This window comes from Anas platyrhynchos, chromosome 3 (assembly GCF_047663525.1).
Source record: "Anas platyrhynchos isolate ZD024472 breed Pekin duck chromosome 3, IASCAAS_PekinDuck_T2T, whole genome shotgun sequence".
Lineage (NCBI taxonomy): Eukaryota > Metazoa > Chordata > Aves > Anseriformes > Anatidae > Anas > Anas platyrhynchos.
Genome location: NC_092589.1, coordinates 68138223 through 68210311, shown reverse-complemented (window position 1 = coordinate 68210311; position 72089 = coordinate 68138223). Strand labels below are relative to the sequence as shown.

At 37.7% G+C, this 72089-nt stretch overlaps 2 long non-coding RNA genes across 2 annotated transcripts; one reads left to right on the top strand and one right to left on the bottom strand.

The window, feature by feature from the left end:
- Nucleotides 1–27761: 27761 nt before the first annotated feature.
- LOC140002016 (uncharacterized) lies at nucleotides 27762–42769 on the bottom strand. The gene is made up of 3 exons (XR_011807865.1): nucleotides 42202–42769; nucleotides 28321–28443; nucleotides 27762–27987 (listed from the first exon to the last, which is right to left on the bottom strand). It is a non-coding gene; the product is annotated as an uncharacterized lncRNA (long non-coding RNA).
- Nucleotides 42770–57259: 14490 nt separating this feature from the next.
- Nucleotides 57260–66850, top strand: LOC140002015 (uncharacterized). Its single transcript, XR_011807864.1, has 3 exons — nucleotides 57260–58072; nucleotides 64227–64245; nucleotides 65717–66850. It is a non-coding gene; the product is annotated as an uncharacterized lncRNA (long non-coding RNA).
- Nucleotides 66851–72089: the final 5239 nt, after the last annotated feature.

Sequence of the window (72089 nt, the reverse complement as noted above, 5' to 3'; positions counted from 1 at the left end):
ATAATAAAGCAAGTGATGCACTATACAATTGCTTACCACTTGCTGACTGATAGTCTGTCCCTAAGCAGAAGTCAACCCCCTCACCAACTCCCTCTGTTTTTATTGATGAAATTTATTTATATGACACAATATGGTATGAGATATCCCTTTGGCCCGTTTGGGTTAGCTGTCCTGGTTCTGTCCCCTCCCAGGTTTTTGTGCACGCCCAACCTCCTCACTGGCAGACCAGCATGAAAAGCTGCAAAGTTCTTGGATCTGTATGAACACTGTTCTGCAACAACTAAAATTTCAGTGTGTTATCAGCCTTATTCTCATCTTAAGTCCAAAATATAACGCTGTACCAGCTAATAGGAAGAAAATTAACTCTATCCCAGCCAAAATCAGGATAGAGGTGGATGTTTAGACCCAATCTTTGACTAGTTTATATCATGAGCTTAAATAAAATTCTCTACTTCAAATTTTAATAATGAAATCTAGACCCAGATCTCCAGAAAGTAATGAATCTGGATTTCCAGACAGGAGCCAGCATGCTAACTCCATTACTTCATCAGTTCTGTGAACCTATTTCTTCCTCTGCGCCCTGCAAATAAAATTTCAACCAAAACTTTTGAAACGACCTGATTTTTCAAATAAACTGAAAATGGTTGAAACTGTCCTCTTCTCAATTAGGTAGATATATATTGACAGAAGTTAAGAAAATGAAAGAAAAATTACTGTATCGTAGTTGCTAAACTTACAAGCAACAAACCTTAAGCCGTTTGTTTTCTAAAACTGCTCTATAAGATGTATTATTTTGAATGTTAAGTCTGGCAGATAATCTGAAATCAAATCCATACTGTGGTAATGATCTTGTCAATTGACTGAAATACTTTGGCATGCTCAAAGAACCCCATTTATTTCAAAGAATTGAATGTATAACAATGTGGCAGTAAAGAAAGGCAACTTTTACCCCTTTCCTTCTTTTGAATGAAGGAGCAGAAGACAGGTTTTAAGTTGGTTGCAGATAGGTTGTTACTTTCCTCTAATTCAGAAATCAGACTTTTGTAGAACAGATGGGAAAGAAACAAAACTGATCGCAATTAATAAACAACTTGCTTAAATGCAGCTGACTTTTTTTTGGTCATATAAGATAATGTGGTTGTGTTTTAGATTGGTAACTCAATACTGCGGGCACAATTGGGAGAATTAATTAATTTTCTTATTTCTCACATGCATTCCATGGTTAAATTCACATGTAAATTGAAATAGACATGAGTTAGAACAACAAGATTAACCCCTAAAAGAGGAGAGTTTGGTTGTGTGTTCGGTAGTTCTGTGTAACTTTTCAGCATTTAGTGTGATGTTGCATCTCACGACACAGAAAAATACACTAGATTATCCGAACTACCGAGGAACACAAGCTGCAGTGATAATAGCTTAGCCTAACTATAGCTTTTCCAGATCTAACTATCTCATACAAAATATGGAGGTGGTACAAATTTTCTTGCAGCTAAAACACATGGTTTTCAGTCTGCTGATATCAGTCCTACTTCTGTCTGTGTTTCTAATGTGGTTTTATTAAGAAACTTAATCTTTTGATCCTTGAATTTTTCAGCTCAGGCAGTTATGTCTATTAATTATCATGATATAAGCTTCTATTAGCTAAAGTTTCTGAAGAGAAGGCATCCTACCACTACCAAAACACTTCAGCTGAAATTTTAAGGAAACACTAAGATAGGAAGCATAAGCTTAATTATTGCTTATCTAGAGAAAAGACAAGAGCAAACACAAGAAAGATGTAAAGTATAATTGTTCACTTCTAGGTTCTCAGGCATCTAAGCAGTTCCATAAAGAAGAGGCAGAAGCTATCTAGTCCCATATTTCATCACTAATCATTAAGTATTTCATCACTAATCATTAAGTTGCATAGACTGTTTAAAAATTCATAGGTATTTCTCTTCCATTTCCAAGAGTTCCTCTTGGAACTCTTGGAAAAAAAAAAAAAAAAAAAAAAAAAAAAAGGCTGTGCTTTTCATAAATTAAATGTGAGATTTTGACTTACTTTTAACTCTTTAGTTTAGGAATTGGATACTGGATAAGAGATCAAGCTGAAAAATATCTTGTTCTAGTATAGCCTTATATTCTTATATGTTATGATAAGTTATGTTATAACTTATAAAGATATGTTATTTTTACTATTATAAGCTGTTGCTTGATGAAGTGCCAGACTGAGAATTTTAGCAACCGAAGATGTCATCATGCTTAGGAGAGCCAAGGACAGACATTCAGATGCATACAGCTTCTATCCTGACACATGAAAAATCACAGTCCTAGGAAAGAAGTATCAGGACATGCTAATTGATAGCAGCCAGCAGTCCAATTTCTGTAAGCGGGGAAATGAGAACAAGCTGTCATTACAGACTTAAAAAGTTTACATAACTTTAATGACTGAAGTGACTCGCTTTCTTCCAGGGTTTGGATGTGCATATTTACATCTGCAGGTAGTTATTACAGCTTGTCCTCACTGTACATCTACCCCTGCCCCAAGCTGCTACAGAAAGACAAGTGAAATAAAAAATATGAGCAACATATTGGTCATTGAATATGGTTATCACCCATATATTAGTTGTATAAAAGAGATACTATGATGATATACAGATGAAAAGTTTATGGTAAAAAAGGTATTTTTAAAAGTAAATTTTAGCCTGTCTGCAGCAGAGTTTGTCAAAGTAATCACTGTGATGAAAGAGAGAGAGGAACATTTAAAAGGGAGTCAAAATATTATTAGTTACTGAACAAGAAAGGATACATGTTAAATCAAAACTAAATTCTGTTGATTTATTACTAGTAGCAGCTCAATTTCCCCTGTGTAATGGAGTACAAAGCAGTTGCAACTGCTAGTTACTACTGTTTATACCATTCAGGGAACAGCTAACAACCTCTAATTGCAAGCATCAGCTTAGCTCCTGTGTGATGGGGGGAAAATGAACAAAGTTGTTCCGAATAATTACATCTGCTTTTGCCTTCCTTACTCCTTAGGAAGGGAGCTGCTGCTGTCAAAGGTAGTAGCTTTTCCCCTCTTTGGGGATGGGGATATTACAAAGGTTTATGAAAACCAGAAAAGGTCAGGCTTGCAGGGAGCTTAAGAAAAGCTGACTTAAAATCAACAGACTCCTTTAGTGGGCAAGTCAGATCACCTGTGTTTCAGAACCTGCACTCAATTGCCCTTCAGAGAAACCATTTCCCCTCTACAGGAGGTTCCTTTGGGAGATTTGCTTTCCTGGCTTAAAGAAAGACTTTTAAAATATCCCCATCTTGCACCACTAATGGGTTAACCACTGTGACTCCCCGATTATTTTTTTATTATTATTTTTAATTATTTTTTTTTGTTCTTGGTATAAAAACAGATGTCTTTCTCTAAACAGGTGTTCGATTCTTTCCCAGGAAAAGGCAGCTTTGAAAGCATAATGCTGATACAAATGGCTCAGTAGGCTGAAAAGAAGCAAGTGTCTGGGCTCTGCTTCTTCAACAAGCCATGTCGTGCTGTGGGGGATGAGCTGACGCAGAGATCACTGAACTACTGCAAGGGTTTCTTTCACACTAATGATGGAATAAGCAGCCTTGGCTGGTGGCTCGTTAGTCAAATACTCCATGCTCAGTTATTGATCCCTTGTGTGCTGTGTTGCATCTTGTATGTGAAGTGCTGTAGTAGTATTTTGTACTTACTTCATAATTGAGTGGCAATTACAGTAATACTGTTATTTGTGTTAGAAAATATGTAGACCTAGAGATTCAGTGGTAGTTGGTTTCCCAAAGGTGCAGAAAGGGGGCAGTAAGGTCTTCAAAACTCTCTCTGCAGGTTGCAGGCATTCTTTTGAAAGTCAAAGAGAAGCAGCTTGCTATTTTAGTAAATGGCATTATTTCCCTCTTTGCTTTGCTAGACACCAACCCTTCAGTAAATCTTGCTGTATTTCCACAATCAAAATATTAAGGATAAATCTACAAATTCTTCATTGCAGAACTCCAATTCTAAAAAGCTAAATGTATTTTTAATAAGTGTGGTCTCTTCTTGATCTGTTAAAACAACACAAGTAAGAAATTCATTTTTTAAAGATTTGTAGACTGTGATCCAAAAGAGAATGTCTACTAAGAATAAAATATCAACTGTCTTTTAATATCAAACATTTATGTGTAAAAAGCTTATTTTTTCAAATGCGTCATTTACTCATTACAAGAAAGCTATTCTTGCTTTTATATCTTTAAGAAGTTAGGGTAAGTGTGAGATATTTTATTTATTATTTTTATTTTATTATTTTATTTTTTTTTCAAAAAAAGCTATAATTTAAGAAGGTCTTTGGAAGAAATCTAGTTTGAAGCTAATGAAAACCTGCATTGTTTTCACTAAGGTTGCAGCCTGCATGAAGACAGTGTGAATGGTTATGTAGCTTTTAAGAGTGAGGTAGGGTATAAGAAATGAGGATGGTTGTGCCAGAGAGATTGAGGTGGTTGATAGTATCTGTGCAAGAAGTGTTTGATAACTTGGTGTTTTGTCAGTTACTTAAACCTTGCAGCTGTTTTCAATGGTATTTCTTGTGAAGGACTGTGGCTTATTGGTATGCTCTGATCAGAGCAAGATGAAGCTGTTTTTTTTCAGTGCCTTCCTTCTTCCTCTTAGACAGGTTTCAGCAGATAAGTCTGGGTGACTTTTTCTCCCCAAAACTCTTCTCTAGTGTGGATGCTGCTGGACACTGGTATCTCTTTTCACTGTTTTCACTTCTGTTCAAGCAGAAAAGGAGATATTCAGAAGTTAGAATGGGATATAACTAGGGTCAAAAACACTCTGGTCCAAGGTCTGAACTAGAAACTTTGGTTCTCCTCACAATCAGAAGAGAGAAACAGGCACTGAAAGCAGGATAAGTTTACACTAAATCAAATAGCTTGCCTTCTTGTTCTGCTTATTACTCCCTTTTGACTTTGTAGGGAGTTAAGAAAGAGTGGACTGGATTTCAGGTGGCTAAAAGTTAACATGAAGGAAACCCACCCTTACAAAAGAAAAGATCTGATTATTTTTGTTCTGTTGACAAACACATGTATTAATCTATATCTTCCACCCACGATGGATGACACACAACCTCAATTTGCAATGAAGACCACAGCAGAGATATGAATTAGCTGGCTGAGTCTCAACTCAGATTAACTGAGATTGTGATGACATGTTGGGAAAGTAGCCAGAGAAGAAACAGGAAGTAATCTTAGCTCCTCTATAGGAAGAAATATATCTGCCATAAGCAGTACCCACAGCTTAGATATGATTATAAACTCTCAGCTGCTGTTTGACAATTATGTCACAGTAGCATCCCAAATAGTCTTGAATTACTGGTGTTTGGCTAAGGAGCTGTGACCTTTCTTTGTGCATACAGGAATTGGTAGTGGCATCCAAAATATTGCTAAACATTTGACATTTTTAGAGAGAAACTAATGGGAATCACAGCAATTTGATTATGGGGAGAGGAGTTTGATGGGAATGTGGTTGCTGTTAGGTCTCTACAGACTTCCTGTGGATCTCAGAGTGAATGTGAAGAACAGTTGAGGAATAACCCAGATTTTTTTTTTTCTCCCTCCATTATAGCTGCAGTTGGTATTTCGTTGCAGTATTAACTAAAATGGTGTCAGGAGTGCAGAATTTGGTCTGCATTGCATCAAATCTGGTGGTCCTTATTTGGTGAAAAATTATTTTGGGTGATCTTGAGCATGTTGCAAGGAAGATAAAGTAGACAGGAAATATGGGGAGCAAGACAACTCTGTGGGTTTGTTATTCTAAGTCTGAATGAAGTAGGTAAGCAATATTCCCCATAGTGGACAGCAGCCATTCATAGATGAAAAGAGAAAACTTCCATTTACCCTCATCCATTGCTGTCAGATTCCTGGCGAAACATTCTTCATATATCTGCAAGATATAAACTGCTACTGACACAATTTCTCAGGTATCCTGCTGAATGTTATTATGCAGATCTCACAGAAGTCCAGAAAGTTTGACCTGTATCATGTGGATGCTCCCTGCCAGTTAGTAGCTGCATGCATAATCTGTCCATTTACATGTAGAATGAAACTAGTACACTTGCCATAGGACACCCCTGGGTTGAGAGTCAAGAGCTATGCCAGCAAAACACTAACACATCATGATAACAGTCAGCATTAAGCAGTTGTGTTAGAAGAAGGTTAGGAATTTTCATGAGAAGAAACTGGAGAGAAGCAAAAGACAGTCTTATTACTTTGTCTTTCTCTTTCACTCCCAGGAAAGAAAAGCAGTTCAGATATGGTGGGTTTGCAGTTCCCTCCTCCCTTCCTCTCTCCTATCCTCTTTCATGTTATCATTGAGACTAAAAGGTGAAGATGCATAGTGATATTTGGGGTATCATGCTTTACCTCACCGCTGTAAGCATGGTAAAACCTTAGAACATCATGGAGCTTCGTTAGCTCTGGGAATACCAGTAGCAGACTTCGGCGAGCTTTGTTGTGCAGTTATTTTGACAAGATATATCTTTATGTCCACAGCACCCTCAAATTTAAACAGCTGGTAATATGAAAAGTTTGGCAACGTCGTCTGAATTGTATATGAAGCGTTGCCTCTGGTTAACAGCAGTAAAATGTTAATTTAGTCTTTGATGGAACATATTAGCATGATAACTCAAAACAGTTTTGGTATGCTAATTCTGAAAGAAAAATGTGTTCTGATTAATGCCTGAATCAATATTAAAACTACCGGATGCCTGAAATGACAAAGCTGATCAAAGCTGCCAAAATTGTGTGGCAAGTACATTATCAGCAACTGAGGCTATTTCTTTTTCTTCCTGTCAGAAACAGTGTGAAATTTAATTATAAGTGGAACCCATTTAAATACGTGAGTCTGGAGGATTAAACCTGTGTGTTCTGTTCTTACCTTAATATACATATTATTGAGTTTCCTGGCATTGATTTCATAGCTAATATTTCTAATGAGTTGTCGCAAATGTTAAGCCCCTCTGAACTGACAGTAAGGATTTTCTTAAGAACTTTGCTAGAGGTAATTTCAAAAAGTATTAGTTTGTTTTGTTGTTTGATATATTAAATTACTAGAGGAAAACATTATTGCCCCTTAAGGGCATGGATGATTCACTGTACTTGCAAGGTGAAAAAAAACACACCACAATTGTCTGGAGTGTGCAGCCAGAGAGAGCCCCATGCGGCAGTGTGTCAGGCATCCCATTCTGGAGTTTCCCTGTTTCGTTTTCAACACTTCAGTTCTTCCTCACCCAATACTTTACTACATACCAGAATCATGCCTGGTAATCTACAGAATGCACGAAGAAAAGCAGTGTTTTTCATGAAAATCTTGGTTTCTGATAGAAGAAATTAGAGTAAGGTACAGCATAAAAACTGTCTGAGGTACATATTAAAGTGCTATAGGAAGATCACAGAATCACAGAATTTCTAGGTTGGAAGAGACCTTAAGATCATCGAGTCCAATGAAATATTCTAGGTTTATTCTCTTAATTTCAGCAACCAATGTGAGATTTTTTTTTTTTTTTCAAATATTTATAGAACTGTAGATATTTTATATTGTTCAAGATTAAGACTTCCAGCATGCCTAAGGTATACAATATATTACACTGTCTTGTAGACAGACATGCACAACATGGAAAGCTTAAGGCCTGGTGAAGAAAAAATTTTGCCTTAAGGCAGCACTTGAGAACACACTTTTTTCAGTGATGTCTGTGCATTTTGGCAAAGCTATTACAGTTGTGCATGTGCTCTTCTGAATCAACTCAGAGTATTGCTGTAGGTGGCATAACAATGATTGTAACAATACAAAAACCCTAACACTCTATTCAGGTGTTCCAAAAATATGTCATGCTGCATCCTTACCATGTTATGATAATTTCTTGTAATTTACCTGAAGAATGCTTGTAAAATCGTATTAAATACGTGCTAGCATATTTGCATGCAATTAATTCTATACTGTGTAATTACAGTATAGAATATAAAATTTTAGCAGTATAAAGTACAGTAATATAATTACACTGGAGCTTATTCAAGCCTCAAGTCAGTAGAAATTCTTGCATTAATTTCAGTGTTGAGTGGGAAGTAAATGAGAATATTTCTGTATTCTCATGGTGCAGTGCTCTCAGGAGGTAGGACCTCCTAATTAAAACACACATATCTCCCCTCCCATGCTCTAAAGAAGGGGGTCTTTCTGTTTTAATGAGTGTTCAGGAAGTCTGTAAAAATGAAGCTGATGATCACCATACAGATCAGAAGTGCCTATTATGCTGACATTATGTACTCCTTGAGGAGATAGATTCGGATGTTCTTAGCTGGAAGCTGGGGATGAGAGTGCCCACACAGTGGTCTTGTGTGTGCCCACACGGTGGTCTTGATCATTGGTGTTGGTAGAACTGCTGCATCATAGCTCTGTTGTAGCTATGCCTGAAAGTGAAGTGTGGCAGAAAAGCGTGGGTGTTATTTTAAAACTGTTATTTTATTTTGTTCACCGCTGAGGCAGTTTGACAATTTCACTCAGCTAAAAAATAGGACTCATTCATAATGCAACTCATCTTTCTGAGAAACTTTAAAAGTGAGGACTCAGCAGTAGGATAGTTTGAAGCTGTCAACCCTATTCCTGAAAGGAATTTCTGGGACTCCTGACATGATTGGAAACATGGGAAATATAAACAGCATTTGAGACTGTGTGGTCTGGTTTGCAGGCAAATGTTTTTTGTTTGCCTCCTGGGGCAACAAAATCAGTTTCATTTCTACCAAAAGGAAGGGGTGATGTCAGTGGTTCTTCTCCCCCTTCCTTCCCCAGGAGGAGATGGATGATAAAGCCTTCTGCCCTTTGAAAAAGGCAGTCCTTGGATTAGTACTGCTGTTTGAGGGCCAGAAGAAGGGAGAGACAGGTCTCATACAGGGTATGACTTTTCTTTATCTTACCATTTCTTCCTCACATAGTGATTGTATAGATGGGGATGATGAAGGGCATGAGGAGGAAAATAAGAAATAATGAAGGTAGAAAGTATGTGGTAAAGTGATGAGAAGTTCACTTCTAGGAAGACAAAAAGAAAAAATGGAGACAGAAGGGAATGGAGCTGGAAACGATGCTTAAGTATGGGGGAGGGAGTGAAGGAAATGTAAGGAAAATAAGATGACAAAAGGAAAAAAAAAAAAAAAAGTACAAAAGTACCAGGAGGAAAGGAAAAAAACACCTGTGCTAAAATGTGTCACTCCCCTAGACACGGGGCTGGGACTAATAGTAATGTGTAGAAATGGAATAGGAAGAGATGAAGATAACAAAAGAAGGGAGAGTTTAAGTAGAAACTGCAGAACTGTTCCGTTTGTGGAACAAAATCACAGAGTGAGGGAAATTAATTATATCTTTTTGTATCTTAGCCATACATTAAAAACAAACAAACAAAAAACTTCCTTTTCTTTTAAAGATATGACATTTTTCCTTTTGTTTGTTTTAAATTCAAGTGTCCCAAACTGATAAACCAATATTGTAATTCTTCCTGGCATAATCATTAGCACCCACAAAAAAGCAAGCAAACAAACAAAAATGTTACTAGTGTTCCTGATTGACCTGTTTGTTTTCTCTTCCTTCCCTCCTTTCTCTTTCTCTCAATTTCTCTCATTCTCTCATTTATAGTGATGACATGAGCAACTGTTATTCAAAAAAGCCTCCTGGTCTGGTTTGCTCAATCTTGACTTGTTGAAATGTCCCTTCTGTGTCAGATGTAGACTGTAGTTTCAGTTCTGTTTTTCATTTATTCTCTTTCCTGAATTTTCAGTGTGGATTCATGTTAAGAAAAGTTGTACTGGCATCCAAACTTTCCTCTTCACCCCTGATCCCACTTCATTTTACCTGTCACTTCTTGTAGTATATTCAGTTGAGCTATTAATAAGTACCTGATGAGTAAGTTGTTTTTGTTTGTCTGTTTATTTGTTTTTCTGTAGCCTACTTAAGGAGAAGTTCTCAGTCCATTTTACAAGCCATAAGATAATAAAATATTGTTTTTACCACTGTTTAGTTCTAAGCCCTATCAGCCCTGATTAGGACTGTTGTCATAGGCACTGCTGGAGCTGTCAGAGCAGAGGTGGGGATAGGAGGAGGGTCAGAGTAGGGGAGACTGCACCATGGAGCTGGCTCAGGGAGTCGGGAGGATATAGCCTCCCTTTACACTCAGAAGCAGCAATTTCTGTGTAGGACTCTGGGAAATGGGATCCTGGGCTATGGCCATGGTGGAGGAGGCACTAGGCAGGGACCTAGGCAGGCCTGTGAGCACCCAGGCTAGAGACTTGACTGGTAATTCAGTTGAGTTTTACTGAACTTTTAGCATTGCCTGAGTTTTACTCATTTATGGTATGCTCTAGGAATAGGAGGAAGGAGAAAAAGGAAGAAAATAATTAATTGATAATGTTTGTAGCAGCAGTCTTACAGTAAATGGGGTAGTAAAAGGAAATTCCTTATATCCTGATGTCTTACAGTTATGGATTTAGCTAGTTGCTGTATTTAATATCTGGGATGGGTCTATTTAAGTTGGAAGGTGCTGCAGGAAAACAAACAAACAAGCAAACAAAAAAACAGTCAATGGGGAAAGCAGTTTCAGCTTCCAGGCTGGCAAAATTCCATGTATCTGCACCAAGCATTCTCATCCTGCTTTGGGTTTTTCTTGGTGACAATGAAGTTTGCCTAAATCTGTCAGCTAAGATTTGGAGTTAATTTTAAGACTCAGGATGATTTTTTTTCTTCTCATTGACTTAGTAGTGTGTGCATATATTATGGAGAAGACTCTGCAGTTGTAAATTAACACAAGTGGTAATCATGTGTTCTTATTTCAATTTCTGTCACACCAAATTTCATTTCCTTTCTGCATCATGTGGTGGTTGGAAGTCCATCTAGATTCTTAGATGTAGAAGACAGGAAAACAACTTTTGTCCATGTTGTTTACTAGAATTTTAGTCGATGCAAGTAATATTTTATTTTCATTTATTTTTTATTTTAATTTTTTGGTTTTATTCACTTTTTTAATGTATGTGTATAGCCAAGGATGTGTTTATTAACTGAAAAATGGATGGATATAAACAGAATTAGGCTGATTTAGGTCATTTGTGACAAATGGTTTCAATAAAATTCAAGGAAATTCATATTTTCCCTTGGACATTTTGTACAAATTTTAGACAGTTTACCAGACTCTCATTACTGTTATTAATGTTGTTAGAGCTGCTGCATGAAGCTGAAAGGTACTCCAAATTGCAAAACCAGATACATCACCTACAAACAATGGCTGCATGTGCTTACCTCCATCCTAAAACTGTTTGTTTGCTTTAAGTTGCTGATCTAAGAACTAAATTGTTGTACCAAACAAAATATCCATGATAACATATTTTAAATTAATGGGTTCTTGCCAGTGGTATCCAAACTTTTGAGTATGGCTGGGTCATTGTTAGCTGTATTTTTTTTGTGCTTAAAAGTATTAATTCCTAGTGACCAATATCAAATATTTTATTAATATTGGCACATCCAAATAATTTAAACATTAAGATTAAAGCAGGATTCCTTTATTTTTCCTTCAAAGAGTCTGAACTGATGAATTGGTCTACTTGAAATTGATGGCAAATATAGTAGAAGATTTCACTGTCCTTATAATTTAGAATGTATTTCTCCTGGCAGCTGAACTCATTACTTTTTCCCAGAATTAACTGTGTGTGGATAGTAAGGAATCACTGTGCTCTTCTTAGTTCTTAAATTTCTACTAGTCTTTCGGATTGCCTCTTAAACTTCTAAAGAATGTACTAGCTTCATACCATCTGTGTCCCTGTTGAGTTTCAGATATTTCCTATGACATGAAGAATAAGCAGATGATCACCTTCCAAATATTCTGATATTCAAATAACTGGTGGAACAGTTTATGCAGGAAGGCTCCTGCTCCTCTGTACAAGTGGTCAACCTCTTTGATCCTACTAGTCCAGGAAAGGAGGAGACAGTGTACCCCATCCTACCTTTGCAGGCATAGTAACATTACTCAGACTCTAGAAGCTGTTTCTAGTGACAACTGTTTTATTGGAGACTTGGAAGGACAACCCTCTCTTTGTGTTCATTTACTCACATATGAAAAACTTATTTATTTACTCATGCCATTCTTACTGGATGATATTCTGTTCACTTTTCTCATGGGACTTTTGTAGAATCCAGTTCCACTTCTCGTAGTGAGACAGAAGGATGTGTCTTTGGAGGGCATAATTGGCAAGATATATTTTTTTTTTTGCTAAAATTTTTAAACAAGTACAAAGTTTGCACCTGTCAAAACTAGAAATTTGTCTTAAGTTTTATATTACATGTTCTGTATTCATACAATATTGCCTCCCCTTCAAGTCAGGATTTTGCTTCCCCAGGTGACCACAACTATCATCAATAGCTGATTTGTGGGAGAGATGAAGGTAAAAGAAGGACTGAAAAGAAGGGAAGAAGAAGGCCAAGCCTTTATAAACACGTGTCTTAATATAAAGTATAATGGAGAAAGAGATAAAGGGCACTAGAAAGCTCCAGTGTTTAATTTTCACAGAATCACAGAATTGTCTAGGTTGGAAGAGACCTCAAGATCATCGAGTCCAACCTCTGACCTGACACTAACAGTCCTCCACTAAACCATATCGCTAAGCTTTACATCTAAATGTCTTTTAAAGACCTCCAGGGATGGTGACTCCACCACTTCCCTGGGCAGCCTGTTCCAATGTCTAACAACCCTTTCAGTAAAGAAGTTCCTCCTAACAGCCAACCTAAAACTCCCCTGGCACAACTTTATCCCATTCCCCCTCATCCTGTCACAAGGCACATGGGAGAACAGACCAACCCCCACCTCGCTACAGCCTCCTTTAAGGTACCTGTAGAGAGCAATAAGGTCGCCCCTGAGCCTCCTTTTCTCCAGGCTGAACAAGCCCAGCTCCCTCAGCCACTCCTTGCAGGACTTGTTCTCCAGACCCCTCACCAGCTTTGTCACCCTTCTCTAGACTTGCTCGAGTACCTTCATGTCCTTCTTGTAGCAAGGGGCCAAAAACTGAACACAGTACTTGAGGTGCGGCCTCACCAGAGCCAAGTACAGGGGGACAATCACCTCCCTAGACCTGCTGGCCACACTGCTTCTTAGGCAAGCCAGGATGCTGTTGGCCTTCTTGGCCACCTGAGCACACTGCTGGCTCATATTCAGCCAACTATCCACCAATGCTCCCAGGTCCTTCTCCACCAGGCAGCTCTCCAACCACTCATCTCCCAGCCTGTAGCTCTGCTTGGGGTTATTGCACCCCAAGTGCAGGACCCGGCACTTGGCCTTGTTGAACTTTATGCAGTTGACCTCAGCCCATCGGTCCAGCCTATCCAGATCCTCCTGCAGAGCCTTCCTACCCTCGAGCAGGTGACGTATTATGCTCATATTCATCCTATATTTGCTTCTGGGCAAGACAAACTGGCTGTCATGTACCTTCTTGTGGGAACTGGAATTCATGAAAGGCTAGTAGTGATGCACTGAGAGCTGTGAAAATCTTCTTGCAAGGTGATAAGCATATTTACTGCTCACAAGGAAATGTTCTGAGCAGAGAGAGTCCTACAGGTGAAGCAGAGCAGCCACTCAGCACAGCAACAGGAAAGGTACAGGGTTTTGGACTTGTGTGGAAAAAAACTCACAATTGAGTGGGAGAGGATCCATCTATCTTTTTCAAGTGATAGTCATGTAACTTTCCTGCTCTTTTCAAATCCCTTAAAAAGATAAAATTGAAGCAGTGTTCATGTTTTAAAGTTACTATTTAAATAAATAAATAAATATCAGTAAACAGATTGCCTCCAAAGAACCCCTCTAATGTTATTTATCTGCTTGCTTTGCAACTCTTTTATCTTCCTAAGACTGCAAAAACAATGATGTAAAAAAGGCTTGACTGGGTTCTATTAAGCTTCATCAATGTGAGATGGAAGAAAGGAATGATGCAAGCCTACTCTCAGATCAGAAATAATTATATCAGTAGTATTATATTTGCAGCATCAGGTGGGGCACAAATGCTGAAGTGGCTAAATGTTATTTTTATTCTCCTGGATGTTTGTAAATAATGGTTTATTTTGTTGTTGATCTGTTCTAAGTGGACTCTGACAGAACAAAATGTATTTATTTATTCCTTTGTGCCCTCTACACAAAACCTCACAAGAAAAAGGAACTATAAAACTAGATCCTGAGTGGGATGCATTGCCTTCATAGTATCTGAATGAACAGAAGTTATTCAAGACTTGTTGCAAAATCTCTCTCTCTCTCTCTCTCTCTATATATATATTTTGTCTAAAAGCAGCTGACAGATTAAAAGATGAAAGTTTCCAACTGCAGATGTATTGTATAGTAAGCAACTACTATCATTCCATTATCTGCTTTGTTAAGAAATTATAAGGGAGGAAGAAAAGGAAAAATGTGGTAGATTCTACTGCATGTGAAGTGAAACGAGACATAATAGTAGACTAAAACTAAATTTAATGGTTTTATGTTCATTCTTGTGGAGTGGCCAGAGAAAATATTTGATGTGGTATCACTGGAGCAAAGACTTTCAGCACAGAAGTCAAAATCAGCTGATGTAAGCTGGGGACAAAAAATCTCTTGCAGCACTTACCTTAGTGTTATGTAACTCAGCCCACTGGCTGCAGGTCAAGTTATATCCTCATCTCTCAAAATTGGGATCATGGGATTTCACCTCATGGTACTGATCCCTATAGCTAACACTACTGCATGAAAAAGAAAATGCATCATGGCTTTGTTGGGAAGAAATAGTTAAATGGCTAATACTGTGTTGCAACATACTGTTCTCTGTTTCTAGTTGCCTAAACTTCATTTCAAGCATCTGCTCCCTGGCATTCACTCAGTTCCAAACACTATGATGATGATAGCTGTTTGTCAAAGCAAAAAGGGAGAGATTATAATAAACAGTTTAAAAAATAAAATAATGAAAATTATGAATAAACAAATCATACATAAGACTGGAACATCAAGACATTCCTTGGGATATAGGAGAGGAAGAAATGAAAGTAGTTCTAATTTTCTCCAGAGTTATAAATTTGTTGTGCATATGTCTTTATTAAGAAAGATTTTTCCACTTCAGTTAATTTTTGATACTTTAGTCCCATTTCCTGCCCAATTATACTTTTAAAAGATAAATATTCATTGATGCTGTTGAATGATACCATAAAAATGTGCATTCTGCTTTGCATAAATGCTATTTTTGCCCAGCTAATCAAATATGAACAAAGTAATTGTCTGATCGGCATTTTGGGTCTATCCTCTTTCTCTGAAATGGTGGCTTATTTGAGATTAATTCTAGATGAAGGAAAAATTACACCACAGTTCTGACTGTTGACAATGAACTTTTCTAAAGTGACTGTGTGAAATTTCTGGTTGAATTAATGGAATGATCTTATCTGCATCCCCAGTACATTCTTTCAGTCCAACATCCCCATTTTTTCCTTTGTTTCCCAGAAAATGGAGGCCAGAGAAGTACTGTCTTTTGTATTTCTAAGGCATAGGACAAGCAAGCAAAATGTGTTTTGGTGAATCAGTGTAGAAACTTTCTTAATATTTTTCCTTTGAGTTCACCTTTCCTATGATGTTGATGGAGAAGAGTGAGGTTGTAGCCTTTATTATTTATTTGATTTGATATTATTTGATATTATATATATATATATATATATTTTTTTTTTTTAATTAAGATGTTTAAGAGATATCTGATGAATTTATTTTCATGATTTATTTTGCAAAGCTTCTTAACTAAGCTGGTATTTCAGTGACCACCAGAAAACCAAAGAATCATGCAGTTTCCAATCTCTAGGAGATTTAAATGAGGTGTTCTGTTTCTTAAAACAGGTTTGCTGCACTGGAGTTGGGCAAGGACAATCTTTTCACAGGACAAAAATAAACAGCTCGTGCTACTGGGTTTGAAGATTCTAGCTGATGCACAGTATTGGGTAGCACAGCTTTTAATATTAGTAGATTTGCGGTCAAGTGCACACATTTTAAAAACTCATCTTGACATTTTAGGGTACAGGATGTAGAAAGACACAATCAGATAAACATCCCATTTCTTCTGCCCAGAACTAACACTTCATTTTCTTTTGTGTACACTGTGATGGGTTTTGTTGTCATTGTTGAATGTTTGTTTTCCTTTTTTGTTTTCTCTTAAGAAACAGTTAAGGCACACACTAGAAGTGTAGAATTGGCTCTCATTCAAACCTCCAAGAAAGGAAAAACATGTAAAGATATACAAGGGGAAATTTTCCTTTGATGTCAGCTTCAACTTTCAGTCAGGTGGAATGGCATTTTTTTTTCACCTTTCTTTTCTAGAAAGTGGTGATTTATGCGATAAGATTGAATCAGTACTGAAAAATAAACAGTATGCACTGGAATATACTGTGATATTAGCTTTGTTCCAATTACTACAGATTCATTTTAAGATGAGATGTCAGTAACTGTAGTTTTTTTGAATGGATTGGAGAAATGCTTGATTTTGATATTAAAGAAGTGTAAAGTTGGAATAGCCTTTGAAGAGTTCACTTAGTCCACGTGCATACTTTGAGGAATCAGTTTGTAGTTGTATGTCTCTTGGCAGATGTTGACCAATAGTTTGTAAATCTCTGGCATGAAACCATTCTGAAAAACTTGTTCTGATATTTTACCATTGTTATACCTGGACAGTTTCTCCCATGTCTATCCTGAGTTTCCTGTCCTCTAGATTAGACCCATGAGTTGTTTCCTAAGTCAATGCATGTAGTAAATGAAGACATTTTTGTTCTCTTTAGAGTAACCTTTTACATATTGTTACCTCTTTCCTAGTGTCTCCTCCAAACAAAACAAGTTTTTGTTTGTTTGTTTGTTTTAACTTTCCCATATGGACCACATTTTCTAAGGCTGTTTACACTTTTCTCAATTTTTTCTGGATACGGTCTTTCATTAGAAATCTTAGCAGGGTTGAGTGAAAAAAAATATAATTCCCTTCCTTTCGTCATGTATACAAAACTCTAAGTAATGTTTCTTAAAATGATGTTTGTTTTATTTTCAATGACACATTATTGACTTGTGATGTGTGCAATCTACTTCAACTGTCAGAACTTTTTCTAGTGTCAAGAATAGCTATATTTTCTGATATTTTAAAATTAGAATTTTTTCCTTCTTTAATATAGTGCTTTGCTCTTGCAATTTTGGAATTTTATTGTATTTCTAATAATTTCATATAAATATAATTTGAATTCTTATTATGTATACAAAATCTTTGTTTTCTAGTTTGATGACATACCAAATCTGAAACGCATGATTTTCTGTTTCACTGTTTATATCACTGTCATAAATAATAATCAGATAATAAATACTGGATAGGGGAGACCATTGTTTTAGCTGAAATACTCTCTCTGTTTTGACACTGAACTCAATAACTTTTTAAAGTATTCGTTTGTCCAGTCATACATTTTCCTTCCAGTAAGTTTTCCAGTCTGCTTTTGAGATTGCTATACCAAATTAGATTATTAAGTGAAAATAAAAAGTTACCTCCTTTTTCTCTGTGTCTTCTAGGAAATTTGTCCTATTAAGAGGAAGGAAGATTATTTAATTAAAAATTGGTTTTGACTAACAAATGTTGGCAGTTCATTATTATTTGATTATACTTGAGGTGCTTACAAATTGATTGGTTTGTCATCACCTAATGTTTTTCCAGGCATCTGTATGTACTTTTGGCTCTACACCTTCTTTAATCTTTCTCCCTTCCTCTCTCTCTCCCCACTAATGGGTACTACTTTTCTCCCTGTTTTCAGTCCACTAAGTCCTCATGAGTCTTCCAAGAAAACTGCCTAAACTAGATTCCTTAAGTGATTCTCAACAGGGACAGTTAACTTTAAAGATCTAATTCATCTTAATATTGTTAGGCTATTCTTTCCCTAATATCCCCAGCATTCTTTATCCCTTGTTATCAATTATAACCATGTTAAGTGTCTGATCTCAATTAACCTCTTCATATAGAATAAAGCACCCAAAGTGAAACAAGAAAACTTCAACTTTCTCTGTCACGTGCAATAGCTCACTTTCCTCCTTTAAATAACAAGCTTTTCTTTCTTCCATCTCGTTATTGTATCTAATGCATTTCAGAGCAGTTCCTGATTGCCTTTTATGTGTTTTTTTTTTTTTTTTTCCCAGCTGTATATCATTTTGTGCCATAGTCTTCTATGTTAATCCCTCCATCATGTGCTATTCTTCTAAGTTGGTTTTTAGCAATACATCCTTGTTTCCATTGTGCACATTTCCCTCCCCCCACCCCTGTTTCCTGATCACTGAAGAGCTCCTGATGGAGTTGGTGGCTACATCCATCAGCTCTTCTCTGTAATGGGGTTGTCTGTCATCAGACTTTGCAGCCTCATTATAATCAGCTACTCTCCTGCACTGTGGCAAAGGTACTAAATCTATTATTAAAAGAAATGGGAGGAAAGATTGCAGGAACTATAAGCCAGTATTTCCTCAAGCAGCATCAAAGAATTATTTAAAATGATCATTCATGGTTATATAAAAAAGCATCTGGAATATATGCTAGGTACATACCCATATAACTTCTGTAAAATAAAGTGGTACTTTGCTATCTATAAATTGATTATTTGATATAATTGATATAATTGATATTAATTTGTATGTATGGAAGTAACCATGTCCATGGCTCAAGCCTTGCAGTGTGCATAGTTAAAATAAGGAAAATAGCTAAGAACTCAAAAGATAAGAGATAACACTGCTTTGCACATTAAAAACAGTCAGTGAACATCATTTTTCACAAAGAGTATGAGACAGGGCACTGGCCCAGCCTGTAAAGTGAGCAAAAAGCAGCCTGGCTGCCATTTAACTGAAGATAAAGCTGATCTTACTTCCAGATCAGAAAGGATATACTAAATCATATGTATTTTAATTTATAAATGCCAATATTGCCTTACTTGATCAGAAAGATTGATATTATTGCTTGATGCAGTGTCATAGGAAAACATGTGGCAAGATAAGGTGACTGAGCCTTTTTTAGTACAACATAAAGAATTACATGAACTTGATCTTACACTTCTTATGCATTTTTACCATCCAGACTTTTCAACAGGTTTTTCTTGAGGAATTATAAAGTATGGATGGTTAAATAGCATTTATATTTGTGATAATTTGTGCAGAGCTTGGCTTTGGTGTGAAGTATGTTGGACTAATAAACCTTACCTTATGACAGCATTACCTCGTGTGCATCAAATATCTAGTTTTAGTTCAGTAAGTAACTTCAAACTCATGTTGGAACTCATATTAGAAACTTCTAACTCATTCTAACTCCCACTTATGTGGGAACAGCATTGTTCGTACTAATATACCAAAATATGCTTATCTATGTAAGACTGACCACTTCCTTCCAAAGGAGGATGCAATCTCTGAAGTGGATAAAAGACTGAAGACATTAAGCAAGGGTTAATGGTTTTAGATTAAATGTTTTAGTTTCTTGGGTCAGTTGCCAACCAACGCTCTAGAGGAGATCTAGGAATTGTAAAAACTCCTTTGTGTGTTTAAAAACAAAACCAAAACCTAAAAAAAAACAACAACAAAAAACACCTCTTTTTCCTAACTTTACTATCACACAGATGTTGCAGTATCCAAACAGGCAACACAAAAGATCTCAGACTTTGTCTCAGACACAAAAGATCTTAGAGTACATATAAAAAGTCCTATCTTGCCTCAGTCAACAGTGCAGTCCTAGCTGTTAAATAAGTACAGAAATTAACAATCCTTATTCAAATGCTGAACAAACCAAGAAAAAATTGAGTAAGCAAGACTCTAAGGCAAAAGGAAAAAAATAAAATAAAATCAGTCTGACCACAATGCAAAGAGCTGATGTCAAATGTGGGGTTACATTCTGCTACTGCTAGTCCTGAGTAGAACTGGATGCTGCCCTACGTAGGACTACCAGAGGTTTTATTTTCTATATTGGAAATTTCTGCTGGGTTTTCTGATTACTGGATTTGAATTACTATGAACTCTCAGGCCCAGGGGCACCACTCCACACTCTGTGGTTGGCCAGTGAATACCTTCATCACTTGACAATTCTCATTTTATATCACATCAGCCCCCTTCTCACAGTTGTCTCATTTTCCTGGCTCAGTGGCCAGCCACTGCAATAATTGCTGAAGTCCTGCCAAAGCAAGAGAAGCAGGACTTCTATTTCTTTTTAGAATTGAAAGAATTACCTCAACTCTTCAGCATCTGTGCTTGTAGCAATGTGTAACTCCAGCAGATGGACTAGTAAATAGAAACTGAAAGCCGCCAAGAAAAAAAAAATATTTGTAGGAATGGAAGATTCCTCTTGAAATGTAAAATCTTGACTGATAGCTTTCATAATGCAATGAACTGCAGGAACATTTGACAAAGAATCAGCAGTTCAATGCTGTTCCAGTGTGGGAAGGTATGGTAGAGTGCATCTTCTGTGACAGAACTCAGAGCTCTTTGTATACACATAGCACATCAGCCAAGGATGTTTATAACTTTGTCATGTCAACTGCCATCTGTTTCTGATACATCAGCAACTGACAAAACTTCGAAGGATAGGCATGTTTGTTTTTTTTTTTAATCTCCTCCCTCTTTCCGCAACCGATGGATGAATATTTTCAATTAAAGCAGCAAATGGAAATTCCCCCCCCCCCCCCCTTTTGTTCATTATCATAAGTTAGTGCTAGCAACAGTCATTCTTAAAGCAACCCTACAAAGAAAGCATCTGCTTAAAATGTTTAAAAAAAATGCAACAAGAAGAGGGACATGAATGTGAGTAAAGAGGGGCTCCAGTCAGGGTAAAGAGTCCAAGAACTACTCTACCAAACCAGGTTCTTACACTCAGTATTGTAAGTAAATATGATGGGAATCTGGTCTCCACACTCACATAGGAGCATAGACGAACAGTGACCATTGAGGGAATCCCAATAACCCAGTTAGAGACACAAGCCCTCCTGAGTCCTGTCCCCCTCCAGGGTATCCTGGGAGGGCATCAAGGTGACACCCACCCCCTGGGGTCATAAGGAGACCCTGTCCTGAGATCACCACAGACTGAGGGGGAACTGCTGGGGGTGGGTGGCTCATTATGGGGTAGCAGAGAAGCAGTTTGTAAACAGGTGGCTGGCCAGTGCAGTTGTCTAATCCCCCAAATTTACTAAATCCCTTTTGTAATTCTTTTCCTGGGTGAGGGGCTCCCTTGAGTGAAAGTGTATGTACAGGTGCCCAAGTACAGGCACTGGGGAGGGGACTACGGGGCACAGAAGCCAGAGCACCTGGAGCAGGTGAGGGTGTGTGTGTGTCAGTGTGTGATTGCTGGTGAATATTTAGCTTGGAGTCTTGGGAGCCAGATCTTGAGAACCAGAAGGCCCAGGCCAAATCCTGGAGAGGTTATAGGGTCTGGGGGTCAGCTTAGACCCACTTGGTTAAGTGTGAGTCTCACAGAGGGAGAGCAAGGATCCGGGACAGATACTGGGCTGTCTCTATGTCTATGGGCAGTTAGTCCAGGGATCTACAGTGTGTGTGTGTAGGTCTGAATACCAGCAGCTGGAGTGTGGCTGAGTCTTTGGGGTCTCCAACGTCCTAGTGCCGGCAGCTGTGGGATAAGCTGAATGTCTAAGCCAGCAACCAGAGGGAACTATGTTGTATGCATGTTTTTTATGAGAACGGATAATGTAGCAAACATTTGTGAGATTTCCTAAATGCTTTAGTTTACAGCTAAGGGACTCAAGGGTAAACCAGAAAATATAGCTGAGAAAAAATCTATTTGCTCTGAAAGAAGGGGGGGGGGAAAAAAACAAACAAAAAAACAACAACAACAACAACAAAATTTCAAATTCTTGTATAACAGAGAAAAAAATCAAATTTACATTTTAGGTCAACCTGAGGCAAAAATTTGTTCTTAATATCATAGGCTTTTTAATTATTATTTTTTTTTCTTAAAATCAAGTTTTGAAATTAAAACTACTACATTTAAAAGAAAACAGATTTTTTTATTTTCTTACAAAAAGTCTTAAAAGGGCTGGAAATATCTGTTTTAATCTTGACATTTTAATAAAATCCATTCTATTTTTCTTCAGCCAACCCAAATATTTGAGTTTTCTAAAACTTTTGGAAGCAGTATTGTTCCAATGAAATGTAAATCTTTTTTCTGTGAAGTTGCAGTTATCTAAAATTTTACTTCTACTCCCAGACATATCCAAAATTCACAAGTCCCAAAGGTAATATTTTAAATCCCAGAAATCATATCTTCATAAAGAAGAAAATAAAAACTCAATAACTCAATGGGTTTCTAAATCCTCAAAACACTTTTTACGATGCAGGGAAAATGTGGACACAGGGTGGTAAAGACAGAAGTGAGCAGAGATTGTGCTCAACTGCCACAGTTCAAGTAGTCAAGGAAAAATTTTATTTTTAGTTCAGATAAGTTCATACCATCTTGCCAGCCTTCAGTAGCTGAAAACACCAGAGATTACTGTCTTGGTTAGATTCACAACCAAAGGAAACCAGCCTAACATTTTCTGAGCAGTAGAGTAGTTACTGTTACAATTGATTTTATTACACTGTAGTAAATTTATCATACTTCTTATTGCTCACACAGTGATGTGTTGATCCCTGTTTGAAGCAAAGGCTGGTGCTTGATGATGTGGGAGGAATGCTGTGCTCTTATTTTTCTTTCTGTTGTTTCCTTTTTTCATGAGTCTTGCCCTCTTGAGAAACCAACTCATACCATGCCCTGAGGCTTGACTTATGTGGGAATCTATGTCTAAAGAAATGTACTGAAGGGGGGTTATTTTCTCTTCTTAGAAGTCTTATAAAATGTTCAGTTTCACTGTGAAGTGATACAAAAGTCAGCTCCTTTTTACAGAGGAATGTAGAGTCTGATAGGGCATTTAAAAGTCTGGATGGGGTCATTTCTGGAGCTGCCTCACCTTTTAGTGGCACTGGGAAGTTGGGAAGGAAAAGTCATGATCTCTTTCCTATACCTTGATGATATGACATTTGCTGTATGACCTTATTGTATACAAGGAAACTATTTCAATTTAACTAGAGTTTCCTTAAATGACAGAACTTTCAATGAAATCCAATGAAATCTTCTGTTGTGTACTCTTATTTCAGTGTAGTGGAAGGTTTTTGGTTTCATTGAAGATGATTTGGTTTAAAAGAATACATTTTGAATCATGCCTTTCATTTATGTAGGCCAGGCCTTAGACAGATATAATGCAGCAATTTCCCAAGGAGTAGGATATGCAATGTGAAGTAGTCTGTCTTTCACCTGCTTATTCGGTTTGGTGCCAATTGCACTGAGACTAGTCACTTTGAGACTTTAAATCCTCCCCCAAGTATAAATATATTTTGTTTGTTTAAAATGCCAGTAGGAAAAATACTACTGCTTTCTTCCTAGGAGTCTAACCCAGTCCAATAAATACCATCGTTGGCTCAGTATTTTCTTGTCACAACAAAATGAGGAACTGCTGTAGACCATCACATAAATAGAAAAAGTCAGCTGGGTGCTGAAATCTTAACTTTAGTTTGTTCAGAAGTGTGGGGCAAAGATCATGCTTCACCAACAGGAGCAGAATTCCTGTGGCAGTACAATTGCCAGTGTCCCATCACAGTGGAGGCAGGGTACACCAAGGAGGCAGGTGATGCCAGAAGGAAAGAAATGGCCTTGGTTTCAACAATTGCATCGGCATAATTCGGCCAGGGTTTTCCAGCAGCATCCTAGCTTAAGAGAAATATCTTCCTCATTGCTGTTACCATGCAACATATCAAATAGCATGAAAATCTGTAAGCTCAGTTACTCAGATGAAAAATTCAGATCTTCTGCCTAATGTTTCTGATGATGATACACATGTGTTTTTGTTCTAAAAGCTCTACTTAAAAATCTGTTATTTTGGCATTTGGAGGGTTCTGCATAGCTTTCTTATTAAAGCAGGGGGCCTGCAGATAATAAAAAGAGAAATGAAATGGAAGGGATGGCACTCGACTCTTCTTTCCAAAAGCTAACTGAAGAAGGTGAAACTTTTGAAATTAAAAAAATAAAAATAAATAAATAATAAAAATAAGAAAATAAAAATAAATAAAGGACCCCAAGTCAGATAAAAGCTTAGAAATCTTCTCTGGTTATAACCAGGTATTGTAAAAACTGTAGCAGAGGGAGGAAGTCTCTTGAGGTGTGGGACAAAATTTTTCACTGCCCATGTAGGTCTCAACTACACCAAGCACTCTGACTCAGTGTGTCATCCTGTAAAATCAATAAAACTAGGGATATACTAGGGATATACTAGGGACATACTTCATGTCATATTTTTGAATTTTGTCACTCACCCAGTGAGGTGAGTGCCAGCTGCACTAAAATAATACATGTATAGAGCAAATGGCAGCTTTGCCCTACACCAGAGAACAGCCTAAAAACAAAAACAAAACAACAAAAAAAAAAAGTTTCAGAAGGTCTCTTCTAGAGTGGGATTGCAAACCATTTTAGATAGAGTTTAATTTTTTCACTAAGGAAAACCTATTCTGTCTTTGGGAAAGACCATACTAGCCAGTGGTCTTGGCAAGTTCCAAAACAAAAAATAGAAGAATGAAATTCTTTCAGAGTTCATTTAGTATGGATGTTGTCTGGGAGTTAGATCACATAAAATAAAGACATTGGACTCTTCTTGCTGGCTTCCTCTCTGATCAGCTCTTTTAAGTGGATGCCTACACATTAAAACATGCTTCAAGATCTGTGGCATTTAAACACTTTCACTGTGGGTTTCACAACATAATAATCTATCCTTAACTGAGCTGTTCTTGAAAACAACAAAAACAAAACAGTATTATTGCACTTAATTTTTTTGTCTTCTTCCAGCAAACATGATACAATTGTATTTTTTCAACGAACTTGTTTTTCAACAAACTATAACTAGCCTCAGGACATAGATGAAACTGAACAAACTCAGTTCCCACTGATACTATTAGGAGCTGAAGACAAGCTATGACTTTCCTGGGATCAGACCACTTTTCAGACTGAAGTATAACAAATGACATTGTTTGAAGCTCTTTCTGGATATGACCTCCCATGGATTTCTCTCCTGAATTTCCTTGGTGTGTAAAGTGACCCCGAGTTCTTTACTGCTTTAGCTTTGGAGAGCGCAACTGGGATGATGTTGACTAAAACAACATGAAGTAGCTGCAGTGTCACCCTGGTCAAGCAACCAAAGAAAAATTTTGTTTAACCACAACAGTGAGTGACAGATTGTCCCTCCCTCCTCCTCCCCTTTCTCCTCCTCCTCCTGCCTACTTCTGTTTGGAACAAACCATTCAGAAATTACTAGAGCTATTGTAAAAGTAAGTATTGCAGTTTCAACAGCACTCTACTGCATCATTATTTATTATTTTAATTTAGTGAAAACCAAGTCTATCCAAAGTGCATGAAATAAAACACAAGTCAAAATCAATGCCATAAGATAAAAGTAGTCTGAAAGTACTGAAAATGAGGTCTTGCTCACCATCCAACACAACCCACTCATCCTGCTTTCCCAGAAAGAACCTAGTAGAAAAAGGTATCCTTTATAGCATGACCTAAAGGTCAACTAATTCAAGCCTTATGGAAGGATAGGAAAAGCAAGTTCTGGAGTTCAAGATCTTTTGTCAGAACACTCTGTATCATCCCCTCTCAATTATATTAGGGCTCTGTTACAACCATGGGCAATAAAAAAAACAAAACAAAACAAAAACAAAACAAAACAAAACAAAAAACTGTGATAAAGAGAACCTTCCAGCATTCCTAGATTAAACACTTTCAGGTACAAGCAATATGAACCTGTGGTTCATATTGGCCTAGCACCCCACTACTGTTTGTCATAGAAAATGATGCTTAGTAATTAAATAGTATAGACCCTTTGTGCGTGAAAAATGGCTGCTTATCCCAAAATAGAAATTTTGTTTATTCTTTGTATTATGGTAACACCTAGAGGCCAGAGTCCTACTGTGCAAGGCAAAGGGGTTGGCTTTTGGTCTAAGGACTATATTGCCAAATGCAAGATGTAATCAGTGAATGGATAATGGAGGAAAGTGCAGTACATGAACATGCAAGATGGTGGTGGTCAATGTGAAAAAAAAAAAAAAAAAAAAGTGACTGCATTTACTCATCTGCTGAACTGCAGTTGGGTTTTGAGAAGGACTGTGTCAGAGAAGGCTTCCCAGGAGTGATTTATCAGAGGCTCATGGGACCATACACAGTCTCTGAAAAATGCCATTGAACATATGCTGTAATATATGCATGTACTAGTGTCCTTCACTAGTTTCACTTCCAAAGTATTTTGGTAAGATTGTCCTTGTGTTCAACAGTAACTAATAGATTATAATGAAATAATGTGCCTGAAGATGATAGTCCCTCATGGGAGCAGTCAATACAGGATTTACATATGTCCTGGAGACTGAGGACATTGGGTGTTCAGTTTTCTTTTCAATGTTACCTAATATGTCTGCAGAAAAGCTACTGACAGTGTTGAATAATCCCAGAATGGAACTGGCCTCTTTCTCTGCCTCTTGATATACTGAGTGAGTTGGTAACAGAAAACTTTTATGGTTTATAAAGATGCAACAAACTCATGGAGAATGTTACTGCTGTTGTGTGTTTAAATTCACAGAAAAAGTCCTCTTACTCTCTGCTGGAGAATGTTATCAAAACTGACAATGACTTAAGACATGGGGTCAGATTTGGGATCTGATTGTTAGCATTGGCTCTGTTTCAAGTACTGAGCCTATTATAGAGGGAGTTTATTAGTCTCATTGAGAGTCTTTTTTATTTTTATAAAACAGCTGTGAGAGTCTCCTTGGATTCGGTTGGCATTTGGTTGGTGAGCTAGCAATGAAAAAGTTGCAAGTTTTGTGGTATTTATTGCATGCCAACGTTTTGCTCTGGCAGTAAGTCTTCTGTAGAGCATTATTCTTCTTGTTATCAATGGCACTGGACAGCTTTCTAACGCCTCCACTGAATGTTTTCCAAAACTATCTCGTTGGCTGGGAGTACACAAACATCACGTGTGCCAGCTGCTGACCCATCTGTGGTGCCTGGCACATGTTGTTTCCTTTACTTGGACAGGCATGAGATGGAAACTGCAGCCCTCAGCTTGGCAGGACAAGTCACAGCCATATCATGAACAGCTTTGTGACAGCACTGTATTGTCATATATCGTCTTTAAGTCACATGTCACTTTGCTATAATTGTTATAATGAAGTGATAAAAGATCAGAAGAATTAAAAACTCGATTTTAAAATATAATGACTGTCACACAGTTTTGCACTGTGCTTTCAGTCTAGAAATGCTTTTCAGTCTAGTCCTCCACAGTCTAGTAATGCTGCCTAATATCACTCATCTCTTATCTCTGAATGACATTTTTCCATTTCTATACTTTTACATTTCTACCACACACAGTTGTGGTAGAAATCTTCTTCATAAATCCTCACATTTTTTTTTCAATAGGGAAGTCACTATGAAACATACAGTCTTAGATCATGAGAGATCAACTGATTCCTGGTAGCCATTAGCAGAAGTATCTTTCCTGCTTCAGTACTTCAGTCTTAGCCTATCTCTAACAGCACGTTTTTGATTATTTTTAAGCAATACTTCCATGGGAAGAAACTACCATATGAAGAGACAAAACTTAGCTTAATTAGGGTTAATTTTCAAGTGAAAGACTATCAATAACACAAGTTGCATTTTTATCACAGGTAATTGAAGGTTACTGACTGAATGAGTGTTTCTGGAATGAAACCTGGAAAGGGTTGGAGAAGACCAATACAATAATGCATACTGAAATTCAGGTAACAAAACAGTAGTGTTCACTGTGAAGGCAGCTGGGTTATCATCTTCAAAGATGTTTTGTTGCTGGTAGAAAGTTAAAATTTTCTTCTGCTATTGGCTTTCCTGTAAATATGAAAACAGTGTCAGAATACATTTGACAACAAAAGCTCTGTAGCTGGATTTTGTTTGTTTTTAATTCTATTTATTTATTTATTTATTTCCCCACTTCTCTGCTCTTTCATAGTTTTTAAACTCTCCCAGCATTACCAGGCAGAGACAGCAATTTAGTGAGAAGGGCAGCATTGCTACCCTGTAGGTCCTTAGTGAAAATGCCAGCCTCCTCCAACCTTGTGCTTTTCTGTACTCACTCCAGATGCACATTTATAGTGTTTGCAGATTAACATCCAAATCAACTCCAAGACTGAATACTCTAGGTTTATGGAGGAAAGTGGGTACCTTTTCATATCATACTGGAAGGCTCGAAGCTTCTATGTTCAGACTGGGAAATCCATTATGGATACCGTAAACAACAGTGCTGCTTTTTGATTTCTTGTTCTGGGTCTTCTTTAATCTTATGCACTGCAAAACAAATTTCATTGCCCAAATCTCACTTTCTTTCAAGCATTAGTTGACACATCATGATTTGTGTTCATCTAGGGCAGAGAGACAGTTCTTTCAAAAGCTGTAAAATGTCTTTTACTAGCAGGTGCTGGGAACAAAGCCTTTCCTTTGAAGACAATAGGTCTGATTCCTTCTTCCTTCTGCTTAGGAAAATTAAACCAGGATATTACCACAATGCCATAGGGGAAGAAGTGGAGAACCAGGCTCACAAAATATCATCTTATGGTGCTTTCTGCTCTCCCAGACTCAGAAGCAAAGGACTAGGGAAAGAAAACAGAGGCTTTTTAAAGTAGGGTAGCAGAGTCTATCACTGAGCTATTACTGAAGTGACTAAGAGAGGCAATTTAATCAAATGTGGGCAAAAAAGCCACACATAATTTTTCAATTACTGTTTCATGACCCAGTGTCTGAGTACATAATGTGCACAAATGTGATTTGGATCCAGCCACTTTTGTATTCCTTCAGTGGTGGTTTAAGTTTGCATCCTCATCTCACAGCCACATTTAGTGCACACATTTGCAGTGATTTGTACAGAAGCTCAAATAAGCTTTTTTTTTTTTCTTTTTTTTTTTTTTTCTGAGAGTCTGCCTAATGCTGGAGCCTTTCTATTATTGCCATGAGTACTGTTCAGATCTTGAATGCAACAGGAAAAATGTTATTTGTACTGGCTGATAACTTACATACCAAATTATGCTTTTATAGCATGCAAGTGAAACCATTTTCAGTGCCTACACAAACCCAAGTGGTAAATTATCTTAAATGAATATAGCCATTTTTTTCATTAAGTATCTATTTTATAATTCTCATTCTTCACTATTGCTCTTGTAACCTACAAAGCTCTTCTCAGTAAAAGGTAACGTCAGCAGTCACTAATCTGTAACCATTTAATTAAGTAGTAATTCATGTAGTTTTACCAATAGTCTGTGAAATTTTGTTTCATTTTCTATTTAGCAAATGTCTGATAGAAGCCATTTCCTGATATGCAGAGATCTAAGCCAGTACTGCTTCCAAACACAGACTCTTACCATTTAAAACGTATTATTCTGTTGTTAAATCAAAACTGTTTTGCTTTGGACTTGTCCAGAAATGTGGAGTATAGTGCAAATCTGACAGTCACAAAAGAAGCATTTTGGTTATTCATTGCCAAAAGTGCAATAGTTTTTGTCCCTAAGGTGAAGCATAAACCCTGGTGGTTAGCACACTAATGAAACACATGGACTCCTTATTCCCTGCTGAGAGGGGACACAGACAAAGCAAGATCCTCTGTGCCAGCTCCTCTGAGGTTTAGCTGCTCGGGGAGATTTCAGATTGTGGCATAATATTTGTCATGACACAACAAGTAAATAAATACCTTGGCAAAGAGCCTGGAGCCTGTCAGCACTGCCCCTGCTGCAACCTCCTCTTCAAAATACAGAGCTCTATTTATCATCATTTCATATAAAGCCTGTTCAGAGGAAATCACCTAGGACAAGTTTAATTTCCTTCTTTGGCTTCTTGATGATGTCACCTAGATAAACCCTGTATCCAGAGACCATCACGGAGAGCATTAGGCCAAAGTAGCTGTGAGGGTTGTCACTTGTCAAAGTCATTTAATTTATAAAGATGTGTTTCATAGTTTGTCTGTGCAAAGTCAGCTTAAGCAAAACAATTCTGTGATATTTCTCCTAAATGTTAAATACAGAATAATTACAGCAGATCATAGAATCACAGAATCATCTAGGTTGGAAGAGACCTCCAAGATCACTGAGTCCAACCTCTGACCTAACATTAACAAGTCCTCCACTAAACCATATCACTAAGCTCTAAATCTGAACATCTAAAAGATGTTTAATGAAACATTTCACAGTCACAAGGATTTTCACACTAAATAGGAGTCCCATTGCTGACTTGTTTTATCTCTTCAGTTCTGTAAATATTTCTAGCATTCTTGCTGAAAAGTGGTAAAACACTACCATATATGTACTGGGAACAGGCGAGTGGTTTTTATCTTTATTTTACCTTTAGCAATAATTATTGAGTTCAGGTAATATGGGAGTAGAACTAGGTGTATTTTCTGTAAGGGGAGGAATATGGGAAATAATGATGGAGATGACAACAAGGATATCATTATGGATGATGTGCTGAAACTGAATACCACAAAGAGAAGAAAGAATGGTGTCCACGGAGAAGCAGCCATAAGAGTGTGCAAATCAAGCGTTACCCATGAGTACAGGGGGAAAAAGAAGCTGAAAAGACTGTGTTTTAAGAGATACAGAACAGAATATGTCTTGGAAAAGCAGTATGTGTTTTGGAAATCTGTGGTCCTGGAGATCCTTCTTCCTGAGCCCTTGGATTTGACCACTCTGAGACAAGGCTTTCAAGACAGAGGATTTTGCATGGCCTCATTGTGTTGTAGATGACCAGGAGAGCATGGTCATGTGCCTCAGCAGCCATTTGCTGCTTAGTCTAGGCAGCCAGTTTTCTGGGGGTATGAAGCATGTATTGAGGAATCTAATGTGGAAGAAGAAAACAGCTAGTACATGAACAGGGAGACATCTTTGGTTTGTCCTTCTGGACTCAGTATCTGAATACCTCTCTGAAGAAAAATTGTGCTCTGGTACAACATTTTGACTCTTTTTAGAAAGCATTTAACTTTTTAAAGATGTGGAATAGGGGTTTTTCTTCTTTTCTTCATATTACTAACCTTTCAAAATCAACAGGAAGCACAACATAACCCAGTACTTCAATCCTATTTCACCTCTGATGGCTATTTATAATTGCTACTCAAATGGGAAATCTGCTTTTGACCTTTGATGCTGGAATATACTTGAAATTCATGCCTCACTGTGCTCTGTCAGCTCCTTTTCATGCATGGTTTTATATGTGGACTAATAAATATGATTTTGGGAGCAAAAGCTCTGGCAGTGAAATCCAGCTTGTGATTTTGCTCTGAGGCATGCTTGCAAAAAGCTCATCTAGAAACTGGAGAACAATTTTTCACCTATAGCAGTCTTGAATATGACATCAGTGTTTCTGACTGACAATATCAAGTACTTTTAATGTCAGAGTACCACATACGACAGGATCACTAAAGCTTAAGTAAGCCAGAGAAGTACATTTTAATTAAAGCTCTTCATTTTGCCATAATCTGATACAAGATAATAGTTTAGACTAGTATTATTCAAGCTACAATTCTGTTATTACAATACAGTGCATTTAACCCTGTGAGAATCAGGAAAAAATAATGGCCTGTATATTCTAAACTATACAGCACTTACCTTTGTGTTACATATAGGAATTCAATCTCAGGCCACACGTTCTTGCTGTACATCCCCAAAATATTATGGCAATCAAACAGAAAGCATTTATACAGATGATGCTAGGAAGACTTTGAGAAGTAATCGGATGAATTGAATCCTCTCACAGCCCAGGCTGGGGCTGAGCTAAAGACTGAGTCTTAGACTGGAACAGTAATTTCTGCCAAGGCACAATCTAAGAAGTTGCTAACAGTATATATCAACCTTATATCTTCTGTGTACTATAGATCACAGAATCACAGAACTGTAGGGGTTGGAAGGGACCTTTAAAGATCATCGGGTCCAACCCCCCTGCCAAAGCAGGTTCCTCAGAGCAGGCTGCCCAGGTAGGCTTCCAGACAGGCCTTGAATATCTCCAGAGAAGGAGACTCCACAACCTCTCTAGGCAGCCTGTTCCAATGCTCCATCACTCTCACCATGAAGAAGTTCTTTCACATGTCAGTGCGGAACTTCCTGTGCTCTAACTTGCAGCCATTGCCCCTTGTCCTATCCCCACAAACCACTGAGAAGAGGTTGGCTACATCCTTCTGTCCCCAACACCTCAGATATTTATGTACACTGAGGAGATCCCCTCTCAGTCTTCTCTTCTCCAGGCTGCACAGACCCAGGTCTCTCAGCCTTTCTTCATAGGGAAGATGCTTCAGGCCCCATATCATCTTTGTGGTCCTCTGCTGGACTCTTTCCAGGATATCCCTTTCTTTCTTGTACCGGGGATCCCAGAACTGGACACAGTACTCCAGGTGAGACCTGACCAGGGCAGAGTAGAGGGGGAGGATCACCTCCCTTAACCTGCTGGCCACGCTCCTTTTAATGCACGCCAGGATCCCATTAGCCACTTTGCCACAAGAGCACAGTGCTGGCTCGTGGTCAACCTGTCGTCCACCAAGACCCGCAGGTCCTTTTTGTCAGAGCTCCTCTCCAGCAGGTCATCCCCCAGCCTGTACTGATACTTTGGGTTGTTCCTTCCCAGGTGCAGGACTCTACACTTGCTCTTATTAAATCTCATTTGGTTTCTTCCTGCCCATCTCTCCAGCTGGTTCAGGTCTTGCTGAATGGCAGCACAGCCTTCTGGTGTGTCAGCCACTCCTCCCAGCTTTGTGTCATCGGCGTACTTGCTGAGGGCAGACACTATTCCCTCATCAAGGTTGTCGATGAAGATGTTGAACAAGACCGGACCCAGCACCAACCCCTGGGGAACACCACTAGTCACAGGCCTCCAGCCAGACTCTGCTCCTCCAATCACCGCCCTCTGAGCTCAGCCAGTCAGCCAGTTCTCAACCCACCTTGCCATCCACTCATCTATCCCACACTTTCTCAGCTTTGCTAGTAGGATGCCATGGGAGACAGTATCAAAAGCCTTGCTAAAGTCAAGGTAGATGACATCCACCGCCCTCCACCCATCTACCCAGCTGGTGATGCCATCATAGAAGGCAATGAGGTTGGTCGAGCATGACCTCCCTTTGGTGAATCCATGCTGACTACTACTCATAACCTTCTTCTCTTCCAATTGCTTGGAGACAGCATCCAGAACAAGCTGCTCCAATATCTTTCCAGGGTATTGTAGTGGGTTTACGTGGCAAGGTTTTGGTAGCAGGGAGCCATAGGGGTGGTTTCTGTGAGAAAGATCTAGAAGCTGCCCCATGTTTGGGAAGGGCCCCATTGTTTTCCAGATCTGAGCCAATAAGTGATGTTGTTTTGCACCTCTGTGAGAGCATATTTAAGACAGGGAAAAAAACGCTGCACCACACAGCAGCTGGGAGAGTGAAGGGAGTGAGGAACAGCCTTGCAGGCACCAAGGTCAGTGAAGAAGGAGGGGGAGAGGTGCTCCAGGCGCTGGAGCAGAAGTCCCCTGCGGCCTGTGGTGAGGACCATGGTGAAGCAGGATGTCCCCCTGCAGCCCATGGAGTACCACGGTGGAGCAGGGTTCCACACTGCAGCCCGTGGAGGAGACCATGGTGGAGCAGGTGGCCCTGCACCGATGGAGGCTGCCGCCTGTGGAAGACCCCTGCCGGAGCAGATTCCGGGCCGGACCTGTAGCCTGTGGAGAGGAGCCCATGCAGGAGCAGGTGACCTGGCAGGAGCTGCTGCCCGTAGGGGAGCCAGGTTGGAGCAGTTTTCTCCTGAGGGATGGACCCCGTGGTACGGACCCATATCTGGAGCAGTTCTGCAAGAGCTGCTGCCTGTGGGAAGCCCACGCCGGATCAGTTCATCAAGGACTGCATCCCGTGGGTGGGACCCCACAGCACAGGGGACGAGAGTGACCGAGAAGGAGCGGCAGAGAAGCGCTGTAGACTGACCATAACCCCCATTCCCCCATTCCCCTGCGCCGCTCGGGGGGAGGAGGTGGAAGAGGGTATATGGGGGGGAAGGTGCTTTTGGTTTCTTTCCTTTGTTTCTCACTTCTCTAGCTTGTTAGTAATGAGCAATAAATCTTACTATCTGTCTTCTTATGCTGAGTCTGTTTTGCCTGGTACAATAATTATTGTGTCATTTTCTCGTCCTTATCTCAATCCTTGAGCCCTTTTCACATATTTTCTCCCCATTCCTCTTTGAGGAGGGGGAGTGAGAGAGCAGCTGTGGTGGAGCTCGGCTGCCCACTTGAGCGGAACCACGACAGGTATTTCCAGAAAAATAGCTGCTGTAAAAAAAATAATATATATATATAATAATAATAATAAAATCTATAATATGCTAACTGAAATTATTAGGTTGAAATAAATACAGAAAATAATGGAAATCAAAATAGGATAATAAACTAAATGTTGATTTGCTGTGTTATGTTCCTAAGTTTTTGAGATATAGAAAAGATAATTTGATGAAGAAAGCTGTATGAACAAGTAAGAGTTTGAGAAGAGAATATTCTAACTCTTATTTGGAAGCTGGTAGTGTATTTTCTGCAGAAGTTTATCCATAATGACAAAAAGCAATCTTTTGGCACTGACAACACAGATAGAGCTTTAGGCACATAAAAGCAAAGATATCCATGGTTCTAGTCTGAACGTACAACTGGAGGAGTAGGGATGTTTTTATTTTCACTTTCCTATAGTTTCCTCATGACACATTGAAATGAAAGTCAGTTTCTTCTTCAAGCTCTGATGTGCTTTTGTAAAAATGCTTCAGTGCTTCTGAAGTCATGTGGAGTGTAGCACCAAGTAGCTCTAATTTCAGTTTTTCAAATATTTTTTTTAAAAAAGAATATACTTATATATATATTTTTTGTAACAACTTGTAGTTGAAGCAGCTGTAACACAAATACCATTGCAATTGCTGCATTTAAAAAACTATCTGAGAGTCCACATATATGGTTTGGTATAAGGATGATGAAGGTGACTGAATTGTTACTGCGTCTTAAACATGCAAAGAACTCTGAGGACAAGAGTTAGAAAGAAACTTGTCATTTGGAAATATTTTCTGTTTGCATCAGTTCAGTATAATGCTTCAAAACCAATATGTTTCATTCTGAAGTATTTAAGGTTTGTGTTTTAGTTATTTAGCTTTGGAAAGTTTTTTTTATTATTATTAATATATATATATATTTCCTAATTGTCATCTTATTTGGATCTGAGTGACAGATCTTTTTTTGCATTGAATTCAGTAGCCTTTGGATTAAATGCTGTTTTTTCTAGGGTGATATCAGCTGTCTGGGTCTGGTTCTGTGGCCTGCACCAAATGTTTATAGTCTTAAGTTCAGCTGCAACCATATGAGGGTGCAGACCAAGGACCTGACACAGCCAGCCCTATGTGGCACTTAGGGAAAGCAGTGTCACCAGGAACTGGTGCTGAAGCAAGAGCTACTCTCTTACCCCTAGACATGGGTGTGCAGGTGACAGCTCAGTCAGAAATTATTGGCTGGTTTGGGAAAGACAATATCTGCTAAACCCACAGTGCTGTTGGTTGTATCAGCCCAGAGTTTTTTATATTCCCTCGAATTCACTTTCTGTGCCTCAGGGGAGGGATGGTCTGATTGAAGTGCCCTCAGTCTCCCTTTGATCTTATTCCAGTGTGTATAAAGTACTGACACTCTCACACAAAACTGACTGAAATGAATATTAATGACTCCCTAAGCTGGCAGCTAGGACATCTGTGTAAGAGAGGCCAGCTCAGATTTACTCTAGGCTGATTCTGAGCAGGGAAAGAAGATCCCCAAGCCCCTAGGAGAGGTCCACAATAATGTATTTCTGGGGTCAAAAGTGCAGGTCTTCCTTGATCTCACTTACTGGAGGTATTTGATTTTGAATAATTTTTTTATAGTATTAATCAGGTCAGAGAGTCCCTGGGAATGGTGCTTCATCATGGCAGCTAGGGTACTTGCTAGAGAGGTGGAATATCTGTGTGCAATGAATCTTTAATAATTTCATGTGAGGTTGAAGAGCTTCAGTGAGAGAGTTTGAGAAGCCATCACTCTGCCCTAGAGTGTTAACAGGCAGGTCTCTGGGACGGCTTTTCCCAGGCAGGTGGCAACCATCCTGACCCTTGTCCTGGCTGCTGTGCATGATCTGCTGCTTAATTAGGTAAAACAAGCTGACAAATTTCTTCTCTTGTTATCCTGAGAGAATCTGCTGCAAGCATGGCACATCTGGTGAGTTAGAATCAAACATTTCGGCTGGCTTTTCTAGTACTCATTAAACTCTTTTATTAACAAAACTATATAAATAAATCTCTCTATGTACTGGAGAATGAAAGAGGACAGACATGATCCTAAGTCACTCATGTGGGCTGATAAACCTTTGCTCAGAATATTTTTCACTTCATCCCTTATATTTTTTTCTGAAAAATGTGCATCCATGATAACATTGTCAAAACCATGCTGTATATCTTGGTTCAGGTTGGAATCTTGACAGAAAATACTTGATTTTGAAGGGCAAGGATGTATGGCTAAAGGTGAACAAAAGTTCACTAATTTAAAATTGCAATGTATTTCTGAGTCCGGTAGAACCATTTGATTGCCTTTTAAGACCTCTTATCCTTGATGTCCTCTGGCCAAAAACCATTATACCCCGTAGAATTTTTCATTCCTTCCTCGTGTCATTTTACCCATATTATTGCAAAATTCACTATCTTACTTATGTTCATATTTGATTTATCAGTGTTTCACTCTGTCTTGAGCATTTTATTTTTCTTCTGTCCTTAATTCTTTGTCTACCTTCATTGAGATCCTTAGACCTGGATTCTGGATTCTAAATGATGAGACACTACCGGTTTCTAACGGCACCCTATAATTCTCATCTTGCTTTTTAGTCCTTTCTGTGTTATCCTACCACCTTAACTTTTGTGACAAGCATTGCGTATTGAGCCAAGACTTATACTGAAATGTCTGTAGAGGTGCTTCTTCATTGGAATCAAAAAGGTAACAGGTTCTTCTACTGTCTTTGAATAATACCATGTGGTATAATATACATATGTTTGTGTACTTCTGCACAAGAAAAATGTTTGCAAAATACAGCAGCTGGCCATATAGAAAGATGCCAATCACTCTTGAAAACTTTCAGTTTGGCTGATTTGGAACTAACAAGCCTGTGATGGCTGATGAGAAACAAACATTTAAAGGGGAGAAAGGTAGGTTAAATGTCAGTGTGCTTGTCATTCTATAAGTACCTAAACACTTGTATAAGCTTGTTTTTATATTATGTCTGTCTCCTTAGCACTTCATATTTGCCAAGTCACTTGTCTTGAGAGACTGCAAGCTGGCAAGGTAGAAGCAATAATTTATAAAACATTTATACTAGAAACATGGTTCAAAGAGACCTCAGTCCTGATGTGAGTTTCCAGAGACTAGAATAATGCAAGTAAAAGCAATCTGGATGCCAAAGAGGGAGGCAATTTGTCTAATGTAGCCCATGAAGTTGTATTGAGATGAAACTGGACAAAAGCTATTTGAGCCTGGCTGCTGATGCACTTTCTAACAGTGACATCTATCAGAGTGATACTGTCTCTAGAGGGAAGCAGTAGAAACTCCAGCAGTGAACCATTTAAAAATTAGCCTGATAAAACACTTGAGAAAGTAGTAAAGGGAAGAGGTCTGTGTTGGTGAAGGACAGCTGAGAAAAAGGAACTTGTCATTTCCAGATCTCAATTCCACAAGTCTAGGACAGCTACAACACACTTACTTTTTGCTTATACAGTATGTCTAGTAAAACTGGGCTCACTTTGTAACACCTGAGAGAGGGAGAGATATAATGTACTAAACGCTTCTACTTACAAGCTGCATATATGCCATTAAGTTTATGGCAGCTCTTTTCTTCCCAGTGGAGGGATTTCTGCTTACAGCTTTTTCCATCAAAACAAATAATTCAATCAGATTCAGATGCCAAAAGAAATTGTGAAAAGGCACAATTCTTCAGAATGATCAAATCCAAATGCATATGGTAATATACTTCAACATCCTTAAACTATTTTTCCAAAATCAAGTCTGGAATGTAGTTAATAGTGGGGCAAATTTATTCAGCTTCTAGATAATTTTACCTTTATTTTTCTAACAACAGCATTTGAGCCACAATGAGACAAAAAAAAAAAAAAAAAAAAAAAAAAAAAAAAAAAATCTCATTAATTCTCACATACTCTGTTAAGTTATGGAATATACTGTTCTTTTGTATCAGAGCAGTATTTTCATTTTATCTAAATTGGAATATCTTCCAAGTAAAATGGAAGGAAGTACTATAGGAGACAATTTAGGGATTTTGAAAATAGCTAAACAGCTTTAATTCTTGTAGCAAGAAAATCTCAAATGCTTGCAGCAACTGCCCTCCTAGCAGACTAGAAATAAAAACTTGTTTGGACTGAAATGAGTATGGAGTTTGTGTTGTCACCAGGGAAGCATCATCAAAGAAATACACCGTAAGTAAGATCCATTCTGACACCAACGCAAGGATAAGCTCTTGCCATCTGTACTGTGAAAAGACTGGTAGTTTTTTAACACTATGTATTTACCTGTAGCACCAACCACATAAAGTAAATGCCAACACTCCACAGCTTTGGTTAAAGAAATAGTGCAAGCAGTGATTGTGTTATATATTTCATTTTTCTTACTTCAGTTGTACTTGCCTGAGTTTAAAAGGTATAGCTACTGTGGACGACTACCCCCACGTAACTCCAACCCTGCACAGGGGTTGGAGAAATCACGGGTCACTGAATCCAGTTAGGACATTTTTGCAAGAGCCCACAGGGGGTGCCACACTCCTGCCTCTGTACTGATTGCTTGTTACATTAGATAGTCTGGGTGCCCTCGGACCTCCCTGCTGTTGGACAAACTGCACACACACACACTCTTCTAATTGTTTAGGAGCTTGCATTCTTAGAAGTTGACGTGCAAGGTATAATGAAAATTGAGACGATCAAGAAGCAGTGTCAGGGAAACTATAGAAGTTTAGAAGTATAGAAGTGGCTTATCTCATGTGTGCAGAACATGGGAGGCCTGATGGACTTTAACTTTTTAAGTAGGTTTAATGAAATACTTCAGACTTACTGCCCTTGTGCTTTAGCTCTTCTCATCCTTATATAAGGTTCTCATCCCTTAGCTTTCTTTTACCTTTAACTATCATTTCCTTTACCTCAAATAACTTATCTTCACATTTTTCCCAGCTGCTAGCTGCTTTCTGGTAAAGTGACAAAGAAGACAGACGTTTCATGGTGGAGCTGCAGGGAGGACAGATGTTTCTGGCAGGGCTGCTGAGGGTTAATTATAGCCCCAGGTTGTCTGGAGGCTGCAGAAGCAATGGTGGAGGCTTGATCACTACCTGGGTTGCTTGCTAGTCCAAAGTGGCTCTGGTCTCAGCTCAGCTGAGATAGCAGTGCTGTAGTGCTGGAGCAGAGGGAAAAGCTCAGTAGTTCCTGAGGAACATTGGTGTGACCTGAACCAAACATTGGTGTACTGTGCTGGTGGGTTTATAACAGGGTGTCCTGATCACAAAAGAGCTACAGTACTTTCAACTACCTTCTGCAAAGGCCTTACAGTTTGCTGGACTGGAATCATTGCAGCATGATGTCTGTACGTGTAAACAATATACAAGTGAATAGAAAAATGGTTTATGCTTTCTGATGGTTTTCCTAGAGTGTGTATTCCCCAAAGCAAGAGGAAGACTGGTCTGTCACATCGTTTAATTAAAAAAGACAAAAGAAAAAAAAAAAGAAAAAAAAAAGATGAAAACTTAATGAGTTTTCTGCTGTGAGCTTTCCAAAAGCTGTCCACTGATAACAACTCCTGAGAGTTCAGACACACTATAGGGCAGTCAGTTAGGGAGGTCTCTGGTATTAATTGTTCTTGGAAGAAGGAAATGGGGAAGAAAAATGTATTGATTAAAATAACAAGTGCTTTGGAGCAAAACTGTTTTAGAAAACATAGAGGATCTGTTGGTGGTACAGTTTTGCAGAATCTGGAGATTGGGTATGTTGTGTAACTATGCATACATCTTTCATTCAGAAAGAACCAGGATCCCCATAAAAAATCTTCCCATTGCCTCAAGAGAGAGGAAGGGAACCCTGTATCATTTTGAAAAATTTTTGCAGAAAAGCACATTAGATCTAATGACTGCACACTGGGTGATGGAAGGCACTTCACTTATCAGGGAAAAAATGCTTTTTAGTGACTTCATTTATTCACTTTTAGAAAACGGTAAAGTTGTCATGTTATAATCTCCCACAGATACTCCCGTGTGAGCTGTTGAAAGGTAATTTCAGCACACCTAGGGCTTCACACTGTAATATAACCTGTTGTGCCTTACTGCTTAATCACACTGTGGCATTTAGAAATCATTCATTGTAGCTAGCAAAAATGTCTTACAATAACACCATTACTGCAACTTACATTTTTACAGCAATTTTTACTTCTTAGGCAAACACACTGAAGAACTCTACAAAACACTTTAAGTACATTGCAGGCATTGAATCACTGAGCATTGTGAGTCCCTTATGAACTTACAGTGTCTCTTATATAATAAAAATATATCACTTTTTTGTAAGAAGTTATCACTGTTATAAAACATGCATATGTTTTTAACTTACGTAAAACTTCCTTTTCCAACAGACCATACTGAGTCATGGGCTCAGATACCAAAGTTTAAAAGACAAGGCAAAGCCTTATATTCACTTGGAGTATAGCAACTTCATACCAAACAATCAAATGTTTTAAGGAAAATTTCAACTCAAGCTGTGGTAAAAGTGCTTTTAACAGACAGCTAATCTCAGCTGGGGTTTACTAAACTCCAGAGTGCAAAACATCCAGCATGTAATATTCTTAGAGCTCAAGGAATAAGCTGTCATCCCCATCAGGGAAGAAATCAGATATTTATATGTGATGGTGGAATATCTAAATGAGTGGAAGGTTATGTTCCTTCACAGGTAAAAAGCATGTTTCATTTCCTAACATTTGGTTGTTGTTTATAAAGCTTTTAATATTTTGGGTGCGGCAAATCACAGAATGACTGAGGTTGGAAGGCACCTCTGGAGATCCTCTAATCCAACTCCGCCTGCCAAGCAGGCCTACCTAGAGCATGCTGCACAGGATCTTGCCCAGTCAGGTTTTGAATATCTCCAGAGAAGGAGACCTCACAGCCTCTCTGGGAAGCCGTTTCAGGGCTCTGTCACACTTACAGTAAAGTTTTCCCTCATATTCAACTAGAACTTCCCATGTTTCAGATTGTACCTGTTGCTTCTTGTCCTGTTGCTGGGTACCACTGAAGTGTCCAACCCCATCATCCTGACACCCTCCCTTCAGGTATGAATATACATTGATAAGATTCCCTCTCAGACTTCTCCAGGCTAAACAGGCCCAGCTCTCTCAGCCTCTCTTCATAAGAGAGTCCAGTCCCCTTATCATCTTCATAGCCCTCCACTGGGCTCTCTAGAGTAGCTCTATGTCCTTCTTGTAATGGAGATCCCAGAACTGTACACAAAACTTCAGGTGTGGCCTCACTAGGGCTGAGTAGAGGGGGAGGATTGTTGACCTCTTGGCAACAATTTTCCTAATGCACCCCAGGATACCATTGGCTTTCTTGGCCATGAGGGCACATTGCTGGCCTATGGTTAACACTGCAGAACTGCTTTGCAGAAGGTCAGCCAGGAACCTGTACTGGTGCAGGGTTACTGGGGTTATTCTTACCTAGGTGCAGAACCCTGCACTTGCCTTTGTTGAACTTCATGAGGTTCCTCTCTGCTCAACTCTCTGGCCTGTCCAGGTCTCTCTGAATGGCAGCACAGACCTCTAGTGTCTCAGCCACTCCTCCCAGCTTTGTATCATGAGCAAACTTGCTATGGGTTTCTTCATCCAGGTCAGTAATGAATAAATTGAACAAAACTGGACCCAGTACAGACCCCTGGGGGACGCCACTAGCTAGAGATCTCCAACTGCACCGTTGAGAACAATGCTCTACCATCCATCCAGTCCACCTCACTGTCCACTCATCTAACCCATACTTCTTGAGCTTACCTATGAGAATCTTATGGGAGACTGTGTCAAAAACCTTGCGGAAGGCTACCTTGAGGTAGATAATATCCACTTCTCTCCTCTCATCCACCCAGACAGTTATTCCATCATAGAAGGATGAGCTGTTACATCACCTTTTCAGGGATGGAGGTGATACTGATTGGTCTGTAGTTTCCTGGGTCCTCCTTCTTGCCCTTTATGAAGATGGGACTGATACAGTGGCTTTCTTCCCGTCCTCAGGCACCTACCCTGTTCTCCATGACCTATCAAGGATGATGGAGAGTGGCATAGCAATAACATCCACCAGCTCCATCAGCACTAGTGGGTGCATCCCATCTGGGCCCATGGATCTGTTGGATCTGTGGGTATCAAGTTTGCCTAAATGATCCCTAATTTGATCCACCTTAACCAAGAGAAAGTCTTCCTTCCTCCAGACTTTTCCTCTTACCTCCAGGGTCTGGGATTCCTGAGGGCTGGTCTTCACAATGAAGACTGAAGCAAAGAAGGCATTCAGTAACTCTGCCTTCTGTGTATCCTTCATCACCAGGGCACCTACCTCATTCAGCAGTGGGCCTAGACTTCCTTTTGCTACTGATGTATTGGAAGAAGCTTTTCTTGTAGTCCTTGAAAATCATGAAAATTTACCTCTGTCCATTCACCTCTGCAGTAATTTCAGTAGGCTTCTGCACTATCAGATGCACCCCATCTAAGCTGGTTGCATTGGTTTTTGATTCTTGCAGCTCATGTCCCCACATGGCCAAGTGAGCCCCCAGGGCACACTACCCCAAGGCACAGTAATCTGTCCTTTATAAAGGAAAAAATTGTAATACTACTTAAAAATAAATAAATAAAAATGACAGAGCGGGTTAGTCAGGAAATATATTCCTTGTTTGTTGACTGCATGCACTTCATATATGGTTTCTCATTACTGTCTGTACAATAGACATGTTAGGATTTTTATAAATGCAAAGAAATTCATTATGGAATTTAATCATTTTACATTTTTGGATAATAAATGGACTGCAAAAGAGATGGAAATCAACCTATTTTGTATTACAGTAAGCATGAAGATATTTCATATATGTGGCATATCTGTGATGTACTTGAAAAACTGTGGAGTATATTGTTCTTCACTGAGTGAACTAAATCCTTTTATCTTTGCTAAATGAGAACGTGTCCAGAAAATGAAAAGTAATGACATCTAGTACAGCTATTAATATATTTAAAACAGCAAACAGAATGCTTTATGAGATATTGTAAGATAAGAAATAACATGCTCATTCTGTTCAGATTGTTTTTACAAACAACAAAACCTAACCATAGTACTTTACATTTTGGATAGAATAAAAAAATCAACTAAACTATAACTCTCCTGCCAAGTGACCTTTAGTGCTGGCCTAAAAACCATTATAGCATGAGCCCTGTTATCAGGAGTCCTCAAATGTGAATGACATTGTTAGACATCCAGTATTTGGGGCCTGAGAATACAGAGATCTGACCTGAAATTCAGAATTTAAGGCTAGATTCGCATTTTCAGCACTTAGGAATGGTAGGGAAATTGAGATACTGTTTGTTTCTTTTGGCTTAATTTGCAAACTATCAAACCATATTCAGGAGCAACGCAGGATGCTAGCTTTCTGACCAAACAACCTATATACAGGCAACACATACTGTACATGAAGAAGGTGGTAAATCATTCTTCACAGTACATGCCTCAAGTTAAAATTCAGAGACTTGGTGGCTGCAAGTCTCAGAGGTTACCATAGACAGCAAGACTCAAAGCTAGCACTTTCATCACTGCTATATTCCTTTGATAGGCTCCAAATTGAGTCAATCTTAAATAAATTTTGCTTAGAAGATGTTTTTAGAGTTATAGGAAATATGAAATAGACTTTAAAATAGAAACTTTCCAAGTATAATCTGATCATGATAAGAGAAAGACAGTGATCTGACAACCAAATGGAATTATATTAGGTAAATATGAGGAGGTTCTAGCAAGGACAGTGAGACAGATAAATAAATGTTACTGTTCATCTCACACACAGCAGAGGTGTCTGTGTGAAATTTTGTTTTATATGTGATTGCATACACTTGGAATTGTCTGAAGTCAAACTAACTTTGAAGTAAACACTGTGGCTATTCATCTACAAAGCAAAATATGCCCAGACCTTGGGCTGATGTCATTTCTACATTCCTCAGCTACTGTTTTACTGTTTTTATACTTTTCTTCCATTGTTTCACATATAAGCATTTTCCATCACAGAAAAAGAAAACAAAAACAAAATAACATGGAAACAAGATTTGCAAGCAGAAGAGGAAAGAAAAGAAGAATGCTTACCCTCCTTTGGCTCTGGCAAAAGGCTGAGTAATGCAGTAGTAGTAATGTATAGTCTAAATTTGACATTAGTGTATCTTGAATGCCCAGCTGAAGCTTCTGTACTTCAAACCCTGGTGGTGGTTGAGGGTTTAATGTTAGCTTATTGTAAAATGTTTAATACTTCAGACTGAGTTGATCCTCATTTAATTTGTCACCTAACTGACATTTAAATATCGCACATTTACTGCACATTGCTGTCTATAGGAAAACTAACATCCTTCATTATTATGGATATTAAAATCTTTTTTTTTTTTTTTTTAAATATTTTAATAATTATTTATTAAAACTGCCATGCTTTTAGAACATAAACTATTCTTAGGTCTGAGAATATATCTTGAAGCTTCAATTCTGATCATCAAGTATCTGCAGACACCATTGAAGTCTACACTGATCCACAAAAGTAAATGGGTCTAATCCTGCATCTGCCATTACCTCTTCATACCTGCAAGCACCAAGCTCAGTTACAGAGGGATCCTGACCCAGATGTGCTCAGTGCTGCCATGTCAGTGATCAGGCAAAAGCTTAGCAGTGTGGATGAAACCACGTTCTCCAAATGAAGGAAAAGCACTTTTACAGGGGGGAGAAAATTCTGTAATAATTTAGGAAGATGACATGTCCAAGGGGCTGTATTGTGTCCTGGGGTCTGGGATGAACATGTATGTAAAAGACATCTATCTTTGACATTCTCACTAAATACCAATTTTTCAGGCTGTTAAAAGTTTGGAAATAACAGATGTTTGTTAATAAGGAACTAATTGCTTTAATGATTTTTAAATGCTTTAGCAATTAACAAAAACAGATTTAATGTAACAGCAAGAGAGGAAAGAGTGGAATAACTCTTAAATCATCATTTCATTAATGCTGTACTTTAGAAGAACAAAAACGAAAGCTTAAATAATACAAAGTAAGACTTCCATGTAAATTAATACTTAGAAGTGGGTTATTTTTTGCAGTATAGTAACTTTGGTTAATTTGTACCAAGGTGTTGTGACAGAACTTTTGGGATGTACTTTTTCAGAAGGTGAAACCAACCACTTTGGATAGGAGGGAAGAAGACCTATGGGAGAGTGGGAATTTGCAGCACTGTTGTAATGCATTTTCTAGATGTCTTCTAGGTACTGCATAGCAGAAAAAAAAAAAAAAAAAAAAAGAGGTTGGATCCAAAAGAAGTGTAGTTGCCTAAAGGGTCATTTAAAATACCCATGTACAAAACTGTGAGCCACAAACTCCTCGCATGCCCAGTAAGTATTTAAACATAGAATGAGTCTCGTTTTTTTTTTTTGTTTGTTTTGTTTTGTTTTGTTTTGTGTTTTTTTTTTTTTTGTTTTGTTTTTTAATGGGGATATTCTTTGTGTAGCTACAACTACACATGTCAAAAAAGCATCAGCTTTTTATATTACTGCACAGTTTTGTGTCTAGCTCACAATTAAGGTATCAAGCAAAACATTCTTCTGCCTTTCTTTCCAAAGTGCTCCTAATTGAATAAGAACCAAGAGCAATAAATGCACCAGGATCCATGCCAAATGCACCAGCAACAGTTATTTTCCTAAAGGCTGGCTGAAAGTGTCAGGACCACACTCCTGAGAAGGGGGAGAGCCAGGCTTGCTTACGTACTACTTCTCTCCGCATCTCTCACCTGTCAGAATAATGCAGTAAGTAATAGGATTACAGGTAGTCTGCAGTCAGAGAATACCCATAAAAGCAGTTTTGCTTCCCATAAACTGTCTGAGATTCATTGCATCAGAGAAAGGAACCATAGTCTATACAGGACACACGATACATGGGACCTAAGCCATAATGGAAATTCACATGATAGCAATGAAATCTAAATGGGTCTCTGCTCCACAAACATTTACTCCTGGAAACCCAGGGGATTACTTATATGATTGAGCATCAGTCAGAACTGAGTCTTAAATATGTCACACATCCAACCTGATTGTGGGTGTGAATATATAGTGAGGCAAAAATATAAACACATAAATATGCTATCCTCCATGTAGCTGTCAGCGACTGATAAAATCAACTGCTTATCAAAAATGAATTATTAATTAAAATAGATTCTTCTTAATGTTTTTTTCTTAATGGTTGGAAACTAATTAGATCTCTAATTAAGCAATTTCACCTGACATAGTTATCTGAATATTAACTCATCATTAGTGCAATGAGGGATTTTACATACTCAGGGAAATCTGCTCGTATTCTTTCAAATCCCTTGAGTTTTGTGCCTATCAGTTTCATGTGGCGTCCCTAGGCTTTTGACTGGGATTGTATAGATTTTGTTGCACTTTATATTTCTGGTGTACATTAGAATAAGATGTCACTGGATTTATTTTTTTTTATTTTTATTTATTTATTTTTTTTTTTCTGGTAACATCCTCATATGAGGAAAGCATGAATCATCTGCATTGGAAAGGGACAACATTTGATGAGTCAGATAGCTCTTCCGAGGTCTTCATTCCCAAATCATACTGGTGGCGCTGCCATATGCTATGATGAACTTGGCCTCTGCCTCATGCTTGCTTCCTGTATTGGCTGAAAAACAAAACAAAGCAAAACAAAACAAAACAACACATTTTTGTGTTTAGCCATATTTGTTTTTTGGGCTGTTGCTCAGGACAAACATTCAGAATTGTTCTGCCAGGTTAAGTTATACCTATCTGGCTGTGCACTAGTGAGACCACAGTCCTGCACCTCATTGTCATTTTAACATTAAAATATACACATAAAAAATAATATGCCTCCTGCTATATAAAGGAAAATGAATACTAAGGCACTTGGGAATCTTACTATTTAAACACAGATTACAGCTTTTCCTATAGCCATTTGAAACCATTAATCCTTTTAGGAGCTTTCTCTTCTCAGGGTGGAGGGAGAAGACATAGCTGCCTTTTCAACATGTTTTTTTTATGTTGTTCGGTTATCTTTTAGAAATTGGTGGATCTGCTCCTGTTTCTCTGAAAGAAAAGAGGAAGAGGAAGAGGAAGAGGAAGAGGAAGAAGAAGAGGAAGAGGAAGAGGAAGAGGAAGAGGAAGAGGAAGAGGAAGAGGAAGAGGAAGAGGAAGAGGAAGAGGAGGAAGAAAGAAGAAGGAGGAGGAGGAAGAGGAGGAGACCTTAAGTCTTTTAACTGCATAACTAGAAAAGATTGATTATTTCTAGCATGTATTTCTGCATTGAACAAGATTTTGAACTTATCTAAGTTTAGTCTGGGAAACACTGCAGCTTTTCTAGTAACTTACAGTTACTATAAGGTCAGTGTTTACTGGGTAGTCTACAGTTAAAGAGACTTTTGAGCCTATTCCTCATTTAGTCTTCTGAGGCTCACTGCTACCTGTGGGCTGCTTGAAGCCAAGTCATCCTAGCAGATTAATTTGGCTTAAGCAGAATTGTGTCTGTTTCCAGTTATGTTCAAAGAAATAATGGGGTCAGCAATTATCTGTACTGTATTTACCAGATACCTATTTTCAGCCAAGATAAATAGGAGCAGGTCTTTCTGTCAGTCCTCAAGGATTATTGAACTCAAGCAGACAGATCTGAAGTAAACCACTTCAACTATTCTGCTGCCATATTCTTGTGTTAATGAACTAAGTTATGATGCATATTTAGGGTTTCCTGTATCTCGATTAATTTAAGGGCCATTCACTTAACAGTGAAATAACTACTGCTGAGTTCTATCTTTTCTTGGAGTGTCTTGTTAAACAAGAAGTAAGGAGTGAAATAAGAATTCATGAAGAAGCTTCTGGATAATATTTCCCTGACAGAAACCCATTCTGCTGCTTAATAGAAGCCTCTTTCCCCAGGAATTCAACTGTTTTTGGGGTGGCAGATTCTCCACTTTGTGCACTAAAATAAATATGCAGGATGTTTAAGGCAGGCCAAAGTCAGCCCAGTCTACGAGACTTGGAAAGTCAGTCAAATCCACACGGTCTTCTGCCTTTCCCAAGAATCTTCACTTTCTTCAGATAAAGGTGATGATTTTTATGTTACTTAAAGAGGAAGCAGTTCAACTTGACGTACTCTGATGAGGCAAGTGGAGCAATGGAATATCTCAACAGAGGTACTGAACACTACCCTGAAGGCATTTTAAACTCATGTCCTTTGTTTTTCCTTAGGGTATGTGTGCTGCACTGTGGAGCATAAAAGATGTAAGAACCCTGGGCTGCAATTTCACCAGTAGCAAATGCAACTGGGAATGTATGTAGTGCTAGGCAGAATACTAAAATACCAGTGGCCGTTAATGATTTTTATTTTTTATTTCAACCACATAAAATTAAAATAATATATCTAGTAGAAGAGCCAGGAGAATGAAACACTCAAAATGAAAAGGGAAACCTCACTGAGAACAGATTAGAAAGCAGGGACACCTCTTGAAATATTTTATTTAAAAACCTCAGAAAACTAGGAAAAGCTTTGGATCCTTGATCTGAGTTTCTGTTTGGTGAGAAGGTTCCCTGTGAACGACTTTCTGTTCTTGTAGCATCATGAGTACTGGCACATGACCTTTAGATCTGGCCAGTTTAGACCATGTTAATTATCTAATCTGACCTTTTGCATAAAACAAATAAACAAACTTCCATTCCTGAGATTGCTTGAACAAGCTCTCCTTTACCACCTAGAAATGTTATCTGATTACGAACAGGCTTCCTGACCATCTGGTTTTCCTAAAAGATCAGAAAGCTTAGCTGTTGTTACTGCTTACCCACAGTTCTGGAACTTGACCCCAGCATGCCCATAAAGGCAAACATCAACATGTTCAGAAGACAACAAATTGTGCCTGATCTTTCAGAGGACAGGCAGCTGTGACTTACAGGCCCTATCTGATGGTGACTGTGCCCTTGAAAACATCTTCTGGAATGTGATATTTACTTTCTGCCACAATTTTGGACTTTTGGACAGTTACATAGAAGGCAGGATTAAAACACCCAAGACATGCTGTTACTGAATCCTCTCCCCTACTTTTCCTTTCTGCTGCAAAGAAGGAAAAGGTGTAGCTGTAATGTTATGACATTCTTCCCAGCTGTCTACCAGCCTGAAGAGCTATTGTTACTAGCTCCAGTTCACAGCCACTGAAATGTAACCCTTAGCAACATAAAGAATAAATGACAGTCTCCCTGAATGAAAGACCTAACAAATGAAGGGAACACTTGATAACTAACAAGCACCAAATTCTTTCCTTTTATGAGATGGAGGTTTCTCATTTCCTGCTTCTTGTTGCCTCTTACAATAATACTTGGTGCTTATTCCATGCTTTTGATCTTCAAAGTACTGTATAAACATTAACTAATTAATCCTCCAAACACCCCATGAATTACGTGAGAGAGCAGTGTCTCCATATACTTTATGTTAGTGCTGTAAGGAAAATATTAGAAAAGATTTAAAATGAGCCCTCTGTGCATTTTTATGTATTAACCTTTTGTGTTACATATGTTTGAAAAACAGGATTTCTTTTAAAGGGACACAGCAAAACAGTAACACTTCTCAGTATTTGTCTAATATATATATATGTATATGTTAATTATCTGGCTGAGAAATATATATTTCCCTTCTGAAATTTGAATTGCTTTGTGACTCCATCTCAGTGTTTTATCCTTCACTTATCCCTGAAGTAAAAATTAGCACATGAATTTAATTTGATTAATCCTATTTTAGACAGGGAGGGTCTTGTAGTCCTGCATGTATGATCTAATTATACCTCACCCATCCTTACTTTTCTAGCATCCTTACCTAGCACAAACATCTGTTTGTACTATTCTTTTTTTTTCTGCCTCAAAAGACAAGTTCTGTTGTAAAATTAGATGCAAGGCTCTACAATGCTTGCAATTGCAGTACTTAACTTCTGCGACTCTGGTATTAAGTTCATTTGTTTTGACAGTATAATGTGTTGGGATTTACCCATATGTCTGCAACTTTTATCTTTGCACACAAATTTGAGCACACTTTTCTCTTATTTTCTTCTTGCTGCTGAAAGTGCAGTAGCCTGTTCCTCCTCAGGATGTGTCTAAGGGAGATAACAACCTCATGAGGCTGTGAGCAAGCCTTTGGACAACCATTATTGCCTGCAGTCACAATACTTGATGGAAATATGCATTTCATCATTTACCTGAAGTCATCACTGCTTCCAGGACCTAACTCTTCTTTCTGTGTTTTATTTTTCTTCTTTACATTTCTGCATATGCTGAATTCTTCTTTCCCAAATTATTAATGTCAAAGATCTTTGTCTTCCTCATGTTATGTTATATGAGTGTCAGAAGGTGGCAACCAGTACTTCACTTTATCTGTCGTGCAGCCTGCCCCTGAAAAATGAAATAAATCAAATCTTTCTCTGTAACAATTTTTACTCTTTAATTTACTAATCCGTCAGATCAGGGGTTCTGAGGTTAATGAAAATTGGTAAATTTCCTTTCCATGAAATAACTAAATAAATGTTACTGCAGATTGTTTAAGTTAATGCTCACTAAATCATCAGATTGTTGCTGTTACATCAGGTATACTACGCCTAACAATAAATCATCTTTGACAGGCTCAGTCACTCTGTCTTTCAGAAGAAACTATTTCACAGAAAGCTGAACAATAGTCATGAAAACATTTTTCCACATATCCTGTATACGTACCAATACTTACTGTGGTTTGACACCACCAGCATGCACCATTCTGCTTGTCCTAGCCTCTGCTTTATGTTTTAGCATGTAAAATGTGTCTTGATAGGTTTCCAGTATGGCTATTCAGTAGAGGACTGAGTAAAACATCAATTATGTGTTACGGTTTTAATTGTCTTTTTATTTATTTATTTATTTTTCCCCAAGAAACTTCGTAAGATTTGCTTTCATAGGACAACTTGCTAGTTTCTTTTGTTAGTAGTGGTAATCTGTTTTCATTGTGTTTCAGATAACTGCAGTCACCCAAAGAAACAAATATGGAAGTTTTTACACCAACCCACTCCTCAATAGATTTGATTCCTTCTGTCACAAGACAGTGGTCTTACCCATTTTATATTAGTGCTGAAAGCAGACTCTGCAACACCCTGCTTGGAGGGCATCTGTTGTCTCCAGGATTTTCACTTTTCTGTCCCAGTTCCTCAGGACTGGTACATCTTCAAAATCATTTAGCTTCCCGGACTCTTCCTAGACTCATAGCTATGTGAAATCACCACTTGTACCACAGGGAATATTCATGGTGTTAGCATAGTTGGCATAATTTTTAAGTAGGAAAAATATTTTTGATGAAATGCAGTTACATATTTTATTATATATATATATATATATATATATATATATATATATATATATATATATAAAAGTAATATATATTTTCTTGCACTGTTCAGAGCAAACACTAGAATCACTAGTGTTTAACTTTTAGAATCACTAAACATCATATAGCAACACGATGACTTATATGCCAATACCTAACTTGGGAGTAATATTGTTCCACTTCTTCTTCGGTGGGCTGTCAACTCAAGTATTGCAGGAACATTGTCTATAGCTCTGTGAGGAATTCTTATGTGCTAGCAGGGTTGTCATAATTCTCTGTGTCTGTGCACTACAAGTACTCAGAAATTTTGAGAAATAATGCAGTTCCTTTTATTCAATTGCATGTTTCCTATTTTCTAGGCATTGTCTAAGACAGTGCTCTGTCAGAAAAAAAATACCACGTTATATATTATTTTCTTCATCTTGAACACAGAGTTTTGTGGCCCTTCTGCCATAGGTTCTTGTTTGTTTCTTTATGCATGTGTAGAGTATCACTCACAGTTGGAAGATCCGAGTCTGCCCAGAAACGTGTAACTGCCATTGTATAACAAAAGGCAGAGGATGAAATCTTGATATCCACATAGTCTTACTCTGACTTATTTTATTCTAAATCCAATTGGGAACTTGGTTTCTGAAGTTGTAAAGTGGATTTTTCAGCCTCAGATCACTCTTAAAGTCTCCTGTTCTCTCACATTTCCTTAGTCTCTTCTGATAAAAATCAGATGTATCTGAAATATATTTTTAGAATGAAGGATGTTACTACCTAAGTTCCTGTACAAGTTGTTAGGCACATCAGATGCTGTGGAACCAGCCAACCATGAAAAAAAATCTGATGTCTTCCATTTACTTGTCCAAATCACCACTCCAAGGTAAAATAGCTAAAAATTGATATAATAAACAAATGACAAGTGGCTCAAAGATACCTTATTTGTCATTAATGTAACAGAATTTTGCAAAGATAAATGAGGAAGCCATTAAACTTTAGATTAAAAAACAAAACAAAACACACACACACACACCAAAAAAAAAAACAACACACACAAAAAACAAAAACAAAAAAAAAACCAACTATTCAGAGGGGTATCAGTCATATTTGGAGAATAGGGCTTATTCTTTGGGAAAGGGGATAATTGGGCTGTAATATAAGATTTCTGTAAAAACTATCCTCTTATTAGGAAAAATATGTGCCTTTCCCTGCTGTTTGTTGAAGTGCTGTGACAGGTTTGTCAGTCACTCAAGCAGTGGTGTTGCAAAGACAGCACAGCACTTCTATTTCAAGTGAGTCTGACGGAGTGCTGCTATAACAAGCCAGCCTCCACTTCTTCAGTACAAACACCACTCCTTGGCATTTCAATCAGATCAGACATTTTGGGGGGAAAACATTTCAGAGCTATTGTTTAAAAAAAAAAAAAAAAAAAAACACAAAAAAAAAACAGAGATGTCCCCAGTTTCCCTTCTTTTATCACCCAACAAACATACCAAAAACCCCTGGCAAGAAGAGAAACTTATTTCAAAGTAATATTTTCTAAGAATATAAGAAATCAGAGCAACAGGACAAAAGCTTCAGTGGGAACTGATGCTTTTTCAAAGACAATTAAAGAAATAACTGTATGGGTTGCACAGCAGTGGGATGTAGAAGTAGCTAGTCTGAAGGCCGTCTTTTTTAATGGACTTTTCTGGTAAGCTGTCAAGACACTTTTCCCACATGAATTTTCAATCATCCCACTGAATCTTCCCTCTCACTTGCTGTTTATTCTGTTATGATGGTTTCTAAAATTGTTCCTGTTTCCCCTAGATCAGTAATTCCCAAGCTGCTCACTAAACACTGATAGTTACAAGGCTATAATAAGCAACCCACAGATCCATTTTAAACATTGTGGGGTTTGTAGACTGTTTCACAGGTGTTATTTTGACCACAACTCAACTGCAAATGTTCCCAAGTTTAAGATGGAGCAAAGATATATAAAAGGATTTCTATTTTTTCAAGAGGTTGATATTTTGTTTGTTTTGCTAGGCAGTAGCAATGATGCTAACATCAGGAAGGGAGAGAGTGAAATTGTTTACACTGCTGGCTACTCTATTGGCTATTTACAGATGCAAAGCTGATAAAGGAGTTTCCTATAGGTTGCTTCTGGACTGAGTTGGTACATCCACCACTATTCAGCTTCAGAGAAGGGAGAAAGAAAGAAAGAAGGAAAGATGTCTAGAACTTCCCTCTCTCCATAGAAGTGAACAAAGTTTATAATTCCCTGTTGTGTTCACAGAGCTTAAATTTCTGGATGCATGAGATATACACAGTGGGAGTTTTTTTAGGTGGAAGTAGGGAAAATATGGGGGATGTTTTTTGGTTTTTGATGTTTCTCACCAACCTCTGCTGAGTGGGTTTGTAAATGCCAGCTGACCAAGGAGAGTTTAAATCTCTCTTGTCTGACCCTGTTCAGTCACTGTATTTTCCCCCTTCTGGGTTCTTCCCACTCTCATTTCTTTGCCCATATTGTTTTAATCACTCTTCTGCAGATATGTCACTGCAGTCTGACTGGCCAATCCACTCTTGACTCTTCTGATGTCCACCTCCTTTCCTGTTGTTGCCAATCCTAGTCTCTAAATTTTTAATCAATCTCAGATTACCTCCATGCTACCTGTTTGGCTCTTTTAGCAATCTCACGCCCTCTCTTTGTCCATTTGTCATATTTCTGAACACCAGCATGTCTCACACAGTTCTTCCTGTTATTTTTCCATTTCCTACCCAGTTTCAAATTGCTTAAGCTCTAGAAACAAACTTCTCCACATTTTTCAGCTGTTTGTCCATGCTAACCAAGCAAGTCTGTCCTTTACTAGCTCCTAATCCCAGTCTCTTTCAATTTTTTTTGCTTACTCAAAAAAGTCCTCTTTGCCCTTGATCCATCTGAGCTCTTGGTTGCTATTCCCTCCTAACATTTCAGGCAAACCGTTTGTAGAAATGGTAAAGGACTTAAGAATGTGAAGCACTAGAAAATTTGAACAGGGGATGGTATTAGCTGACACATAACATAGATTGCAATCTCATTAGAGTAACATGCTTGTCTTTGTTTTGCTGCATACCCATTAAATGCCATTAGAAACATTTCTTTTTATTTGATTTTCAAACAATAGTATAAGTAACTGCCTATTACTTAGATCTCTCTGGTTTTAAAGGAAATTAAAACATCATAAAGTAATAGAAAAATGGTAATAGAAACAATAAGCCAGATGCTAAGATGGTGTATATCAGTGTGGCTGTACTGAAGACTATAGAGCAATTCCAGTTTGTACTAGCTGAAGATCTGCTATCTTTTGAATACGTATTTGTTAGTGAGAGGAATACTAATAGAAAAAAAAATTAACTGTCTGTCTTATAATAACAGCAACTTGATCAATCTCTTTTCTCTCTTAGGATTAATTTGTATGCAAAAAATTGTTTGGTTATTTTTATTTTCTAAGTAAATGCTCTAATTAAAAAAAAAAAACAACAAAGATTAATGAGACAAGTGTGCAATGTAAAGAGCTCAGTTCAGTTACACTGATTAGAAACAGATTGTACATTTAGACCCCCCCAATAAAAACTATGGATTTAATAATTTTCAATTTATGTAAATTACATTACATCTTATGGGTTGCTGTCTTTCATTTCAGTTTTTATTAGTCCTTTATTTTTTTTTAATTTTCTGTCCATTTTATTTTATTTTATTTTATTTTATTTTATTTTATTTTATTTTATTTTATTTTATTTTATTTTATTTTATTTTATTTTATTTTTATTACCCTGAATTTGTGTAGTACTAAGTCTTTTCTTCTCTTCCTTCAGACCTATTTGGATATTGTCATTTAATTTTTCTCTTCTTTCTCCCAGGACTCTTCACTTCTATATATTTTTTGTAGTCCTCAGGATTATTGAATGATGAGTGGTAATTAAACTGTTTCAATTTATGAAATGAACCAGTTTTAAAAGAACCGATTTCTTACTATACTTATTTTTACTTAGACCTCACTTGTGTAAAATTACAGTATGGTGTATTACAGTGTGGTGCACTCTACTGTTTTATTTCTAACTCCTGGGACCAACTTTCTGAAGTATAACACAGGGAGATAAGTTTAATTTGGGGACTAATTTAACTGGCTAAATTTTGCCAGTACTTTTGCACAGTTAATAGAGTATTTCCTACACATCAGTGTGGCTTAGCACAGGGAAGCCAGCTAAGAAGTTTTCACATTTCAAAACTTCTGTATATTTGGCCTACACAAAATATTGCATGGACCACAGTATTATAGGTAGGAATTTCTACCCATTTAAAAGTTATACACTAACACTAAAACCAACTTGGATCTACACAGGTGCCTTGTAGAGCTGGTAAAAATATCTAACTAAATCTAACTAAATCCTTCCTTTTAATAAAATGATTTTTTTTTCATAGATACATTTTATTTCATTTTTTTTACACAAGGAATATTTTCTCTCCCTAGTCATTGATTAAAAATATAAATATGAAAAAAAAAAATAGTCATAAAATCTTTTTTCTCCTAAAAATTTAGTTTTTAATTAAAAAATGAAAATTTCTTCAAGTATCAATATTTCAAACACCAAAATCTTCACAATGAAACTTTGATGTAAAAAACAACAACCAACCAACCAAGCAATTAAAAAAAATCAATTCCCACTTTGCTGTATTCCCCACAATAGCATCCAAACACCGAACATTTTACCTACTACACTGAGCCTGAGTCTCAAAGATGACATCAGTGCTGTATAGCTACTGATTGAGATAACAAGGCACATCCTCAATTACAGAGATGTGAGATTTTTCTATTAGCTCTGCCGTCGTAGTGATTTCATTGAGGCTTTTTGCAGCCATCTAAACCCACTCAGCTGCTTTGGTGGGGTCTGGCAGAAGCACTGTGCTTTAGATATAAAAAACTATACTGTAATTAGAGACCAAATGTCTATAACTAAAGTAATTTGTTCTATTCTAGGTGATGATGTTTCCCAGCTTGAATGTTCCTAACATTATGTATTTGTTTGTTTGTTTATTTGAGTGTTAGAGGACATATTTCATGTCCTCTATATTTCATATTTCATATTTCATTTTAAGGGGATTGAATATTTCAATCCCCTTATGCAACAGTTAGACACTATGGCAAAAAAAAAAGAAAAAAAAAGATATATACGGAAAAGAAAGTCCCAGTCCCACAACTAGACACAAGGGGTTAGGAGGTAAGCAACATGCATATAAATGAAGCTTTAAAACATTGTAAGTTCACTTCAAGGTCTAACTTTCAGTTTTTCAGTTTTGTTTTAAAATCTGATCAAACGTTTATAAGTATTCAATATTTTTAATATAGTTTTTCACAACATTTGAAATTTCTCATTCCCTTCTTCCCAAATGACTGATTTGTTTTTGTCTACTCTTAAATGTAGAGAAAGTGAAATATGGAAAATTTACATCAAACTGAAAATTTTGAGCAAGTTGTGCCATAAGCAAATAAAGGTGTGAATGGAATACAGACAAATATGAGACTACAGTGGTATTGCAATATGAGGACTACAGTGGTGCTGCACATCTGATACCAGCTATCTAATACAGCATGTGTAGCCAAAAATGATGGAGCACTTCTGGTTGTCTCTTGTTTAACAGAATAATGCAACAAAATTGCTGCCAGGTTTCATTCCTGCTCTATAAGTGACATAAATATTTTAGTACCTCTTCTATTTTCCTTGGTGGCTGCTATTATTCCTACAATATGCAGGAGAAAGTCACCAGAGGGTAAATCTAGCATTTAACTATATTTCTCTGGCATATTTTCCACATACTGTGAGAGGCAGAATCCATGTTTACAGAAGTAATGGCATCCCTAGAGAGAAGGAGCTCCATTTTAACTGCCTTGCAAGTACTCCTTGTTTCACAATTTACGGTAGGTATTAAGTAAATGTTTGCACAAATTAGAGCTGGTTTAAATGCAACAAAGTCAAAATTTTGAAAATGAAATGCAAACACCAGACTTTCTGGTGCATCAGATGACTGATGAAAAACTAAGCTAGATACATACTTAACCTTAAGCCATTCAGTAATCTTATTAACCCGCACTGTGTACTTTTCCTTTAGGTGTTTTTCTTGCTCAACCTTGTTTGGTATTGTTTTTTCTGCCTGACAGGGGCATCTTAAAAATTCATCTACTCACTGAATCATACAGTCACAAACAGGATTCATACCTTCACAGGTCTTCACAGCACATTTTGGTGAGTAGGTCTGTTGGCAAGGCAGTGTTGTACTTGGACTTGTGTGTTTATATCACAGTCTTTCAAAAGCATGTCCATGCTTTTTGCTCATTCCTGCTCTTTCAGCTTGGCACTATAAATGCTTCATTATTTTTCCATTTTCTCTCTATTGTCTTTCCTTATGGTTTGAAGTCTTTTGAACCTGGTCTGTACTGAATTGAAACATTTTGTATCCAGCCTACAGGGGATAACATCCTAAAAGACCAAGAAACCTTCAGCTTTGGCCATGATTACAGCTTCAGAGGTTAGGCAAGACTGTGTTTGACAGACATATAGAGGAAAGAGAACCAATCTGTTAGCACTGTCTGCTCATCTGGAAACTGGGAAGCGTGTGAAGGCTTAGCACCTTTCTGAACATATGAGCATCACTGGGGAGATTAGTGCTTGTTAGGTGTTTTGCATCTACATTTTTTCTTTTTCTTTTTCTTTTTCTTTTTCTTTTTCTTTTTCTTTTTCTTTTTCTTTTTCTTTTTCTTTTTCTTTTTCTTTTTCTTTTTCTTTTTCTTTTTCTTTTTCTTTTTCTTTTTCTTTTTCTTTTCTTTCTTTCTCTTTCTCTTTCTCTTTCTCTTTCTCTTTCTCTTTCTCTTTCTCTTTCTCTTTCTCTTTCTCTTTCTCTTTCTCTTTCTTTCTTTCTCCTCCTCCTCTTCCTCCTCCTCCTCCTTCTCCTTCTTCTTTCTCTTTCTTTCTCCTTTCTTCTTTTCTCTTCTTTCTTTTTTCTTTTTTTTCTCTTTATTTTTGCCCAGTGAGGAACTTCACAACATCCACCATACTCATCCACCCCTTCCTCTGCTTTCCCTCCTACATGCTGTGCTTTTTGAAATTGCCTCAGTCTAGCTTGTCATGTCACTAAATGAGATTCAATATGAGTAAAACACTCTCTGTTATAAGGTCAGCTTCTTGTCAGTTCCTTACTGCCATCTTATTTGGCTGGATGGTCTTGGAGTCAAAACCACTATCTGAATATCAATGCCTCTTCTTCATTCTGTAGAGACATGCTTGTAACTTATAATGTACTTCAAAAATTCAAGTATGTTCAGCTCAGTGTCATTCCATTGTCTCTTTAATTTGCAGTGTAGATATATCTGACTTGAACATTAATTCTAGTTTACATCATGTCTAACACAATAGTGTATGATTGCTAGAGGCCTATACCTATTGTAAAATCCTTATCATCCTTACTAATGTAAATGATCATTCTAATTGTAAATATTCATCTTCTTAAAGAGCTTTATTTGTTATAGTCTGGAAACCTGTTCTCCATATCTCAGAACTCAGTGATTCCCGTCAAATTCAGTGGAAGAATTGTCAATATAATTCTTTTCTGTATTCCTGAATATTTCTGATATTTCTACAAATCCTTCCTACTTGAAATGTAGATTTTGGACACCCAAAATCCAATTTAAAATGTCAGGACCCAGTAAGGACAGAGAAACATATTGCTTGGACAATATTACATGGTAGTGTAAGGATGTTGCTTCAAGATCTGCTTTAAATATGCCCAGATAGTATGTACTGAAATGAATAGTGTAAGACAATATGAGGCATTTTAAGGTGAATATGAATTTAATGGAATGATAGAATGGCTGAGGTTGGAAGGGACCTCCAGAGATCATCTAGTCCAACCTCCCTGCCCAATCAGGGTCACCTAGAGCATGATACAGAGTTACATCCAGACTGGTTTTAAATATCTCCAAAGAAGGAGACTCCACAACCTCTCTGGGAAGCCTGTTCCAGTTCTCTGTCACCCAAAACATGAAGGATTTCTTCCTCATATGGCTATGAAATCTTCTGTGGTTCATTTTATATCCATTACCCCTTGTCCTATCACTGACCACCACTGAGAAGGGTTTGGCCCCATTCTCTTTACATTGTCCTCTCAGGTATTTGTAGAGGTGGGTAAGATCCCCTCTCAATCTCCTTTTCTCTAGTCTAAACAGGCCCAGCTCGCTTAGTCTTTCCTCATAAGACAGATGCTCCAATCCTTTAATAATCTTTGTGGCTCTATGTTGGACCTTCTCTAGAATTCTATGTCTCTCTTGTACTGGGAAGCCCAGAACTGCACACAATTGTAGAAAATAATTTCAGATCAAAGTTCTTATTCTCTATATTCTATATTGGCACTAAATAAAAACACAGAAAATATGTTGCTATATAGCCTAAAAAGTTTGCTGTCTCTGAGTTCTGATTACCTGAAGTAAAATGCCCAATTGCTCTCAGTTCTGCAACACTTTCAAACAAGTCAGATCCTTTCTGAAATACACAGTATGAAATAATAGAGTTGATGTATGAATAACACTGTTAAGGATTAAAGAGAATGCTAGCTAAATAAGTTTGCAGAAAAGAACTTATAACTTTTGGTATCTGTATAATATGGACTTGAGAGACAACCTAAAGAACCTGGGTAAAACCTGATTAGTAATGGCTTGAAGCTGTGACAGAGGAAGTTCAGACAGGATATCAGGAAAACATTCTTCACCAAGAGGCTGTTCAAGCACTGGAACATGCTCCCCAAGGAAGTGGTCACGGCACTGAGCCTGCTGGAGTTAAGAAAAGTTTGGACAATGCTCTCAGACACATGGTGTGAACATGATGATCCTTGTGGGTCCCTTCCAACTCATATTCTATGATAACCATTTGTGATGTTAGCACCAGCTAACGGCTTGAAGCAGTTGTCCCAGGCTACCTTTGTGTAGCACCAGAATGGCTTCAGGAAAGGGTCAATGACTCCTTTAGCAGACCTCCTCAGGCACAAATGAGGTTCTGAGGTCCACTGCGAAAATTTTAAGAAATTACCGGGCCATTGATGACATCATCTTCTGTGGGAATATCCCTGCTCATGTCCAGGCTTTAATTCTGTTTCACATGGCAGAATCTAGTGCTCAGTTGTCTGGGAATCCAAAAGAGTCACTGTCCCTGGGGTTGTTAAGGAGAGGTTGGACGTAATGCTTAAGGACATGGTTTAGTGTCCCTAGTATATAGTGTATATACATATTTTGCATATACATGGAAGATAAATGCATCTGTGGTATCTCCACATGGCCATCTTGAAAGTATACATTTTCAGCGGTGATACTAATGATAATGATACTAATAATCAAGCTTGTACATAAAAAGTTACTTGGTTCAGCTCTCTAAAGGGAAGCAAGGAGGGTTTTAACTTACAGAATGCAAGTGGAAATACAGAAGTAAAAAAGATTGGCAATCTCCAAAAACATAAGTTGCAATATGTCGTGACACAGGGATGTTTATGTCAGAGATTATGGGCTCAGTTTTGCAGTGTGCTACTAACCTTGTCCCAGTCCTTAAGTGTGAATACTTCATTATAATGGAAATGAAATGTTTTTGGTTTTGTTTCTTTTTCAAATAATGGCAGCATAGTACCCATTTCACATAATGCTTTAAATAAATTCTTCTAATTCAAAAAGAAAATATCATTTGGCAACAATTAATTTTAAGATAGTCACCTCTATGTTCAGAATGAACAGAATATACATATCTGTTTTATTTTATTAGAAGATCACTGCCATTAAGAAACTTTTTCTTGTTCCCATGAGTAGTGGCATAATGTCAATCCAACTATGAAAAAATTAGCATATATGCAGTACAGTGTACAATTCCCCCCCACACACACACATAGCGATATGTGCATTACAAGATTTCATAGGTGCACTCCTCTGAAATTTTGTGATCCATGTGTGGTGCTGTAACCATGACTCCCAACATCAAGTTCAAAAGCGGTAATTTAGAATTAGTGACTCTCTACAGCAGTCAGACCTGCAAGTGTCTATATCCCAATTAGCAGGGACTGACCTTTGACTTGTTCATTTATTAAAGCTGTAGGACTGTAACAGGAAATGAGTAAAAAAAGAAAAAAAAAGAAAAAAAGAAAAAAAAAAAAAACACAAAGAAAAGCAAAGAAAAGAAAAAGAAAAAAAAGGTAAAGTGTCTTGGTATATATGTTTTAACTGAGTTTCTCTCATCGTTATTCCTGTCTGACAAAGTGTTAATTTTCAGAGACCAGCTTGCATTCCCTTATGCTGACTGGATATAAATTACTCCAGGGATTGCTTTTGATTTGCATTCTCCTATTAATGCTACTATTAGCCTTGATAGCTTTGTTGAGAAGGTTACAGAATGTAATAAATATATTCATCTGAGACCCAGTGCCTTCTTGTTTGGCTTATTTTGAACAGATTTTTCACTGTTGAGTAGAATTAACTGAAATACTGCCTCAGCCTTTATTTGGAAGGGAATGTTTGCTCCCCTGCTGTAAAAGCTCAGTGTCCTCCTGTCTTCTTTGCCCTATCACCAATTATCTTTTAGCATTTGCAAGTTATCTTCCCTCTGGTTCATTAAAAAAAAAAAAAAAAAAAAAAAAAAGCAGCTTAAAAAAGATACACTACAAGTGCAAGTGTATTTATGCCAATTCATTAATTGGCTTTATCTTTGTCTCCAGTTTGGCTTAGACAAAACTTGTGAATGGAGACTTAGAAACAACAGATAACAAAGATGTAAACTGCAGTAAGAAATCACAGAATCACAGAATCACAGAACTGTAGGGGTTGGAAGGGACCTTGAAAGATCATCGGGTCCAATCCCCAGAAATTTTTTAATTAAATAGTCGGATTCCCCTGGTCCGCACCAGTTCTAAGCCAGCTACTAGCACCAGTTACGAAGCCAGCCGAGGCGGGGTGCCAGCCCAGCCCCCCAAAGGTAGGGGTAGAGCATCTTTCACTTCAGGGTTGTAGTGGTAATTATCATCATTATTTCTGAACAACTCAAGAGACACCTGCTCCAAGATGTGGAAACTGTACAGTAAATAATAACTACAGATTCCTACAAGAAGCAGAAACTAAACCTTCTGAGTAAGTGATGGCTATGAGAAAATTAACATATATCTCTGTGTGGGCAGAGAAACTACAGAACAGGAGGAAGAAGGAGTGAATGGTGGTGAATAAAATGAGTTGTTTCTACTTTATATGGCAACATTGGCATAGGGAGGATGAAAGTGTGCATTGAAGAAGGAAAGAAGAAAGGGATTAGCTAAGGGACAGGTGAGAAAACAGTTCAAATAGCGATTTTTTTCTGTCCGAGGAGACTCCCCACTGAGGCTGTCAGTAGGGTTACTCTTACCAGGCAAAAGAGAACAGAGGAGGTGTGCAGACGTAGGTGGTGTCATTTGAATCTACCCAACTCTCCCCACTTGTCAGGTGTTGCCATACTAGAAGGAGCACGGTATGCAATATAAATTAGGGTTGCACATCAACAGAAAGGAAAATAGAAAGAGGGAAAGATCCAAACAAAATAGATATAACTATTTATGGCGCTCCAAAAATGCTGCATGATACTCCTTATTTTAAAATGAGTGCTGGCAATTAACTTTATTTGCTTGTGTCTTGAGTCTTTGTTTAAATGGTCTTGCTTAATCTGTCACCTATGTCGTTCAGGACTTTCACCTGTGTGATGGGTTTCCACAGCAGAGAATGCTAGAGCTGCGATCTCATTGTGGAACCTGTCTTTTAATGTGGCCCATGTGCTTTTTCTCTAAATATATACACACAGTATGTAGCCTATCACAAAGTAGTCTGTTGGCTCTGAGGAGAGTGATAATAATAGATGTAATGCCGATAATTATAATAATAGTAAATGACTCAGAGATAGATCTCTAGGTTAGATATAATTGGTTTTGAAAGTGAATGACAACTATATTTACTTGGTAAATACATGGTTTTAATGCAGTTGCTGGAACAAGATACCTACATCACAGAAAATAGGAAAGCTAATGGTTTCTCCCCCAGGTCCCAACAGAGGAACACAGAGGGCACATTTAGCTGGTCAAGGCTGCACAGTTTCTGCCTCTGCTGTGCTGTGCTGATTTTAGGAAGGAGCATATTGGACTTAATTTTCAATTGCTATCAGCCCAACTCTCACAAGCATTACATTCAATTAGAAAGAACACCAAAACCAATTTAAAAAAATGACAAAAGGAAGAATCCACTATGAATAAAGTTGCTTGCTTACCACTGTAATGGCTGTCCTACTTCATCAGCTGGGTTTATCTCAAGAGAATAATGCTAACTACTGCTAACTACTTTTTTTTTTTTTTTTTTTTCAGCTTATCTCAGGTCTCCATGGTGAGTATCAGTTTTCTAAGTACATATATTTTAAAACAACTTTCCTTGTAAATGCAAATGATATAGGAATGGCCTGTTAATACCAGACATAAAAATAAACCATTAACTTAAGTGAGTCTCATTTACTCAGCCTTCTGCTGCATATAGTAGAGGAATAAAATAGTTATTAATATTATCATATTGCCCCATCAGATTATTCAATGTGTTCATCTTGATTCTCCCAGCGTATGCAAGCTTTTTATGCCTGCTGTGTGCTGAGTTAATTATGTGCATTTTTAATTGATTTAGTTTATTTTACAAGTGCATTTCAGCATAAATATCATAGTTTAGATTTGTTTTTATAACAGGTATGCTCAGATGTTCAAAAATGACCTCAACATATAATTCTTGTAAACTGTGCTGGAAATGGACTTGCTCTGGGATCATGTTGAGGACAGATGTCTCCTATCAGCCAGAGGAGCCCTTTTGAAGTTAGTGTAAAATAAATATCAAGACTTTTATATTTAATGTTAAATTATTAACATCTACTACTGGGTTCATACCTTTATCTACTGCTGCATAGTCAAAGTACTCCATTTATTATTTCCTGCCACAGCTGATCCCATATCCTCTCCATCTATGTATTATCAGTGCCTCACATCTTCTAGCAGGTGCTGAAATTTGTTCTGTAAATGTTAACAGAAACGGCAGAAGAAATTTGAACATTCACTAACAAATGTCCTCGGAAAGCCAGCAGTTGAAAGAACCCAACAAAAAGCTCCTGCCAGAAACTATTTGATCATAAACCTCTCAAGCAGAAAATTGGCAATCACTGCAGAAACAATTCCTCAGGAAAGTATTCAACTTTCAAATAACCCTGAAACATAACTCGATAGCTTTTGGTTTCCAGTAAGGGAGTCTCACGATCCATCCCTGCACTGGAACCCAGTGAAAGGCAAAGACCTACCTACTGTCCCCATGAACCCTGGAAATATCATCCTTTAGGAAGAAGAGTGAATACCAACATTCATTTGAATTACAGGGACGATGATTCTCTACATGTTGCTTCTGCACACAGAAGTGAAGAAAACCCAGAAATTCTTGGATGATTTTTTTGTAAAAGTCCTGAAGTTTTCTTTGTGTGTGTGTGTATGTGTGTGTTTAAATCCCTGGATGGATTTACAGTAAGCAAAATAAGTAAAACAGACACAATTAAGTTTTGATGATTTCGTGTTCTTCCTTGTATACTCCCCAGTGGTGTGTGGGAGACAGTAAACACCAGAAGTGACTGTGAGTGCACACTGGATTTGAAGTACAAAATAGATGTGGTGTTAGCTGGCACATACACGCAGCAGAAAATGAAAGGGGAAAATGGCTGGTTTGGGACCAGCCTCTTCCAATTGCTTTCCTGAGAAGCTGAAATAAGCAAGGAGTGAAGCAGAAGGCTTTGCAGATGCCTGCAGGTTGTTAATTATTGTTCCACTTCTCTCAGGGGCAGCATACAAGGAAACAGAAACAGAAGTAGTTTCCTGCACTCTGGTATGTCTTCATCCACAAATGTGACAGAGTCTGCTGCAACCTGAAGCAATAAAGACTACTTTTCATGCAAGTCCAAGAATTTGGACAGGAAGCTCTGCAAACAAAGAGAATGAATTTTATGGGTATAGTTAACATAGGAAACACCTTGTGCTGCTCAGTAGAGAAAAAATTTTACTTGGCTGAAAATACAACATGCAGAAGGTTTTGCTTTGTGAACATAAGCAAAGAAAGTGGGAAGGTGAGATACTTATCCATAAGCTGAAATTTTATAAAGAGAATATATCAATTTCTGCTCTGTCACCTCATCTCCTTCAACATTATTTTTTCTCTGTTTTTTACATTAATATCAACATTTTAAGTGGAGGCATTGGGGGATAAATTAAGTTCTATAATTATAGACCATGATTACCAGTTGTATATATGCTTAAGTCAAATAAGTGACTTGTTAGGAGAGAATGCTTTTAAAAGGCTTAGTTTACATTGTATAATGATAGTCATGAATAAAAAAAAAAAAATCATTCTCAGTCTACCACGTTGATTTTCATGATATTGGGTGCTGATTTTGACCAATATGGGAAGCCTTACACAGCCACATTGAGTAAACTCATCTCATAAATATACAATTATTTTTTTTTCTATGGAAGAAATGTAGTCGATACGTGGATTGTCTCAGGTCCAGTTCTCTCTGCAAATGTACTTAAGCAAGGCTGATTTTTCAAGTTATGAGTCAATAAGGTTCTGTGTATTAGATGTCAGGAGTAAAGCCCTCAAACATATGTGTGTGTATGTATTTGTATGGAAGGGGAATGAAGTATGATAAATGCTGGTGACAAGATTCAGGTAGTCTTTCACATGTGTACTTTTCTGCCTCAAGAAATAGCAGTAGCAGAAATGAAAAAATCGACATGTGAGTGGGATGAAGCGTTTTAATTTTGCAGTGCATAATATACAGCCAGGGGTAGCAATAAGGGAAATACTAAGGGAATTAAATATCTTCTGAAAATCTGAAAAACAGACCATAATAGAAAAGATTTAATAATTATTCATTCACTTCTAAAGCACATCAATGTAGAAGATTTCAGTAAACTTTCTGGTTTCCAACTTCCTTAAATATAGAAATGTTACACTGTGTATAAATAACTTTATATGGGGGTATTATTGAAATGATACACTGATTGGAGTATACAGTTTACAGACTGAAAAAGCCATAGGAGCTTTCAAATCTGTTAGTTGTTTTTGTTTTATTTATTTCTTTTTTTTATTATTTTTATATTATGGGGAAGTATAAAGTGTTTGTGTCTGATGCTGGAATATAGGAAGGTGGGAGTTTATGATCTATTCTTGCCTAACCTAAGGTCAGACCTATTCATAAATCACTTGACAGGAGAAATATATCTTTATTTCACTGTTGGTGAGAAAATGTTATGTTATAGAATTTATAATACTTTTTATATTGATCATATAAGGCACATGCTTACTTTTACCGATATTTAATAAAATGCAGTGTATTATCCCAAGCTTTTATGCCTAAAGAAACTGAGGCAGGAAGGCTAACTAGCATATTTTGAGGACAGTTATTTTATTTGTTCTTTTCGTTAACTGTCAGTTTAATTTTAAAAAAATAAAAATTGTATTGCCTGATCAAGTATATTTTCAGCTTCTCTCTTCTGATTTTTCAGAGTTGTCTGGTGTCCACTGTAGTATTATCTTAAGTTTTTGAATTATTCTTGCATGTAATATATTAATTTCACAATAAGTATTGTAAGAGAGTGGGGAGGGATTCTCTGACTGGTCCTGGAAACAAGCGTTCCCAGGCACTTGTCTTGCCATGACCTTTTAAATCCATAAATGTCAAGTAAACATTTAAAAGAAAATGAAATTACAGCAGATTATGATGAAAATGGAGATTATTGCCTGGGCACTGACATATTAATTATAGTGCAACAGTCCAAAGTTTACTTTTTTTGTAGCTGCAGGATGTAAATGCTTAAGAGATCTCTAAACTCTAATGAATTATGATGGGGCAGTGCTTGTTTTTTTTTTTTGGATTTTTTTTTTTTTTCCCTGGACTGATTATGAAGAGACTTGAAGGTGATTAATTTAGAGTCAGAGACCTAATTTCTTGATGTTTTGAGCTATGAAAGATGAATCCTGGCATCTGCTGTTGTTAGCAGTGGTGACATTTTGTACAGTTCCTTTTAAATACCCCAAATAAAATCACAGAAGACTTCCTTTTCTTCTATATTTTTAATTAGATAGGTTGGCAGTGTGTGAATAATAATTTCTACTATGACTAAGGAACTTTGCAGTCCTGAGAACACAAATTATTAGCAGTGACTCCAAAAGTCAACCTCTGGAAATCAACTATTATTTTGTTCAAAGCCAAATAAGCTGTTTTCTTATATCTCAGTATTTATTAGAGTATTTTTTATTTTTTAAGGGGTAGGTCACTCCATTCTGGAATGAGGACAGTACTCATGCTGGCAGTGGATCATTTGGTGATGATCAGACTTTTGTTCTATTGTGAACTATTGTTCATTACTACAGGTGGTTTCACATGTCTTGGGTCAGGACTGTTCCCAGTTTACTTATTGCTCAGTGAACATGAGCTTAAACATCCAAGAATCAAAGAGCATTTTATTAAATTGGCAGTGTATTAAGTTAAAGGCCTCTTGGCCTGATTTTCTTTCCTGAAGTGACCAACTTTGCCAAATTGCTGTGGCATGGGACAACCATTGGGACAACCATTGCCTAGATGTGATTTTTCAGTCCCGACAACTAACTTTTCTTTCACTGGAAAGCCAAGCACCACTTACTAACATATGCCTGGTGGCTTATTTCTATTATTACTTTATTTATTTATTTATTTATTTATTTATTTCTATTGTTTTTTTTTGTTTTGTTTTGTTTTGTTTTGTTTTATTTTTCACGTCCCTGTATATTGCATACTTAAATTTTGGCCTCAAATTCAAATTCTGAAAAAGTGTTTATGAGCCCATGCCATGCTGTTGTTCATTCCTTTTGTCTGGTTTTGGTTGTGGCTTGAGATTTGGTTAAAGGTGACATATGGGAAGGTCAAGTACTCTATTTATCTAATCTTTATTTTAGGGGAATTAAAGAATGACATAAAAATAAATATTTAAATAAATAAAATTTAAATAAATATGAAATAAAAATAAATAAAAATTTTGGTTTCTTTGAAAAATCTTCCTCCGTAGCATAATTATGTTCTATGAACAATTCTCCTACCATCAGTGGCCAAACATAGAGAAAAGTAAAGCTCTTCCAACTAAACTAAAGGGCACTCACAGTTTCTGGCCAAAACTCCAGATGAATGTAATACTTTTCTTACTGATTTTTGTTTCATAACAAAATCATAACAAAACCTGTGCAGGAGGCAATAATACACCTTGGTGAAATAGGAGCTGGTAGTCTGTGCTGTGCATCTGAGAGCCTGTAGCCCAAGATACAGGTGTGTAAGGTGATTTTGAACTGTATGTTCTTCCAGTGGTGGTGTGTCTTGTGGCAGTCCTTTCTCTGTTAGAAACATTCAATTACAGCAGCTATAACAACATCTGGAATATCTGAAGCAGTGTCTATTGCAAACTTAATCTTGCCTTTTTAAAACACTTTTATGTTGTTTCAGCATTGTTTCTTCAGTAGCAAGAGGTCCAGCCAGAGCAAGGGTGTAGGAATTCAAAGAAGATACTGTTGCAGTACAGTTCTCAAAGATGTATGTTCAGTATTTTATAGATGCTTTGTTTACACAATCTGAACCCAGTCTGTTTGTGGTGTAGTGCCCCTCACAGTATGTATGCATTGATTGTATAGCACATTTATATTCTGCATTTTTTCCATGTTTAATAATTAAAAATTATTACTGAGATTGTAAAAACATATTCTTGATAGTTATTTTTTATTTTTTAGTTCAGCCTTAGGAAGACCAGCTTTTACTTGGGCTTCAATTCTCTTTGCCTCTGTCAATTGAAAAAAATAAATAAATCAAATGTTCCTTTTGAAGAGATGGTTAACATACTTCAGGGGTAACTATAATTATATTTATCTTTTGCCCGTGTTCTTGCTTTTGTACCTTCTTTTTATCTGTCCATATGACAAGCACAAATAATGTGTTTATTTATTTGAGTACTATGAATATTTTTCTGCTTGTCTTTGGTCTGTTTTGAAAGCAAAAAAAAAAAAATCTGTTTTCTGCTTGTTCTGATTGCATCAAAACCAGAGACTACTGCAGTAGTTTGGGGTATTGTATATACATGCTAACGATGTACATATGAACCCAAACCTTATTTTTCTTTCTCTCTCAGAAAGCATCTTTTGTGATTTCTCCCTCAATACGGGTTTTTCAGTAAGGTGAAAGTCAACTGCCTTGTTTTGAAAGAAGTTCCCTGTGGGATGATGTTTTTTTACTTGTGGTATCTTGCTGTGAGAGGAGTTATAGGAAAAACAAAACAAACAAACAAAACAAACAAACAAACAAAAACAGATAACCTGTTCAGGCAGGCAAACCATTGAGATCTGTCCTGAAATCTTCTTTATCAAACCAGAATATGCTGGAAAGTGTGAATGGAAGCAATGTAAGTATTAGTTCATAGAAAGCTGGCTGTTTAATTTGTGCAGACTTTGAAGGGGGTGAGAATGAATGACCTTATGAGACCTGATATGGTAACGCTGGCAGACTCCAAGGAGTACAAAAAATATGCAGGAAGATACAGGAAAGGACAAGCATCCACTTGAGCAAGGTGCCAAAGAACTCAGGAGGAGTAAGAAAATAAAAAGAAAAAAAAAAAAAAAAAAGAGAGAGAGAAAGAAAGAACAATGTTTAGGAAGCATAGGAAGTGAGTAATAAGAGAAATCTTCAGTCTCTAATGTTAGCAGTGGAATCAAAAGACAGAAAAACTAACCATGGGTAATATTTCCAAAAGAGATATATCTGCAACACCAGAATCATTCCACATATGTGGAATCCACAAGTGACTGTGGATGATAATTTAAAATTTCTTCTTTTCACTGTATTCATTAGATGTCTTTTAGGAAGCAAACTGCAAATATGGTCATGTTCCTCAGATACTTTGCTGCACTGTATTCTTGAAGAAAAGATTCCTCACTGTTGCTAGAAAGTTTCCTCATTGTTGCTAGAAGGTGGATAAGGACTTGGAGCTCTGAATCTGGAGAGCCATGCACTGAAAGTAGCATTGTTTTTCAAAGGACACAGGGAAGTGAGTTAAGTGCAGAGATGCATGAAAACAATTGAATCCCTACAATTAACGTACTTTTTCCATGTTCTGTATAAAGACAAGTTCTACTGCTATCTAAATTTGAGTTGCAAATGCTTCCTCAGAAGTTTCACAGCTTTCTGATATTCCTGTACAAACTCAAATGGATGATTAATATTGAAGTATTAAATTTAAAGCTGAAATATTTAGGAATGAGTAATCTCTTTCTTTCCTGAGGTGCAGGACTATTTACATTAGGGCACTGCTGTGTACATGGACAGGGAATAAGCATTGAGAAGAGGGTGGTGAGAGCCTGTGGCCAAGCTACAGTGGTGCTAGAGAACTCTTTCTCCAGTTTAGTACAACTGGCTGTTAAAAATGCTTCTCTTCCTCCACGCCACGTCCTCAGGAGCTCTACCTCCTGTGTTTGCTTTGTCAAAGATCTTTCTTCCTTCACCTGTATAGTCATGGACCTGAAAGTCCCATTCCATACTTCACTCATTGCCACTGGTTTACCAGAAGCTCTACTTCATGCTACTTGCCTGTGACTCTGCAGCTAGGTGGCTTTCACTGAGTCCTCTTGGGGACAGCTGCTGATCATAGATATCTGCTTGCACTGCTGGGTCAGTTCTGTACTGAATGCCAATGTGGAAATCAAATGTGTCCCTGGAAATTTTCTGGGTATGAAGCCCAGCTCCCTCAGCTGCTCCTCATAGGACTCGTTCTCCAGGCCCCTCACCAGCTTCGTCGCCCTTCTCTGGACCCGCTCAAGCACCTCGATGTCCTTCTTGTAGTGAGGGGCCCAGAACTGAACACAGTACTCGAGGTGCGGCCTCACCAGAGCCGAGTACAGGGGGACGATCACCTCCCTAGCCCTGCTGGCCACACTGTTTCTTATGCAAGCCAGGATGCTGTTGGCCTTCTTGGCCACCTGAGCACACTGCTGGCTCATATTCAGCCGACTGTCAACCATCACTCCCAGGTCCTTCTCTGCCAGGCAGCTCTCCAACCACTCATCTCCCAGCCTGTAGCTCTGCTTGGGGTTATTGCGCCCCAGGTGCAGGACCCGGCACTTGGCCTTGTTGAACTTCATGC